Source organism: Pinus tabuliformis, chromosome 4_2 (genome assembly GCF_031772625.1).
Source record: "Pinus tabuliformis cultivar Carrire ecotype Pingquan chromosome 4_2, CPIR1, whole genome shotgun sequence".
NCBI classification, from domain to species: domain Eukaryota; kingdom Viridiplantae; phylum Streptophyta; class Pinopsida; order Pinales; family Pinaceae; genus Pinus; species Pinus tabuliformis.
Window position 1 is genome coordinate 74,006,727 of NC_142304.1, and position 72,089 is coordinate 74,078,815.

The window sequence follows — 72,089 nt, forward strand, 5'->3', positions numbered from 1 at the left end:
TGAAAAAATAACCCATGGTTCATAGGTGGACAACTATCACTTGCAGGGGAAACTGTTGTATCACCTTGGCAAATTATGCATACCCATAGAAGAAAGGGTACATGTAATCCAGGAGGCCCACACCTCCCTTATGTCTAGTCATTTTGGTGTTGAAAAAACTTTGTGTCATGAACAAAGATTTTGTTTGTGGCATCATATGAAGAACATTGTGACTCACTATGTAAAGGGATGTGTGATGTGTTTTGTTTCAAAGCCCTCTAATAGAAAACTTGGGCTCTACACACCACTCCTTATTCCGAGTCATCCACGAGAAAGTGTGTCGATGGATTTTGTAGGAGGTTTGCCTTTGTATAGAAAAAGTCACGACTATTTGTATGTCGTCGTTGAAAGTTTTAGTAAGATGTGTATTTGAATGCCTTGTAAAAAGCAGATCACTGCAGAGCAGACTACTTATCTTTTCTTTCAGCATGTTTGGGTCCATTCTAGGTTGCCCACATCGATTGTGTCAAATCGAGACTCTCGCTTTCTCAGAGAGTTTTGGACCATCTTGTGGAAGATGATGGACACCAAGTTGAAAAGAAGCACGACATTTCATCCACAGAATGACGGATAGATAGAGGTTGTCAACCGCACCGTGGTACACTTGTCGCGAGGCTATTATGGGAAACATCCTATGTTGTGGTATGAGCATCTTCCATATGTGCATCATTCCTACAATCGAGCAGTGAACTCATCTACATATCATTCACCATTTGAGACATGTTTTGGCTACCTGCCAAAAGACCCTTTTGATATGGTCTTTGGAAGAGAAGATGACTCCAATGGACGTGATGACAGGGACAAAGTGTAGTGATTCATTCAGTGGATCCAATTGATTCACCAAGCAGTATAGGAGCAGTTGGAGAAAATTCGAGCTTGGTACAAGGCTCGACATGACAAACACCAAGTTGACCATCAATTTCAAGTGGGCGACAAAGTGTGGTTCCATATCAGCAAGGACAGGATGAAGGGAGAATGGAAGAAGTTGTGACCAATCCAGTATGGTCCATTCACCATCTTGGAGAAGATTGGAAACAATGCCTTCCATCTCGATTTGCTGATATATATGCAAATGTACTTCGTAGTGAATGTGGAAAACTTAAAGCTGTATGAGCCACCATTGATTATGGACATCGAAGAGGTGGGCACAGTTCCTACAATTGATGACTTTCCACTAGTGTATCTTGATGAGTTACCTGAAGACATCATCCTTGACAGAAGAACCAGGAATTCATGATGGGGGGATGTGGAATACCTTCAAGTTGGTTTCAAGGGGATGTACCCTAGAAAGGCAAAATGGCTGGAAAAAGAAAGAGTGAGGGAACAATTCCCTCACTTTCCAATTGACTAATAAAGATTTTGGCGGTCCAAAAGCTCCTCAATGGGGAGGATTGATCCAGGTGGATCTCTAGACATTAGTGGCATGGAAAAAGCTCAAAATTCAAAGTGGTGGAAAGGCAATTAACTTGATGTCAGATCGAAGTGCTCGTCTCCCTGATTTCAACGGTCCGAACGACACTCCAATTCAAGTCTGGATGAAGGAGATAGAGGCAGTCAAAGTTGGGTTGAATTTTTGCTGACTGGGCAAGATTAACAAGGACACAATTTGAAATTTTCCGGTGGATGGAACCCAGCCAACTCTGGCCAGATTTTAGGCGAAATTATCGCCTAGTTAAAACGACTCCTTCGGTCAAAAACAAAATTTTCAAAAATGCACAATTGGTTTTGTTTAAACAAAAAAATATAAAAAAAAGAGGTGGCAGGCCACCAACCCCGCCACCCCAATCCGTACCATGTAAAAATGTAATGTATTGGTGTAGGGGCGGGCCATGACCCCCGACCCCTCCCATGGAACCAACAACAACATAATGGGGTGAGCAGCCATGACGCGCCACCCCACAACCCACACCATTATTCAATAGATATAACGGGTGGTGGGATGGCCCTTGGGGCACAGACCCAACCACGCCCAAAAAAATGTGCCAACCCTTAACTGCAACGAAGCCGGCATGAGGTAGGTATGGGGGGGGCTACCCAAGGTGGGCCCAACCCAACCCATAATGTAAAAAAAAGGATTTGTTATGTAAAAAAAGGCGGCAGTGGGGTTTGACCGTCCGACCTCCTCCATATTAACTGGACCCTTAACCAACATGCCAACCGACTCCTTTGGGAAGTCCGCCAGTGAATTTATATTTAAATGCAGTTTATCAGTGCGCCGAGGTAGAGGAGACAGTGCATGTAGTTTGAGGCAGAATTTTGCAAGAGGGTAGAATTTCCACTCTGTCAGATTTTGACAAATTTTATATGTTTTTAGCATTTCTTGACTCCACAAATGCAATGGCGCTGTCCATTTCTCCATTAGAGTTCTGCATTTTTCGGCCATTTTTTAGTATGGAGGTATAAAATTCCTTTTTTTGTCACTGATGCTTGTAATCTTCTTTCTCATGCCACTTAATGAATGAAGGCTTCCCCATTGATCGAGCAAGTCCTGGAGACGTAGTCCAAGTCGGACAAACTCCGTTATCAAGTTTTTTGTCTTCTTTCATGCTTTATTTGTTTCTCCTCTGCTCTCATGTGCACATTAAATTTTTATGTTTAAGCTACAATTTATGCATGTAATTCTTTAATATAGCTATAAGAAAAAGATCTTGGATCATTTCCTCCCAAAGTAATAGGGAACTTCAGAAGGATCCCTAAGGGTTGACTGGTTCTTCCATTGAAAGCTAATAGATTTTGGGTGACAAGCTCAAGCTGCGGGGAACTTTAAGCTTGCCAAGTCGTAGAGGACATGATGCTAACAGATGCACCTTCATCTAATATAGTGCCAAGTACTACCATATTATAGGCTTGTACTGTGATCTAGAAAGGCAAATAAGATGGGAGGTGGAAAGCAGTCAATGGACCCCAATCGAAGAGATGATAGAACTACTTGGTGGGGGTATCATATGATTGCCCCCATGTTGTACAGGAATAGGAGAAGGGCTCTCCTGAACAATCAGGATGGGAGGGTCACTCTTCGATTCATGAGAATCTAGGAGATGAGAAGAACATGAGCAATATGATCACTACTCTCTCCCGAAACATAGTGAGCAATTGGTGGGGGAACCAAGTCGACCCTATTTTCGACCAATGGTTGGTTAGGAACAGACACAAGAGAGTCTCGCTCAAGAAGAGCAAGATGGGAATGAGATAAATTCAAGTCAATCTCTTTACTAACTGGGAGAGGGTCAGAAGAAAGCCTCTGATAACCAACAGGAAGTTGGGGTTGAGGAGCTGCAAGGTTTTCCAAACCTTTGGAAGCTTTATCCATAAGAGGATAAAGGTGAAGAAGATGCTCTCCTTCACATAACCTACAGGGGAATCTAACCTTCCCTTTCGTCTTACCATCATTAGCTGAAGGCGTAGCATCGACATGATCTCCAGAGGTCGATGGGTATGGTTGATCCAGGTCTTGAGACCATACCTCTAAGACTCTGGGAATGCCAGGATAGTATCGGAGGAGATGGTCACCCTTACACAACTTACAAGGGGATTTGACCTTCTGTGGAGGATCAAAAGGTTTTCCTATAGGAGGTGTATTTGGAGTAACAGTCGCACTTTTGTTTAGCTGACTTCTTCTTCTTTGTCTTCTTCTTCTTCTTCTTAGCCTTCTGGTTACTTGATTTCAAACTTTCACCAGGTGAAGTAGAAGAGGAGGGTGAAGAAATGGGGGAAGAAGGTGAGGGGTCAACCTTAGAATCATCGTGACTTGATTCGAATGAATGAGATGACGGGGCAGGAGTTGGGACACTCGGGACCATCGAGGTCGAAAATAACCAGACAGGTAAACTAATGGTTAACCTAGGGAGGGAAAACGTTGCCATATAAGGAGCACCAACATTTCCAAAAGAAGGAAATGATCCATGATTCCCATTTGAGGGGAACCCTTGATTGGTAGACTCTGGAAATGTTGCCATTGGAAATGACCCTAGAGGAACACTAAGGAAGATAAATTTAACTGGGAATATTTCGTGGGTAGTTAATTTTAAGACATTGAAACAAAACTTTGCCTTTTCATATTTTAAGTGTCAAGAAAATGACGAAAGGTGACTCTAGTCACTTTCAGAATTAATGAGCTCGAAAGAAAAAGTGCTCGATGACATTTTAAAATTTAAAGAGCCAGTAAAGATCAAAAAATGACTACTCAAGGTACTCAGGCATAAAGGATTACCAGGTAACCATGAACTGCAGAATACCTCCCAACGAACTAAGAAGTACAGGCAGGCAATCTCCTTGAATTTTGTGTTCGATGTATCACGTTTATAAGGCAGTAGACTCAGCTTCCTGCGGATAAAGGATTTCAAACCTAGTGGGGTCTCCCTTTATATACACGACGGTATGGGGAGCACAAGTCCATACTAGCGTTGTCTAATGCCAAAGTGAACAACAGCTGCTAGGTTTAAAGATGCCGGAACATGTCTCTAGCCTAGACCACTAAATGTGAGCATTAAGTTTCAATGCTTCGTCAGGGTAATTCAATAAATTTTAATGGTTGATCTTGAATAAGGTTTCAATTACAAGTCCCTACCGTTGTCATCTGAAAAAACCCCTAAATGTAGCTATATGAGAAAAGAGATATTTCTTCGATGAAATTTAACACTAATTGAGAGATAGGGAACACAAAACCAATGCAACAATCAAAGAATGAAATCTTTCACTAATACATGTCCTAAATGCACTTAATATTTCTATAAAAACATAAGAGGTTTCATTTCATTTCCAATGCTTATGATGATGCAAATCTAGCTTCCCAATAACACTACTAATGCAATATTTTCACTTAAATAAACTAGAATGATATTCTCCTTTTCATAAATTGCAAAATGAATCTTTCACACAAATCACTTTAAATGAAAATTTTTGCAATTCCGAACAGAAAATCATCAATCAAATCCAAAGTATTATAAATGAAACAAAAAGCAATTGCTTCCCTAAATTGAACAAGCCAAACACATAAATGCTTCAATCAACAAACCAAGAAATGTAATCTATGCTTGGAAAGAGAAAAGAGACACTCAAAATAAGAGAAAAAACGAGACTCTTTTGCTCATTCAATTGAAAACAAAGCATCCTAGTCACTTTGGGAGGAAGAAGAGAGTCTGAGTGTAGAAATTCTGCTGTAGGTGAACCCTATAATGCAATATAAATCAAAGCAGAATACTATAACCTACTGCTACTATCAATTTGCGGAAGCTTAAAGATCGAGCTAAACAATATAACCAGAAGAAGAAGAATCAATACACAATACACATGAAAATACTTTGGGGAAAGCCTCAGCTAAAATCCTCACTATCTGTATTATCATACAAGGTGGAAATACATAGGTATTATACAAAGCCTTAGCTCTCACAGCTATCCAGCTCTTAGTACAATCCTCACAGATGCTCATACGCAATCTTGGCTTCTCTCAAGCCTTCCTTTCTGCCCTCCAAGCTCCTATTTCCTTGCGTTGTTCCTCTGGGATGATTCTCACCTCACCAAGTGGAACACTTCTGATCTCACACATTATCAAAACTGCACAATGCTCAAGGAATTATTCCTTTTGCATGCATGAGTTTTCTTTATAGGAAAACACATGAAACCAATAGTACACAGTCCCTGTCTTTAATCTCAACTGGGTCTTTCTCAAAATAGACATGCATGAGTTTCTGATGAGGGAATATTCAGTTAACTAGAGAACACTAGTTGAGTGCATGCATGCATCAACTGACTGTTAACTCTCTATTAGTTCCTCAAACAGTTTGGAACTAATTTAACTGGACTTAACTCAGTAAATTGAGTTAACTAATTACAACTCAAATATAACTCAATCTTATCTCCTTATTTTAAGGGATAACTCTTGCATGACTTTAGAAAGACTTCTAACTTGAATTTCTCCAACTAATTAAGTCAAAATAACTTAATTAATTATTTCCAAGTAGATATTAAGACTAAATTTGATTTTAATTCACAATTTAATTCAAGGACAACTTAAATTGGAATATTCTTGTTGCCACATTTCAACACTGAGGGTCAAGGCACACTGGCACTGGAATGGGAGAAATTCTGTTTTTTTCTTACCCCTATGACCGAAGTGACTTTTAGGCCAAAAGTAGCATCGATCAACATGATTGACTAGTACTACAACTAGCCTTGATGGCTGATCGATGCGACATTTTGGCCAAAAATAGCACTGATCGAGGGATTCAAATAAAAAATAAAATTTAATTTACACAGGGCCAGAATTAACACATAAGAGGGTGGGCTAAACCAAGAAATCACACAAAGTAAGCTAATTGAAGCTTTCTAGTCAGGGAGAAGATGGTCCAAAAGGCTTACGGGGTCAAAATCACAAGAGCAGAACACACTAGCCAAGATTGGGGTCAGGCCCTAATCTTCACTTACAGGCATCGGCGTGACTGCGTAACTGACAACAAGCGCCAGAGGTTGGTTGGCACGACTATTAGGGAATTAAGGTTGGTCGAGGTAACTAAGGAAAAATAAAAATAAAAAATTCAAAATAGGGACCAGATCTGCTACTATGAATTTTAGACGTAGGCCAGTAAGCAGGAGAAAAGAAATAGAACTAAAGGGAAAATGTGAAACTAGAGAAGTTCTCACGAAATCATGAAATCCAAAACAAACGAAAGATGTGATCTCCCCAATGGAGTGGCCAATTTGTGGTGAAGTAAAATTATAGCTGCGAACACGAACGAATTCATCTAGCCTGATAATGAGTCTAGCCACAACAGATACATTCTATGGAATTTTTCCTTAGGTTAGAATAAATCAAGAGGGCCTACCTCTTGGTCACTTATCCTACTTGATGATGTCCTCACTTTCTTGCTCCAACAATCTCTCGCTTCCTTCTTCAAGCTCTTGAAACAAGTAAACAATAACAACACACAAACATAATAATACACAAATTGCAATTCAACCTACTTAATGAGTCAAGAAGAATTAAGACACGAATATGTAATATTACAAAACATGTAGGAAATCAATCGATAGTTGCATATATTAATACCAAAGAGAGATTACAACCATTCATCTTGATGTCACAATATTCCTCTGACAAGATTGGGTTCCCACACACTTCTGCTAGCACTCCATGATGGCTTCAAACAACAATAGCTTAAAGGCTTTTCCCTTTAGATTTCACTCCAAACGAAACGCATTTCTCCCTCACACAACTATATGGATACAACTAGAAATAGCTTGCTTGTCTAATCAAAATAGTATACTCACACTCAAAATAGTATACTCACACTCAGCTAACACTCTAACTGTGACTATAACATTCACACTAGTTTGTGCTTGGGAAGAAGGGAGGTTTATATAGGAAATATGGATGGGAGATGGATCCTCTTCTTATGGGAGAAGGACTTATCCTTTGAGGTAGTTCCATAATTATAGGGGAAAGGAGCCCAAACTATCATCCTTGACCCCATCCGGCCAAACCATTTACCAAAATTCTGTTACAGAGCTTCTAGAGTTGGAAGCTTCAGCTCTAATTTAAAAAACTTTCCATAACAAGATCGACGTGACTGGAACACAACTCAGTTGCATTGATCAGCGCGAGGAATAGTGCTAATCTTTGTACATCGACGTGGGGGAGACAAAGGCCATTAGCGTCAGTCTGGTAAATTGGGAAAAATAGAAGTTTCATTGGAAATGGTGCAAAAGAGAAATGATATGCTCATGAAGAGGGAAATAATGGGAATTTCTTCATGAAGGAAAAGCATGCGGGGTTCATTGTAGAGGTCCTCCAAGATCAAGGAATGGGGAATATAGGGGCAGTGACAAAATGTTGTATAACAAGCATTAACAATGACCACCTCATCTCCCTCTAGAGCTTAAATGTTAATCTTTGAAGTTAGGATGTTTCCTAGAAAGAGGATGTAATCCATATACCATAAGATGCCCCTAGGTTAGAAATGCGCCTTCTTGATGGGTGTTTCCCTTTTCTTGGACCAACTTGATCTTTGGAAGAGATGGTACACATTTTTGGGTGATGATGTCATGCCCTAGACTTGTGACCTCACCCACGTGAGGCCTAGAGTGATTACATAGGGCTTGATTGATGAGAACATGATGATGGTGAGGGTTTTTCTTGATGATGCACATTTGTTGATAACGAGATAGCATGGAGTGAGGAGAACTATTTTTACCCATCATTAACACCTTTTTAATGAAAATTTTCACCATTGGAGGATGTGTCACCCTTAGCGAGCCTTTTTCTCACACATGGACTTAAAATAGGACTTTTGTTATGTTTTATCATTGAATTATTTATAGTTTATGTCTGATTGTTACCTACATAACTTGTAACCACTTAAAATATTATTTTTAGTGCCTTTAGTCTAATTTTTCCCTACATCGACTTGCTTTCCCTCATATAAAATGAAGGAATCTGGTTCAGGAGGATCATTTCACATTCATCCATTTATTATCTTGTGAGAGAGTGTGCACTATCTCTCTTGTCTCTTGGATGCAATGAACCACTAAAGTATAACGAACTGTCTTGGGGAGGATAAAATTGCTTGGAGGATTCCTCTCGGATTGATGAAGTGATGCTATGGTGAATTGTGTTATTGTTATTGTGATTATTTGCTTCCATTTTAAAATTTTGTATAATTAGGTTTTTTATAAAGTTTTCATAATATGTTGAATATTTTATACCTCAAAAATCTATTTTGCAAGACTTGTCACCTAGTATTCGTCAAGGAAACTTAAAATAGCATTTTTTGAATTTAAATCTCCAATTGATTGAAAATCATTGGGGTTTTATTTAGAGGATTTCACTCTCTTAATCACTCCATCTAAGGTCTTCCACCTTTGACCTCACCATTTTTTTTGCTCCATATACCCAATATTGATAAGGCATTAGTCTTTGTGTGTCAATATATATTTTTTTTTTTCTTTTTAAATGGTAGACCAGGGTTAGGTTCCAATACAATCTGCAATTAATAGCATACACTACCTTATACATGATTGTCCTAGGATTAACTTTTGCATCTCTTAAATTGAAAAAGGGAAAATTATCATTTTTATGCATTTTTCAACCATAATTCTAAGGTTGGGATGTAGGGTTTAATAGTCATTTCATGCATTTTCAATCATTGAAAAGTCATCATAATCTTCTTCATTGTCAACCTATTAAATATTCTTTGATATTTTGTTGTTTATCATCAATTTTGGGTTATTTTTTCTATTGTTATCATAAATTTCACTCATTGTAACATGTCTTTATTTAAAACCCTAATTTATACCAATAGTCATTAAACTTAATGTAACATGTGTTTGGAATCTATTTGAACATCTCCATGACTTATCTTAGCCTGTTAGACTTAGCCATAGGTTCTCGGAACTTGCTACCTCATTTCACTCAGAGCCCTACCTTATTGAATATTGTTATGGGGTGTCTAATTAATAGGTTCGTTAGAGGATATTTAGCCTATAAATCCTTAGGTTAATTAATATCTAAGACCTATTATGGAATACTACCTTGTGGGGATAACATTAATCCATATAACATCAAGGGAAAAACCACTGAGGTGGCCTTGGTGGTTGATCTCATTATTGTCTTTAACTTGGATTTCCTATTGAGGCTTTGCACTAGGCTGCTATATTTTGCAGAAAAAATTGTGGCGTCATTGTCGAGGAGGAGTTGAGTCCTTCTCATTGTGATCCAAGGTATATTCTTCAATCCTTCTTGATGAGCTTACCCCAAATCCTTAATTGAATTTCTCATCTAGCGACTCCATTAGAAGAACATAGTCCTAGCTTTTCATTATATTCAAATGTTTTTTGCTTTAGGGTGAAGTAGCCATATTTAAAGGCATTTAAATCCATCCTTGTGGCTATGGTTGTGTCTTATGAAAATATCAAAGGATAGAAAATGACCCTTGGGATTTTCATGTTAAGGATATTCTAGGAGATCTTAGTTCTTATGGTACATATTGTATAAGAGATGTTCCAAAATTTGCTACTGTTCCTTCTTGAATGATAGATCATGTGGTAAGATTCTTAAAATACACTTAAAAAATTAATATGGCTCATGAAGATGCACTTAGGAGATTGTTCATTGATTCTCTTTAGGAAGATTAGAAGGAATGGATTAAGTATTTTTGTGATAAAAAAACATACCTTCTACTAAAGTGTTTATTTATAAATTTCTCAAACTTTGGGGACCAAAATTTCAAAGGTGTGAGGATACTCTTCTAGAATTGACTAAGGCCCTTCAAGAGGAAGATCTTCTAGATCTTTCTAAATACACATAAGAGGAACCTAATGAAGAAGATTACCAAGAGCAAGAAGAAGTCATTCTATATTATCAAGAAGAACACATTAAAGAAGATATTGATGAACATGATCCTAGTGAAGATTTTAACATTCAAGGTTGTGTCTATAAAGAGGATCCTATTTAAATTATGACCTTTTCCATGAAAATGAGAATGAGGTAAGATCTATTCCTTTAAATTATTTTGATTTCAATGATACACCTTTCCAAAGCTCAAGAAAATGAAGATCCTATTAAGTCTTTCAAGATCGAGAATAACATTAATAATTTTCTACAAGAGGAGAAAGACAAATGGGATATGAGTTGGTATTAGTTTGATGGGGGTACGACCTATAATACTAATAATTATTTTATAATTTAGGACATTAAATCATTCCCTTTGGGGCATCCATCTTCCATGAGGGCATGTTGGGAGGATTCTTGTGACATTTTCTGGCAATGAATATCTAATGGTGATCAAGAAATTTGGCAACAAATATGAGGCAATAATTGAAGTTGCATATAATCCATATTTAACACTTTCCATCTGTCGTCGTATCCACATCCCAATCTTTTGATTGATTGTTATATGTTGCTAATATTGGCTCCATGCTTTCGTAATTCTTGAGTAGGGGGCTAAAAATGTTTCCTTAAGAGGTTGATGTAGCAAATTGAAAATAAAGAGAACGAGTCATTATGATAAAATGCAAAAAAATGGATAGGATAATAAAGTATGTCGACAAAATCCTATTTTGAGATCTATACCCCTTATTAGCACTCACCTAATTCCTATCTAATGTATGAGAAAATCAAAATGAAAGGAACTTTGATATACCAACCCTAATGAGAAATAAAAGGCTTCATCTTTAAGGGGTAATTGATGTATAAATAAATATTGTGACCTAAGCTATGCAACAAAAATAAAAATCATTAAAGAAAAAGGGGCACAAGAGGGGTGGTAAAAATTGGTTGAGGAAAGGGGTAACTTAGGTCCCATGATTACTTCCTCTTCACATTATGTCTTTTAAGAAAAGTTTTATTTTATATTCAATTTATCTGTAAACTTCCATGGATATCACATTGGATAGTTTTCCACAACATATCTACTAAAATACATTAGAAAATATGAAAACTACTTTTTTTTTTATGGTTTATTTCTCCTTAGATTTTTGGATCTATCAATTGTTGTTTGTCGTGTATGCATGAAAATTATAATTATGTAGAAAATAGAGAAAAAGTATAACAATCACTCACAAACCACAATAACACAATCTAGACCTGGAAAACCCTTTTGGGAGAAGACCTAGCTGGAAGGTGAGGCTCCTATGCTTTCTCTTTCTCTAAATGGAAATAGAATAAAGTTCAAAGAAGTGAGACATGTGTCTTGTGGGCTACTACAATGCACAAATTTTTCCCATTTTCTCTCTCCCTATCCACTTTCATCTACTCTTCTCATCTATGGAACAAAATGTGCTCAAACAGATGGAACACATTTTCCTCCTAATAGCCTAGTTATAACAGAACCCGATAACCTACTAGTGATTAAGTTTGATTCCTCCAAATATTAAGCATAGGTACAATTTTAACTCTTCTAGAGTCTTCTTCATCATGATCATGTGGCTGGCCCCTTTTCCATGAATAATGGAGGTTTATGTGGCACCATCTTGAATTATAGTGATAAATTTTGATAGGTCAACTTCTAAGAGGAACAAATTTTTCAAACAAGCTCCAATTGAATCGATTCTTGCAATGTTGGAAAGGTATAGGCATGTAGATTATGAAGTCTATGTCAATAGTAGGTCCATGACCAAAAAAAGTGTCCATTTAAGGCCTAAAAATGGCTCCTGAAATTCTCCAAATTAGGACTATCGGTAAAAATGGTCTTGTGCACTAATTCATTCACTTTTTCCACTCTAAAAGCATCAAGGTGGATGACAAAATAGGTAATGATCCAATTTGGTTCATCATTACATAGATGGTGACATATTCCTTGAAGTTAAACCCCAACCATCCCATTATCCATTTGCACTTGTCAGTTAATGTGTCATCCTAAGAATTGTACCTCCCCTTAAGGTTCAAAGCACCTAATAGGGCATATGGATAACCCTTCAATATCTAAGAAAGATAACTTATTTACAAACCTTGAACTAGAAGGACACTTGGAGATGATTCTTGTGTGATGTACTCTCATGCCTTTAGCATTAAATATGGTCCATTTTGATACTTTTATGGTTATTGTACCTATGATGGTGATTATTGTACCTATTATGATGATCTCGTGTGATTTTGAGGGTATTTTCAAATGTTTTCTCCTAAGTATAGTTCGTGTACCTTGAGGGATTGATTGAGACTTCTCCAACACTTCGGAGAGGATGATAAGCCCCACTTCATGACACTTAAGGGAACTACAATCAATATGTTGACCATTAGAGAAGGGTGTTGACCTTGGGGTGGATTCAATATTGAGGATGACCATTGAGGCCAAAATGTTTCCTAGAAAGAGGGTGTGCTCTAGAGACCAGAAGACGCCCCCAGACTAGCATTGCACCTTCTTGATGGATGTTTCCTTATTCCTAAACTAGTTTTATGATGATGATGACTTGAGATCCCTACGGAAGCGATGGTACACCTTTTTGGATGATGATGTAATTCTCTAGGCTTGTGATGTCACCCTCATGAGGCCTAGTAGAGTGGTGACATGAGGCTTAATTGATGACAACATGATGATGAGGAGCGTTTTTCTTGATGATGCATATTTGTTGATAAGGAGATGGCTTGGAGTGAGGAGCACTCTTTTAACCCATCCTTAGCACATTTTTGATGAAGATATTTACCATTGGAGATTACATCACCTTTGGAGAGCCTTTATCTCATGTGGGCTTAAAAGAGGAATTTGGTTATGTTTTGTATTTGAGATAATTATATTTTAGGTTAGCATGTGACCTAATTAAGTTGTAAAAACTTAAAATATTTTTTTTAGGTATTTTAGTTTATTTTTTCCCTAAATATACTTGATTTCCCTAGTATAAATAGAGGGAAGTCGATTTAAGAGGATCATTTTCACACAAACTCATTTATTCTCTTGTGAGAGAGTCTACAATAGTGCTCTTGTCTCTTGTATGCAATGAATCACTAAAGGATACTGAATAATCTTGGGGAAGATAAAACTTCTTGGAGAATTTTCTCTTGGATTGATCAATTGATCTTATGGTGAATTATGTTATTTTGATTCTGAGTATCTGTTTTTATTTTTGAATGTTGTAGAATTAGGATTTTTTCATGATACATTGAAAATTTTATGGCTCTAAAATATCCTTTGTGAGATTTGTCACTTAGCATCTATCAAGGAAATTCAGGATAACATTCATTGACCTTGAATCTCCAACTCATTGAAAATCACTAGGGTTTGACTGAGAATCTTTCTCTCTTTTAATCACTCCATCCAAGGTCTTCCACTTTTGACCTCATCCGTTACTCCATATTTCTAAGTTGATAAGACATTAGTCTTTGTATGTAAATATTTTTTAAATTTATGGTAAACTAGGGTTCGGTTTTAGCAAAATCTACTTTTAATAGCACATGATTATTCTAAGGTTAGGTCGTGGCATCTCTTAAATTGAAAAAAGAAAAGAAAAAAATATCGTTTTTATGCATTTTCAACCATGATTCTAGGCTAACATCTATGCTTTAATAAATGTTTTAAGCATGTTCACCCATCAAAAACTTTTTGTAATCCTCCTCCTTATTTTCCCATTAAATAGTGTTTGATAGTTAATCGTTTACCATCAATTTTCAATTTTCTTTTCTATTTCTATCTTAAATTTTGTAATGAGCCTTGTGCCTTAAAAATGATAAGAAACTAATAATTACAGTCATCTTTGAGGGGAAAACCTCCTTTTACAATGAATACAATTTACAAGACTATGTCCAATCATTATAATACTAGATCTACTTAGTGTGTATATATCTATATCTATATCTATATCTATATCTATATCTATATCTATATATATATATATATATATATATATATATATATATATATATATATATCTATATAGATAGATAGATAGAAGACAATGGGGTACAATTATAATAAAACGAGATTAGGAGAGGTTCTAGCCTACATAAAAATATAACAATATAAATGTAATCACGCAATATATTTGGCTTAATAAGGGTTTTAAGGTTAACATGGGGCTAATATATGGGTTAAAATGCCCCTATGTTTCAAAAAAGTGTTGTCGTCATCACTTAACTAACAGCTATTGATTCTATAAGAATATGTCATCTTACCATGTGATCTCTTCCACTGGTAGGTTCCTCTATTTAATGATGTACTCGACAATTGTTAGGTTACTCAGGTCCTTAATCCTTGTTTCAAGGATTTTTTCTACATTTAGTATGATTTTCCCTTCTTCATTTATCTCTGATAAACTTCCTAGCTACAAATAAATAGCATGGTCATGATCTCAATTACAATGAAGACTCTTAGGCATTAATCCAAATACCTTGGGATGATTGTTGATAAATTTATGGAGATCCCCTAATATATATGATATTGAAATTTGAAAATTTACTTAACATAATTGTGATATTACACCATGGTGCCCCTTTTTGAATAATTTCTCATTACATTAGAGCTTATCACTTTAAAGGGATTCCCTTGGATACCTCTAAGATCAATTTCCTTTCCTTTTGAGGTAAATATTATGAAGAGATATTGATCATTAAAGGTCATGATTCCCAATGATTGTAATCATTTGACCCCTAATACAACGTCAACACCACCCATTTGTATTGCAATCATGGTATTTTCCAACAAATACTCCCCCATATTGAGTGTAATATTATGGCACTTCCTCGAACAATTTATGGTTCCTCCATCTACAATCATTACTTGAAAATATGGTGTTGAATATATGAAACAATTGATAAGTTTTGTTAATTTGTATTGATGAAGTTATGGATACTGCCTGAATCAATCAACATTGTTACCTTTTTATTTTTCATATATCCTTCTATCTTGAGGGTTTTTGGAGTAATAATTCTAACCAATGCATGACAAGATATTTTTGAAGTAGTATCTTCTAGATTTAGATCATGTGACTATTTTAATTCTTGATCTTCTTCCTCTTTAGAGTCTTTCAAGAATATATTTTTCTTAATGCATGTATGCCCCTTACTGTACTTGTTGTTGTAGTTGAAAAATAGTCCATTTTCTCTTCTTTCACCCATTTTCGGAGCCAACCTTGTCAATTTAGGAGAGGGAGCATGATATTCGCTATAGGTATTAGTGACAGGCTTTATAGTGGCCATATTTTTTCTTTAAACTTTCCTTGCCATACTAAAATCATCCTCTAGATGTTTAGGTTCAGAGAGACACACCTCGCGATTCTTTCCTTTAAAGTTCCCATAAACAGGTCTAACAAAATATCCTCTAGAATATTCATTACTCTCAGACTCAACTTTTAGAATTGTTTAATGAAATATGTAACTAGACCCTTTTATCGAAGGTTTACTAATTGACTAAAGAATGCATTTTTCTTAATATCCCCATAATGTGCTATTAATTCTTCTGCAAAAGCAGACCAAGATATAAAAGAATCATGTTTCCTTTCACAAATTTATTTATACTAGACATGTTGATCTTGTTCTAAAAACGTGGATGCAATATTTACCTTATATAAGAATGCCACTTAGTGTACTGTTATAGACATTTTTGTGCCTTACAGCTCTAAGCATGAAATTTCCATAAACCAAGGGATCCTAAGTCCCTAAAAGTGTTGTTCCAACCCCTAAAGGAACAAGGTCAACAAATTACAGCTTCTCCCAGAAGTTCTCCTCCAGAAACTGCTCAGAATCAGTCAAATCAGGATCATTTCAGCTGCTCCACTGGCTAGCTGCATTGCATAGCACCCAAATACACTAGCTAGGTGCATTGCAACGCACCTAAATGCACTACCAGGGTGCGTTGAGCGGGAAATGACAAATGGCAGTGCCATTCCGCGAGGTGGAAAGACAATGGAAGCTTCCAGAATCTTCCCCAATGACACTTGCCTCACTGAGTTCGACCAAGGATGAGTAAGAGGATCTCAGTCTCCAAGTGGAAGCAAGAATTGACAGAGAGAAGACACTAATCAAATCATAAGCTGACTCATACTCCTTGCATACATCTATATATGGATCCCTCATCCCAGAGATCCAGAGGCTGGAATTTTGTACATTGCAAAGAATTGCTTTTGGTTTTGAGATAGATATCAGAGTATTGGGTGATATATGCTTTGTTGGAGGTGAAGAGGGGCTTCTTTGCTGGGAGGTTGATGCTGGATCAGGAATCATTGGTTGTAACTCCTCCTGGATCTTCTTGTTATATCAATAAAACTATTTGAGTTTCTCCTACATGCTTGTGTATCATTGATGTTTGTTACATTTGTATGTTTAGCTTAAATCTGATCCTAAGCTATTTATGAATATAAATCCATGTCTTTGTGTAGTTTTCTTCTTCTGTGATCTTACAGGAACTTGGTGAAGCTGGGAAAGTAAGGGAGCAGGTAGCTGGAAGCTATCAAAGAGGAGAGAGATTGGATCAAAGGACTAGCGCAAGACATAGGTTGGTTCATCCTATTCCTCTTCGTTTATAGTTCATAAAGAAGAATACGAAAGTAGTTTTCTCTGTTTGTTTCTAAGGTCACTGTCACACCTTAGTGGGATAGGGTCATTCTGAATAGACACTTTTCCCGATAAAAAAATGGCGACTCCGCTGGGGACGATTTTCTAATTAGTTTGTTTGTGTTTCTCTTGTTGTTTGTTTCATAAACTTAGAAGTAGCAATCGAACTGCATTTGCCATTAACAAATGCAAAGTAGACATCTGCTACTTCAATCCATTCACTGGATCTGTTTATGATTTGAACAACTGATTCACAAATAATCTGATTGCCCTTTGTGATAGCTCTTAGACCTTCTTTAAATCTACCCTTTGATTGTGCATTACTGATTGCTTTTACTCGGCCAAAAACCATAGATTAAACTGCAAACCGTGACCCAGAACCCAGATAGAATTCTCGTTTCTGCCCCAGCGCAGGCTCTGTGAAGAGGTTCTGCATTTCAACGCACTTCCTGAGAGGGATACCTGTGTTGCAATGCAGTTTCTCTGTGTAACAGGTGCGCTGATCAGCCTAGCCCTGTGAAGCTGAGGTTCTTGTGCTTCATTCTTTCCAGTTTTGTCTCTGTTTTTTGCAGCCTGTGATCAGTGTATGTGTCTGTTTAAAAACCCCTTTTCCTTGCCGTAATTCCGCCTCCTTTGTACAAAAAGACTGTAGATGTTTTTGTGTGTTTGTTACATCATTTACAGTTTTCCATTGCAAAAGTAGAATAGTCATACTGTCGTCCTTTGATTTAGATCTGTCGCAAGTGTCGATTTTGATCATAGGAGAAAATTTATTTGCTGTTGACAGTCAATTATGCTTTTACTTTTGCCTTTGGTTTGAATTTGTAACTTTCTAGTGAAACGAGTATTTATTTCAAAATCATAAAGTGTCGTAATCATCTCTACCTTTTGATTTTGAAAAGAAGCTTGTTTGTGTTTGTCACTTGAAAGCAAATTCAGATTTGTACATCAACTTTCTTTTTAGGCATCAATATTAAGAAAGTGAAAAACAAATACATGCACATGTGCATTTGCATATTGACAGTCTGTTTGGCTTGATTTAGGAAAGTGCATTTACAGTGTCCTCTTTGCTCTTTGTGAAAAGATTGTGTCTTTCTTTTCCCCTTGTAGCTAGGATTTTCATTGCTGAAAAGAGATACAAGTTTGCTTATCATCTTTAGATTGCATCTTAGGAATTACATCTACATCTCGTGGTGAATCCAAAAGGCAAACTTCATAAGAAAGATCAACTTAAAATAAATTCAATGAATCTAACAACGCTTTGGAACTTAACGCACAACATTTAGAGGTCTAGGCTAGAGACGTATTCTGGCGTTGTAAAGCTGGGTAACTGTTGTCCTCACTGATGGTTGGGTGATTCCTCCACTTTGAGATGATAAGTGCCAGTACGGACTTGTGCTCCCACGTACCGTCGAGTATATATTGGGAGACCCCTATAGGCTTAAATCCTTTTATCCATAGGAAGCCGTGTCGGTCGCCCTACTGATCGCAATGCACCGAACACAGCAATCGGGAAGATTGACTGTCGTACCGTAAAAAGTATTTTGCAGTTTTGCGATTGGTTTGGTACTCCCTCTACCTAGATCTCCAGGGCAGTCCCTTTCGTTCCTTTTCAGACTCCTTAACGGAAAAGGTCCATCTGAGCACTTGTCACTTCAGGCTCATTAAAAATCAAAGGAGACTAGAGTCATCTTTTGTTTTTTCTCGACTCCTAAAAACTGAAAAAACAAGTTGTGTCAAAGCATCTTAAAATTTATTTTAAACGGAATATTCATTACCCCTTTCCTACGTTGATCTTAGGTTGAGAAAATGGAGTCTACCAACCAAGGAATTCCACTTGGTGGAAATCCTAGTCCCTTCTCCTCTTGGGGAGATGTTGGTGCACCCCATATGGCCACATTGTCGCCTCCAGGACTGACAATTGGCTTGCCGATATGGCTCTTCTCAACCAATGTCATTCAGAACACCACTATTCCTAAACAATCGAATAAGCAATTAGACGAGTCCAGAGTTTCCCACCAACCTTCTACTTCCTCTAATTCTTCCTCTCCTCCTTCCTCTTCGCTTGATGGAATTGGTAAAGCTAAAAGCCATGTTCTTAAGGAGAAGAAGGAAAAGAAGAAGAAAGAGAAGAAGAAGAAGGAGCCAAATGCGAATGGGGGAAAACGAGTGTCGTCTAATGAAAATCCACACACTGCACCGACCAGGCCTAAATCGCCATGTGTCATTTGAAAAGGAGACCACTTTCACAGAGATTGTCCTTGCATCCCTCAGATACTAAGGGACTGGTCTCCTCGTTTTCACAATCCGGTGTCATCAACCTCTGGTGATCATGTTGAAAGCACACCGTCAACTAGTGAAAGTGAAGCCCCAGGACAAAAAGGGAAAGCTATATTTCCTTGTAAACTGTGCGAAGGCAATCATGCCATCCACCGTTGTCCCTTCTTAGACGAAGCTAAAAGAGTTTTGGATGATCGTCCGGTTTCACCATTACGACTTTCTCCTGGATATAGAAAACTCTTGCCGAGTCCGTCACTAGTTGAGAATCCAGCTGGCCCGCTCAGGTGGTCGGCTGAAGCGCCTATCATTGAAGATAAACCAAATGAATCCATACCAGACGAAAGTCAAAAGGTCAAGGCGACAGTTGACCCGGTCTTACCTTCAGAGGTTTTATCTTCAGATGATACAGTCACTGAAGAGAACAAAGATGACACCGTCCAAATTCTCTTCATCAACACAGACTCCGACGAACATGGGGGCAATCTACCCATTCCCTTACCACAGGAGGGAAGTTCGTCAGAGCCATACCCGGCCGTCTACTCGGTCCCACCTCCAAGAAACCTAGTTGTCTCCTTCGACTGGAATCTACTAGGCAAACCCCGTTTACCAGCAAGCATACCATTCCGAATTATCGTTCAAATATATAGAATGGTCATGGCTGGTACCATCATAGATGAGGGGGCTTCTGTGAGTATCCTTTCCTCTACTGCTTGGAAAGCACTTGGTTTGCCATCGCTTTTGCCTGAGATGAGAAATCTAACAGGGTTTCATAAAGGAACCAGTCGACCTTTAGGCATCCTTCCCGATGTGCCCATAACATTGAGAGGGAAGACAGCTCACATGAACGTAATGGTAGTTCAAGGACCCTTGGATTATAACCTACTCCTTGGACGAGACTATATTTATTGCATGGGAGCCATCGTCTCCTCACTCTTTAGAGTAATGTGTTTTCCGCACGAAGGAAGAGTGGTCAAGCTCGTGGACCAGCTTTCATTTCCCGGATCACGCATAGCAAATAGTCATATACCATCCCTGAATGGTCTCTTCACGCAAGAAATGTCTCAATCCCCAGTCCGTCCTCCCGATAAGCGCGAGTAATTCGGAGGGATATGACTGAAACCCAGGGGGCATGCGTCATGGTCTGCTCCGGCAGGAAAACTTCGGGTATAGGGTAGGTTTCCGCGGGAGAATATGACTAGTCTGTACCCCGTCCTCAGTGGAAGAGGGGTTATTCTAGAATAATATTCTCTTGTCAAAGTTACGTGAGTTGGCGGGCATCGTCGCTCACCTTTGTTTATCTCGGTAGACATCGCCGAAGAAATGTTTCATTCACAACGCAAATAAGACAATCTTTGGTAACCTGTAAGAGGTAGGCCTCTCCTGATAGAACAAATGTTTTGTCTGCAAATTGAGGGGTAACCTTGAAACCATATTTTATACCTGGGGGCATGCAAACCTTTTGGAATGCAAGCAAGGGGTGACTATTTATTTTTTAAATTTTTAGGACCTCTAACCCTTTAAAATCGTAGGATTAGTCATCACCTAACTTGCATAAAGAAAGGATGTGGGGCAAAAAGCTAAAAATTGCCATTTTTATATGAGACATTCTTATCATATGACTGGATTAATCGAGCAGTTTTAGCACATAGTTCAAGCTCGTTAAAAAATAAACATAAGACATGAGCAAATGTTTCCACCCGCGTTTAAGCTCGTTAAAAAATGAACTATTCCCCGGTAAATAACCACCGTGAATGTAGTACTTCAGCCATTAAAGCCTTGGTCGTGTTTGCACAGTCACCTCCACTTTTTCGTTGGCCGATCATTCACCTCCATTTGATTGTTTACCCATTTTGAGGAACAACTGCGAAGAGTGATTTCACTAGCCATCCTTGTGACACTGCCGTGATTGGAAAATTCCAAGCCTTACCTGGAATCAGCTGCTACCCATTTTATCACTCGTTCCTCAAAAGACGAGTCTTCTTTAAGCTCTTTTCAACTGACTCGTAAAATATGAAAAGATTGCCGAGTTTTGGCCTTCCAGCTCGTTAAAGCGACGTGAAGTGCTATCCCTCCTCTAGATTTTAATCTTTTTGGACCTGAGGGATTATTGCACAAAAAGATCAAGCGCTTGTTTTGTTCGGCTCGTTAAAACTATCGAAAATTCATCCCTTCTGTATTGTTTTATACTTTTTCGGACTTAAGGGATTAGATGACGAAAAAGGAATTTTGGAGTTACCTTTACGTACCTTTTCAGACTCTCTAAAAATGAAAAGGACCGAGTTATCTTTGTCGTTAAACTCGTTGAAAAGATTAATAGAGACAAACTTGTCTTTAGACGAGAATGAGTTTCACTATCGCTAGGCTCGTTAAAACATAGTGATGGGTTTGCCCGAAGGGCAAATTATAGAACAAGCATATGTTATCCTCCTCAAGATTGACAAAAATAAAGAGGTACTGGTTAGCAATGACTGGGGAAAAATTGGGAAGAAAACTCAAAGAATATTTATTGGTAGCAAGTCGCTCTTGAACATGACACTTCCACTCCATGTCCGAGTCAGGTTGGGTTGTTTCATTCACCGGTCACATTACCATGGTCACGCCATACCATCCACATTTGGGGTAAATGCTACCAATCCATCACATAAGTGTCGCCGACATGTTCAAGAGAAGTCGTCCAGAGAAGTCACCTGTGTCCCATCCACTACCATACATTATACTTCATTCTTTCATGACCGCCATCCTGAACCATATATCATCAGATCGTTTTCACCTCCATCAAAATCATTTGCTCTGTTCCGTGTCATTGATGTGGGATTCATTAAGGCCCTCCTTTGACGGATCGCTTCTTGTCGACATCAGCTCATTATCCAAGAAGTTGATCTAGGAACACCCCATTCAGTACTTTGAAGCTTGCATGCCTCAATGGCAAGTTTCTCACTTCCGACGACAGGTATACATCAATGACCTTCGACCGAAAGATTTTGCGTGGTGTTCGACGCCAAGTCCTTTATTCACACCACGTGAATTGTACTGCAGTACCTTGAGGGTCATCATCATTATCGGTGATTCCTCTCGCGCTTGTTAACAGTTTACATCATTGACTGGTAATCAAGCGATGTATTTCCATGTTCGACTTCAAAACATTTCTCACATGGATCGAATTGTACTTCGAGTAAAGATCAGACGAGATTGAAGACCCCAGATCTAGTTTCATCCATCCGGGCTGCGATATATATTCAGGAAAATAAAGACATTGAAATGTACAGCATTGCAGCACAGATAATCATCCTACCAAAAGGATGATGGCTCTATCAGAATCATCAGTCTACCATCAGACAATTGTCTGTCCTATGTACATGAAAATGAATTTATAAAGCTGAGCATGGGAATGCCCGCCTCAGCTAGATCATGAAAATAGTATGAAGATAATGTATTGTATTGTATCTTATTATAGGTCTCCTCCCAACATTGAAAGAACTTCGGATCCTCCTAATAAAGCATTTCACCCGATAAACGGCCTCATACTTTAGGGGGCAACTGTTATAGACATTTTTGTGCCTTACAGCTCTAAGCATGAAATGTCCATAAACCAAGGGATCCTAAGTCCCTAAAAGTGTTGTTCTGACCCCTAAAGGAACAAGGTTAACAAATTACAGCTTCTCCCAAAAGTTCTCCACCAGAAACTACTCAGAATCAGTCAAATCAGGATCATTTCAGCTGCTACACTGGCTAGCTACGTTGCATAGCACCCAAATACACTAGCTAGGTGCGTTGCAACGCACCTAAATGCACTACCAGGGTGCGTTGAGCGGGAAATGACAAATGGCGGTGCCATTCCGCGAGGTGGAAAGACAATGGAAGCTTCCAGAATCTTCCCCAATGACACTTGCCTCACTGAGTTCGACCAAGGATGAGTAAGAGGCTCTTAGTCTCCAAGTGGAAGCAAGAACTGACAGAGAGAAGACACTAGTCAAATCATAAGCTGACTCATACTCCTTGCATACATCTATATATGGATCCCTCATCCCAGAGATCCAGAGGCTAGAATTTTGTACATTGCAAAGAATTGCTGTTGGTTTTGAGATAGATATCAGAGTATTGGGTGATTTATGCTTTGTTGGAGGTGAAGAGGGGCTTCTTTTCTGGGAGGTTGATGCTGGATCAGGAATCATCGGTTGTAACTCCTCCTGGATCTTCTTGTTATATCAATAAAACTATTTGAGTTTCTCCTACATGCTTGTGTATCATTGATGTTTGTTACATTTGTATGTTTAGCTTAAATCTGATCCTAAGCTATTTATGAATATAAATCCATGTATTTGTGTAGTTTTCTTCTTCTGTGATCTTAAAGGAACTTGGTGAAGCTGGGCAAGTAAGGGAGCAGGCAGCTGGAAGCTCTCAAAGAGGAGAGAGATTGGATCAAAGGACTAGCGCAAGACACAGGTTGGTTCATCCTATTCCTCTTCGTTTATAGTTCATAAAGAAGAATACGAAAATAGTTTTCTCTGTTTGTTTCTAAGGTCATTGTCACACCTTAGTGGGATAGGGTAATTCTGAATAGACACTTTTCTCGTTAACATGTACATCAACGTGTTTTCTGTCTGAAATATCCATGTTATAGAATAATTACCATCAAACATCCTCATATCGGTCTTTGGAATATAGTAGTTCCTTATTGTTGATTTAAAGCCTTGATGATGCAGATCTTGGATTGAAAATTCATGATTATGTTTTTGTGATTCAATATTAGTTCTCTCCAATTGTGATAGTATACTCCCCACATGAGATTTATTCTCAACAACATCCTCCTCCTTATGTTCATCATTTCCTTGTATCTCCCCTTTTAGGAAGCCTCTCCAAAAGAATATTTTCCATGGAAATCATGAATTTTGTATTTCTTCCTTATTTTCATTCATCTTCTTTTCTTTTCCTTCATTATTTTCATTTTTCTTATTTTATATTCATTCAATTTCTTTTCCATTTCTCTTTTAACGTTTTCTTGAGAACTTGATCATGTTGGGAAATGTAACTAGTTTTGATATTCATAATTATCGTACTCTTTTCGTTATGTATCCTATGTAAAAAATAAGAGAATAAAATAAAAAGGTTATTATTATTAAAGCATGGGTTTCATTCTCATTATTGATGGTCTTCTAGGTAAAAGTATGTTCTTCGTGCTTCTAGGGTTTGTTAGGTCTTAGGGTTTATTTTCATGAATCAAAGGTTTCAACATCATGTTTATAAGACCCTTCTGGGAAAAAATATATTTGTAAGAGAATTATTTTTGAGTCTAGAAAGTCCTGGAAGATCCAAAAGTACAAGAAGTCCTTGGGATCATAAAATTTACCTAAAGAAGGAATTTGACCCCTTGTGAAGGCTATATAAAGAAGTAGTTCGACCTCATTTGAAGACACACACACACACAAGTTTGATCTATCAAGAAAGAGTTTGATCGGAAGTTGGGAGGAGTAGAAAAAAATAGTGAAGGTCTTGGAGAGGGAAGAAGGCTGAAGTTTCTTTTTTTTGGGCTTTATCTCTTTCACATGTCTGAAGATATAGGGCTTCTCATGTTGCAGAAGGAGACCAGAATTGCAGGCTTGAGTTCATGTAGTAGGACAAAGTGAAAAATATTGTAGTTTGAAGGGATAATACCCTATATTGACCTTGTTTACCTTGGGAGAGCTGCCTTGCTCTAGGAAGGTCCAAGGAGGAGGTTGGATTAGGGTTTCCAGAGAATCTGCAAAACTAAAATTGCAAGGAATAGTAGCATAATGAGTTGTAGTATTGAAGCTGTCAGGTCGAAGTTACAGTATTGAAGTTGGTTGGTGTAAAATCAAGGAAATACTTGAGGAAAGGATGAATTGGTATTAGGAGAAGGACTTGGTCTAGGGTTTGGGTCCTTGAATCTCATTTGAAGTAAATTCTAAGAAGAGAAGCGTTCTTGGGTTTTCCCCTTGGAGGGGTTTTTTCCTTGGCTAGGTGCCTAATATATGTGTCCTCTATTTTTTTTCATTTTTTTCATTATTATTCTTGATATTTTTTGATGAAAATATATAAATAAATACCATAAAGAAGATTCACAAGCAAATATCAAGGTTAAAGGAAAATTGTTGGGTGTGGAGCATGATTGCTCAGAGGCCTTTGTTTTAGCCGGATGTATACCCCAGGAAGTTTGTACACCCCTCCACGTGTGGGGGGGGGGGGGGGTGCGAGGGGGAATTGTCCCCCTTGCAGGGGTTCGGGGAGGCCGATCCCCCCCGACTGGGAGGTTTGGGGGACTGTGGGGGTTTCGGGGGCAGCGCCCCCAAATCTAAAAACAGATGTAAAATTGCCTTGTAAAAATATAGTAATTTCTAGTCAATTTGGGTCGTTCATTAGACGGATGATATGATCGTAGAACTTATGTTTAGTTTAGGGTTTTTTGCCCTAGAAGGAAACCCCTCTCTTTGTATGAGGGAATTGTATTTGAGGCTGTGTAATAGATGTGTATTCTCTGAGCGAGAAACAGAGAGGTGACACTGTGAGAGAAAACAGAGGATATTATAGCGGATCTGCTGTAGGTGAACCACGTATATCTGTGTCTCTCTTGTTTTATGTGTTTTCTGTGTTTATATTTCTACAATATTTTATGTGTTCCATTGCTCCGTAATATATAATTTTCTAACAACTGCTATCTAAGCCGAAAGTCTATTTGGCTAATAAACTCACAGGAAAGAAGGGTTCCTGGTTCGAGTGGGAGAAATGGTGGAAGATGGTAAGTTTAGGGTCAAGAAATTTAACGGCCAAAACTTCTCGATGTGGAAGATGCAAATGGAAGATTATCTATATCAGAAAGATTTGTAACTACCATTGGGCAGGAAAACAAAGATGCCGACAGGTATGACAGATGATGAATGGAACCTTCTCGATAGAAAAGCACTTAGAATAGTACGGTTTTGCCTCGTAGCGTCGGTCGCCTTCAACATTTCAAAGGAAACAATGACAAAGGTTTTGATTAATGTGTTGGAGAAACTATATGAAAATCCCTCGGCCTCAAACAAGGTATTTCTTTTGAAACGGTTATTTAATATGAAGATGTCGGAAGGTGGATCTGTTGCAGACCATTTAAATGATTTTAATACTGTTACAAGTCAGTTATGTTCTGTAAGGGTAAACTTTGTTGATGAAGTTAGAGCTATGTTATTCTTATGCTCATTTCCAGAAAGTTGGAATGGTTTAGTGATGGCCATTAGTAACTCTATTTCTAGATCTAGTACTTTAAAGTTTGATGATGTTTTCGGTGCTATCCTTAGTGAGGAAATGCGATGGAAAAGCTCTGGTGAGACATCGATTAATGCTTTGAGTGGAGAGTCTAGGGGAAGAAAAATGGAAAGAGGAAAGAGCTCAGGATATCGCAGTAAATCAAGGAAAGGTAGATCCAAGTCCAGATTGGGGATAGTGTGCTGGAAATGCGGAAAGAAAGGACACCTAAAGAAATACTGTAGATCTTGGAAAGGGAAAGAAGGAGATGCACAGTAAGAAAAAAATCATGAAGCAAATGTGACAGGTGAGGTGTTACAAGATGCTTTGATTCTTTCTTTTTAAAATATTACTGATTCTTGGGTGGTAGATTCAGGGGCCTCATTCCATGCCACACCTGATAAGAAATACTTTCATGAATATGTTCAAGGAGATTTTGGACAAGTTCGTTTGGGTGATGATAAACCCTGTAAAATTGTTGGCATGGGGAAGGTTCTTGTAAAACAACAAAATGGAAACCAATGGCTACTAAAGGAGGTAAGGCATGTTCCATATCTAAAGAAAAATTTGATTTCAACGGGGCAGTTAGGTGGTGAAGGTTGTGTGACAACTTTCACAGATAAAGCTTGGAAGGTTACCAAAGGAGCCCTGGTAATAGCAAAAGGTGAAAAGGTTGGTACATTGTATTTATGCAATGGTATTTCTAACTATGTTAATGCTTTAACTTCCAAAGGAGAAGATGCACTATTATGGCATCATAGGCTCGGACACATGAGTGAAAAGGGGATGAAGATTCTTCACTCAAGGAATTTGTTGCCGGGTTTGAAGAATGTTGATTTGGACTTCTGTGATAATTGCATTTATGGAAAACAGAATAGAGTCAGATTTCTCAGAGTTGGGAAAGAAAAGAAGAGCGAAAAATTAGAGCTTGTGCATACAGATGTATGGGGTCCTGCTCAGGTATCATCTCTCAGTGGCTTTCGTTATTATGTTACTTTTATTGATGATGCAACTAGAAAAACTTGGATTTATTATATTAAGAATAAATCTAATGTATTTGATACTTTCAAGAAATGGAAAGCTTTGGCTGAGATTGAAACATGAAAGAAATTGAAGTGTCTCAAATCAGACAATGGAGGTGAATATTGCAGCAAAGAGTTTGATAGGCATTTTTCAGAGCATGGAATTCACAGAGAGAAGACAGTTCCAAGAACACCACAAGAAAATGGTGTGTTAGAAAGGATGAATAGAACAATCATGGAGCGTGCAAGGTGCATGAGATTGCATGCAGGATTGCCTTTACAATTTTGGGCAGATGTTGTAGATACTGCTATTTATCTAATAAACATAGGGCCTTCAAGTTCCTTGGATGGTGGTGTTCCAAAGGAAGCATGGATAGGTAGAAAGGTAAACTACTCTTTTTTAAAGCCTTTTGGTTGTGAGGCCTTTGTCCATATTAATAAAGAAAATAGAACAAAGCTTGAGGCAAAATCAAATAAATGTACCTTTATTGGATATGGTGTTAATGATTTTGGTTATCACTTATATGATTATGAAAATCACAAAATCATTAGGAGCAGAGATGTAATATTCAATGAAAAGGTCTTGTATAAGAATCAGTTGCACGAAAAGAAACAGGAAAAAGAAAACAAGGAATACGCGGTTCTTGATGAAATCATTGAAAAAGTAAAGGTGCCTGAAAATAATAATAATCAACAACCACAACAACAGCAACCACCACAATAGCAACAGGAACCCAAAACACCTGAAAGTGGTGTTAGAAGATCTACCAAGATAAGTATACCCCCTGAAAGATACTCTCCTTCATTATATTATTTATTGTTGACTGATTCTGGTGAACCCAAATGTTATGAAGAGGCAATGCAGGTTGAAAGCAGGAAGAAGTGGGAGGTAGCCATGGAAGAAGAGATGGACTCCTTAATGCATAACCAGACTTGGGACTTAGTCAAGTTGCCTGCAGGAAAAACTACATTGAAGAATAAATGGGTTTATAGGCTGAAAGAAGAAGATGGAGGAAAACAAAGGTACAAAGTTAGACTTGTGGTGAAGGGGTTTGCATAGAAGAAAGGTATTGATTTTGATGAAATATTTTCTCCTATTGTTAAAATGACTTCAATCATAACTATTTAAGTCTAGTAGCAGTTGAAGATTTGCATCTTGAGCAGTTAGATGTAAAGACAACCTTTCTCCATGGGGATTTGGAGGAAGAGATATATATGCAGCAACCACAAGGATATGAGGTAAAAGGGAAGGAGGAACTAGTGTGTAGGTTGAAGAAGAGCTTGTATGGCTTAAAACAAGCTCCAAGGTAGTGGTATCTAAAATTTGGCTGAACAAGGTTATACTAGATGTCACTCTGATCTTTGTGTTTATCTGAAAAAGCAAAATGATGGCAGCTATATTATATTGTTATTGTATGTAGATGACATGCTTGTTGCAGGGTCTAACATGCAGGAAACAAATGTGCTCAAAAGAAAATTGGCAAATTCATTTGCAATGAAGGATTTGGGAGCTGTAAAACAAATCCTTGGTATGAGAATAACTATAGACAGGAAAAATCGCAAATTAACATTGTATCAAAATGAGTACATACAAAAGGTGTTGAAAATATTTAATATGCACAATGCAAAACCAGTTAGTACACCTTTTGCTAGCCATTTCAAAATTAGTAAGGAAATGTGCCCAAAGGCCCAAGAAGACATGGATTATATGTCTAAACTTCCATATGCATCAGTAGTTGGAAGCTTAATGTATGCAATGGTCTGCACAAGGCCTAATATTTCACATGCAGTGGGAGTTATAAGAAGGTACATGAACAATCCAGGAAAGGAACATTGGATGGCAGTGAAATGGATTCTCAGATATTTGAAAGGTACCACAAATCAAGCATTATGATTTGGTGGTTCAAACATTTTTCTACAGGGATATGTTGATGCAGACATGGCAGGTGACAGAGATAATAGGAGGAGCACTACAGGATATGTATTTACTGTAGGTGGAACAACTGTCAATTGGGTCTCAAAAATCCAAAGTGTTGTTGCACTTTCAACAATAGAAGCAGAGTATGTTGCTGCTATAGAGGCTAGTAAAGAAATGATTTGGTTACAAAGGTTTATGGGTGAATTGGGTAAGGAGCATGATATGGGCACATTATACAATGATAGCCAAAGTTCCATTCATCTTGCAAAGAACTCAACGTTTCATTCCAGGACTAAACACATATAGCTAAAGTACCATTTCATACAATTAGTGTTAGAAAATGGAGAGTTGAAGCTGGAAAAGATACACACTAGCCGGAATCCTGCAGATATGCTAACAAAAGTTGTAACCAGGGAGAAACTGAGAATATGCTCAGTTTCAATTGGTCTTCAAGGATGATGATGAAGATGATAAACAAACAGGTCCAAAGAGGAGTCATTGTCCAGCAAATGAAGCAACGATGGAGTTGCTACAGTCATTCTCCAAGTGAGAGATTGTTGGGTGTGGAGCATGATTGTTCCAAGGTCTTTGTTTCAGCCAAATGTATACCCCAGGAAGTTTGTACACCCCTCCACACGCGGGGAGGGGGACTTGTTCCCCTCGTGGGGGTTCGGGGGGGATGATCCCCCCTGGCTAGGGGGTCTGGGGGCTAGCGGTCCCCCGGCAGGGGCTTCGGGGGTAGCGCCCCTGAAGCTAAAAAAAGATGTAAAATTGCCTTGTAAAAATATAGTAATTTCTAGTCAATACGGGCCATTGATTAGGCGAATGATCTTATGGTAGAACTTATGTTTAGTTTACGGTTTTTTTCCCTATAAGGCAACCCCTCTCTTTGTATGAGGCCATTGTATTTGAGGCTGTGTAATAGATGTGTATTCTCTGAGTGAGAAATAGAGAGGTGACACTGTGAGAGAAAATAGAAGATATTACAACAGATCTACTGCAGGTTGTGTCTCTTCGTTTTGCTAGATAATAGAAAGGAAGGACTGGCTATTCGGGGTGGATGTAGCCCAAACTGGGTGAACCACGTATATCTGTGTCTCTCTGTTTTATGTTTTTTCTGTGTTTATATTTCTGCAATATTTTATGTGTTCCTTTCCTCATGGAAATACTTGAGGAAAGGATGAATTGGTATTAGGAGAAGGACTTGGTCTAGGGTTTGGGTCCTTGAATCTCATTTGAAGTAAATTCTAAGAAGAGAAGAGTTTTTTGGGTTTTCCCCTTGGAGGGGTTTTTTCCTTGGCTGGGTGCCTAATATATGCATCCTCTATTTTTTTCATTATTATTCTTGATATTGTTCGATGAAAATATATCAATAAATACCATAAAGAAGATTCACAAGCAAATATCAAGGTTAAAGGAAAATAAGATTAATAGTTGTCGCTTTCCATTTTCCAACATGGTATCAGAGCTAAGGTGAACAAGGAAGGAAGCTACGAGGAGACTGGAAGCAATTTCTCATCAAGTGGAATGGAAAAGGAAACTCTCAAGAAAATACTAAAGAAGAAGACTTCAATAACGATTGAGGACTGATTGGTAGAAGAAGAGTGTTGATCTCTCTTGAAAAAGGATCTATTTGGAAGGAATTTTTGACGAAGGCATTAAGGATATTGGAAGCTATTGTTTGAAGAATCCCAAGAAACATATTTTAAAGACATTATTGAAGACTCTTTAAGGATCTTGAAGGCATTAAGAAGTTTGAATACATCATCAAGGAAAATATTGGTCATCAATTAAGTATCATATTATTACATCATGTCTAAATCTTCAAGGCATATGGGTTATTTCTACAAGGAGAGCAATAATCTTGTTGGGGAATCAAACTATCTAGCATGGAAGAAAATAGTTGACTTGATACTCACATAATAAGAAGTAATGGAATATGTTACTGGAGAAATTACTGAACCTAATAAAGATAAGACATAAGAAGTATCAAAGTACAAGAAAGGGGAGTGAGGGCACAAAGGATCCTAGTGGAATCCATTAAGGATTATCTTTTTCCATTTGTGCAAATTTTAATACCTCCAAGGCTATGTATGACAAGCTAATGAATTTGTACTTGTTAAGTATAACATGACAAAAGATTTTGTTGAATAACAAGTTGTACAGAATGAAGAAATCAAAGGATTAGGATGTGGCATCCTTTATCATGAGAGTCTCTCGAAAAAGAGACCATCTACAAGGACTTGGGGAACAAATCATTGATTCTGAAGGAACCATCTATGTACGAAATGCATTGCGACAAGAATGGAGCAGTTTTGAAATAAGAATCTACTCTAGGAAGGATTCAACTCCCTTTGATGTTGTGGGCAAAGTGAATATTGTAATAATAAAGGATCAATATCAAGGATGATATTGGATCATATGAGAAATATCAAGCCTTTCTAGCCCGAGTCAAGAATATGAAGAAGTAAAATTTTGGTAACTCCAAGATGAAAGGCAATTCCAAGTTTCAAAGCTTCAAGTGAAATGAGTTTCGACACTTTAAAATGGATTGTCCAAACCAACAAAAAATGGGAGAAAGGAAAGGAGTGAATCTCATGTAGTCAAGGTAGTCGGAGAACCTGAGAAAAAGGAAAAAAAGTAAGAAGTGAAGGATCTTTACTACTAAAGAAGGTTCACTCACTAATATGTTCTTTACGAAGATTTTTTTTTTTGGATAGTATGTTTTGCCTAACATAATAGAAAGAAGCATGTGATAGTAGCATGTTTATAATTTAAATGATTAAGATCCTTTGTAGGGATCATCTCTATAGATGGAAAGATAGATCATTTTGAATATTAATCATCTAGACATTATCTAATGTTATGTTATAGGGAATTTCATATTGCTTAGGTGGATCATCATGATCTTGGAAGAACCATATTTATGAAAGGTTCTTGGAAGAAGCATTATGACAAAGGTTAGTATACATCCCATGTAATGTGGAATCAACACTGGTAAAAGGATGGAAGAATGCAATGGGTCAGGATGCAGGATCTTTATAAGATATATGAATAGCTAGATGATCATATGAAAGCATGAGAATGCATGTTTAATATAATATTCTGTATAAGATTCATATGTGTAGAATCTTGTGGAAATAAAGTTGGTCATAAAGCATGATTAGGTATATGGATATATGATGCTTGAAAAGAATAGGATTTGACTTACTTAAGTATGTATAAAAGACTAATAGTTTCTCTAGAATATGTAAGATAATGATCAACATCTAGTATAGTCTCTGAAATAAAAGTTGTAACTTGGTAATAAATTTTGATCCTTGGGAACTCTAATGCATGAAGGAAGTTACATATGGAGATGGACCAAGAGGATATTAATGGAAAGAGAAGGTCACCATCATGAGGTAACTCTGATTTTCATTATTGTTGGTAATCCAGTTAACATATTATTTTTTTACCTGGAAGAATGTTGCAAGAATATATGATGGTAGTTGAGGCAAGTTCAGTGGTATGGAAGAAGAATATTAAGGGGATCCCAATATATGGTACCTGGAAACTGTGAATTCAATATGTGGACATATTGGGATTAAAAGCTAACAATGTGAGAAGATAACCTAAAGGTCAAAGGAATATCACATTCAAGAATAAGTTATGATCAGCTTGAAGTTTGGAAAGGATCTATGTAATTCCTTCATATCGAAGAAGAAAGTGATGAGCAAGAAGATTGGTCTGGAAATTGTCACAAGATTAAAAATAGAAGGCGGTTCCATGATACCTTGAAATAAATACAACTCGATGATGCAGAGGAAAGAGGGAGTTAGATAGCTATGAAGAACTGGTAGTTGATACTCTTATGAAGATAAGTTTTAAGTTTTGTGATGATGACTTCCCAAATTGAAAGGAAGTTAGATCACCTATTATTTTGAGAGGGAGTAAAGGAGTCTCCTTGTATAGGAGAAAGGTTATATTCTCAAGATTAAAGGACAATAGGGATGTCCTCTCTGGTTCAGAGGGAGTGATATTGGACATCACATATTCATTCTCCACTTCATGTGATGAAGAGAGAATGATATAGGATTGGATAAGAATCTATGGTTTCCTTGAGGATAAAAAATCCAAGAAAAGAAAAGTATCAACACTCTTTGAGGATGTGACAGGTATCCAAGAGAAGAGTGATCAAAGAGGATTGATATTCTTTGAGGACTCAGGATTAGAGATCCAAGATAAGAATAGTCCTAAAAGGACATATCTTGTAGACATCCGAATGGGGTATGTACTTTGTGGAGGTAGTGTGGTATCATACATAAATCCTCCCAACATAATTCTCTTTATTAAAGAAGAGCTTGTCTAGTTAGGCCTTAGAGATAGTGTTGGTCATGATGATGATGCTTATAGTATGGATTATCAATTTGAATCTTCTTGTGATAACTCTTTATTTTGAGATATGATGTTGCATTGGTTGTACAATTATGAATCCCTAGTTAAGAGGGAGTGTTGAGAAATGTAACTAGTCTTGGTATTGATAATTTTTGTACTCATTTCAATATGTATCCTATGTAACAAACAAGAGAAGAGAAGAAAAAGTTATTATTATTAAAGCACGGGTTTCATGCTCATTATTGATGGTATTATAGGTAAAAACATGTTCTTTGTGCTTCTAAGGTTTGTTAGGTACTAGGATTGATTATCACAACTCAAAGGAATCAACATCATGTTTATAATACCCTTCCGAGAAAAAATGTATTTGTAAAAGAATTATTTTTTAGTCTAGAAAGTCTTGGAAGCTCCAAAAGTACAAGTTGGTCCTGGGATCATCACGCTGGCCTAGAGGAGGGAATTTGACCCCTTGAGAAGGCTTTATAAAGAAGAAATTTAACCTCATTTGAAGACACTCTCACGCCAAAGTTCGTGTAGAAATTTGATAGAAATATCAACCACCCAAGATTTCAAACTGAAAACAATAGACACAATTCTACTACTAATTTGTGGAATAGAAATCACAATTTAGAACAACATGCATAGACATGAAACAAGAAAAACCACAAGTACATAATTATTTCTAGGGGAACCCAACTAGGAAAAAACCCTCAAGTGCCTTTGCATTAATCATATGAATATAGAAACTATTGCAATTGCCTAATCTAGCTCTAAGAATAACCTACAAAAGAATAACTTTAATCTCTATTGAATGAAAACCTTTACTCAACACTTAGCCAATTTTTTTCTCCACCAACCTCCTATTTCCTTGCACAAATTTTAGAAAAGTATATCTTCTAAAAAATAAGGAATTCCCTATTTCCTTATGCAATTCCCAAGGAATTGATGTCCTGATTGCATGCAACAACTGCACACTCAACTGGTATACAATGCAGGTTACACTAGCCTTGTCTCCTCCACTTCAACTGATCAATTGGAATTCCATAAATGAATGAGATATTTTTGTCTTATTGATTAGTTAATTGACATATATCTGAATTAGACTATTGTCCCATTACACAATTGACTTTCAACTGACTCTATCAATAGTTCAGGGTGGGTTAACTGTGTACAACTGAAAATAATTAAAATAGATCGCTAAATTTAACAATAAACACATGCATGAATAAACTCGAAATGCCAAACTTTGAATTTATTAAGCTAACTGAGTGACAAGACCCATGTCACATTAGTTAACTACCTCCAATTTGGCTTGTTGACGTGGAATTTTGATTTACTCAATTTGATTAAGGATAAAGTCAATTGAGCCTTTCTTTCTACATTTTTTAACACTCCCTCTAAGAAAAAAAATGGATTTTTCACCACCCCTATCCTACACCTGTGCAATTTGAATTTACCTCTTGACAATTCCTTTTTCAAGATGTCAAAATCTTGCTCCTTAGTTGGAATTTATTGTAGAAACATAACTTTCCTCTGCACACAGTCCCACAAATGATGATACTGGCTATCCATACCAGATTCTTAGAGAGCTTAATGCAACTATAATTATCACAATATATCATTACCGAATCCATCTCCTAATTAAAAAGACCCACAAGTGTTTTCCTCACCCATATGGCCTCACATGTTTCTTGATTTGCAACCATGTTTTAGCCTTTGCTGAGTTGAGTGCCACAAACCTTTGCTTCATGTTGTACTAGGAAATAGCTACAAACCCAACACTAAAGATAGCACCTGAAGTACCTTTCATGTCTGATGGACTCCCTACCCAAATTGCATTTGTGAAGCCTTGGAGCTTCACTCCCTCTGTCCTCCTATACCATAATCCATACTCGGTAGTGCCTCTAAGGTAACATAACACATCATTTGATGCCTTCCAATACATCTTGGTAGGACTCACCATAGCTTGACTGAGTTAGTTTACGGCATAGCACATGTCAGGTCATGTGTTCATAAGATACATCAAAGACCCCAGAAACTACCCTTAAATACAGCATCAACCTCTTCACCTGAAGTGGCATTCTCCTTCCTCGATGTACGAGTAGCTAGAGGTGTGTCCATAGGCTTACAAATCTCCATGTGAATGCTATGAAATATTTCAGAGGAATACTTCCCCTGAGACACAAATAATTCACAATCACCTTCCCATACTTCTAGCTTGAGGAAGTGTTGTAGCGGCTACAACCACCCTCCAAAAATTTTCCTTAGCTTCATTTTGGAGCCTCGTACCAACCATCCTTAGCAACACGTCTTTCACTGTCCAAGTACAAATGATTCAATCAAGTTTCGGTGGCCTACCAGCCTATGATTGTTAACTTGTTTATCTCCCACCCATAGGCTGACATTCTAGAACTTGGTCAGTTTCTAGTTGTGAGGATCACATGGAAAATTGTGAAATTCTGGAGGGGAACCAACCTTCCCTCTAGAAAGTGTGCAATCTATATAGGCTGCTTTCTACTCTCTAGAAATGCACAGAACAACTAGGAAACCTTCCCTCTGGAAACTACGTAATGCATCCCAAAACTGAGCTTTGTCTAAAAAATTGTGCAGTTCTAACTAACATCTAGGACTTCAGTCCAGAAATTGTGCAATGCCTGAGGGACAACTAGACTTGCTCAACCTAGAAACTGCACAAAAGTCATTCCTAGGCTTGTAGACTATTACATGTGCTCCCAAGTTGACCGGTTCCCTCTAGGACTAAGAAATCTTGATTTTCATGCATGGGTTGCTTTTCTTGAAAAAGAAAAAAGAAAAAAAGTAAAAAGCATCCCTAGATTTTAGGGATCCATTTCTAGCAACAACTAGAGGTTACATGCCAAAGTTTTTTTAGAAACCTCGCACCATGTGTCACTTTTTCCTATATTTGTGGCATGCACGTCATAAGCCTCAATCTTACCAAACTTATTTATTTGACACTTCAGAGATCATTCCTCACATCAATCTTGGAGCTCTAGCATCCCACATTACGTCTAGGAGCATTCAACACACTCACATCATCTTTTTTCAGGTAAGTCCGCTTTTCATTTCTTTTGTTGCTTTTATGTTTCTTTTTATATTTTGATTTGTGTGAGTGTTGTTTTCTTGGTTTTTTTTAACGCTTTTTGTTATTTTAATGCATGTTAGCTTGTATAAGTGTTGTTTTAAGTCTTTCATTGCATCTCACTGTTGTCACATGCATGACACTATTTCTACACTAACGGTCATCGTTACGATGACTCGCTTCACACATATGCTTGTTTTCCCATTTTCATAATCCTACACTCATTGTTTGCATACACGATCATTCACTTTTTTTAGCACTAAGCTTCACCATGAATTCATACTTTTCATGTTTTCAGTCACCTGTTGACGGGTCTGGGCTGCCTTGGCCCAGACCTTGCCTTGCCTGAATGGAAATGCACATTTCTAAGAGTGAAGGATCATCCTTCCCCCCCAGAAATTGCATAAAGCTGGCCCACCAATGGCCTCCAAGCTTTCTCTGCGCAATTCTAAGAGGCAGTGCCTTGCTGGCCCTAGAAATTGCGCAAATGAAATTTTCTAGTTGCAGTCACTACTGACTGAAACTGCGCATTGCAGTTTCAGTACTCAACAAGCCAGGATAGAATGTGCATTACATGGTTTCAGTATTTAGTTAGCCCACTAACAATTCGAACTGTCATTTGCGTATTTTTGACAATCAGCCCCTGGTGAAAATTGTGCAATCTTCCCAGTCAATCACCCAGGTGTTGTGCATGTCAGTCCTCAAGTTGTCTTGGTTTTCAACTGAAAGAATGCTTGCCATGAGTGTTGCTCTATTTCTAGGTATCACATGTGTTTTCCATCTCTCAACAGTACAGGTACAATGGCCTCCAAGATAGCAGGGTCAAAGGACACCGTTGAGAGTGCAACCGGAGATGTAGTTGAGCAAGTGTCTATGAGCTTGCCTATCTATGAAGACACCAAGTTTTTCATAGACAAGGATATCAAGATGAAATCGCAAGACATCAATGATACATTCTCAGACACATTTTAGGAAAATATGGAAGACCACAGGGTCTATGTCAACATACACAAGTCTAGCTTGTACAAGATTGCATGCAGGTATCCTGCATTTCCATGCGTGGAGATGGACCACTAGATTGTCTCGAATACTGATCCAGAGAAAATGGTGTTGAATAGTGCCAGTGGAACACAACTTGCTACCTTTAGGGTGAAGGACTTTCAAGAGATGTATCACTTTCCACAGTCGGTGATCACAATGGATACAACCTTCACCAGACCCAAAAGCAGTGCAAACTCAAGAGATATCTTGAAGAGCTCGGTGAAAGATCCATCCAAGTTTAGGAAAACACCCAACCATGTTTACAAGACAAATATACTGCAGAAGGCATATCATATCTTATTCATCTTTTCATGCTACTTATATGGCCAAGAGAGCACAAAATCCTTCCCATAGAGTTGGGTGATCATGTTGGATCAACTGGTTAGCAAAGGAAGACCTTGCAATTGGTCCGACATGTTGGTGCTCAGGTTGAAGGAATAGTTATTAAAAGCCCGACATCTGCCCAAGGGTCAGCAAGTGAAGATTTACATGTCCGTGTACATACTAGATGCCCGTTAGTAGTTCCAAGGATTAGGTTAGGCATGGACACATTCAGAAACCTCTGTGCACACTTATTGTAGGTTGTTCTGAATGCAGCTTCCATGGAGTTATCATATAGTTATCAGACCACATTGTATCCTCAGTGTACAAGATGATATTTGAGTAGGATCCACCTTACATGTTGCAGGAAATGATGGAGGCATTGATTGACATAGTAGATTTGAATGCCTCACCCCTTGGCAACTTCATATGGATGTATAACGCGGAGAAGGCTTCGCATGTTTTACCGAAATTTTCCATGGATAAACATGTCATGCAAGAGGTGTCATATCACATCTCGCTAGGGTTGTTAGTGAGACTGCATAGGAATAAGAAGGCACCTTGGCCTGCTCTTCCTTTGCGGATTAGGTTGTATGAGATCTGGAATCTCAAGCATGTTGAGGCCAAGACAGAGGAATTCAAAAGATTCACCTTCGGCACCAGATATTTCAATCTGTATGATCCGCATTGCTTAGTAAAGGACCACTGTGCAAGGGTGCAACATCCTTGGATCCACGGGGTGTGTCATTGGCCTGAGGAAGACCCATGGAGATACTACTATCACTTCTCAAGGCTCACTGAACCATTCGACATAGTTGTAGAGTGGTTAGCAAAGCATAAGGAAGCAACATCTCAGAGAGAAACATCATCAGCAGCAGCAGAGGGTAGTAGACCTGGGTGTGACAAAGGCAAGAGAAAGGTTGTTGATAGCGCAAAGGAAGAACAAAGCTGCAAGTTCAAAGGAGATCCACTTTTGTTGAAAGAAGCTTTGGAGATTGAGGCTAAGAGGCAACAACATGACAAAAGGATCGCACAAAGGCAATGAGAGAAACAAAATATGGAGGAACAAAAAAGGAGTTACAGGAGTTAAGGTGATAACTCAGGGAAGAACAAGAGTTGCGCAGAAGAGAGAAGGAAGTGCAGCAGGAAAAACAGGAGGCACAAAATGCACATGATGATGAAACTGCGCCCATACAGGGTATTGATTCATCCAAGAAGCTGGCACATAGCAGACAGGTTGAGTAGTCATAGGAGTAGGACTTGGCTCAAGAGATTGAATAGATGCTAGAACAAATGGACACAGATATGACTCATACAGAGTCAGATTAGGATATTGGCCTCATGCCTCAGAACCAAGAGTTCACCCCACTGGCTTCACCAAATTCGGAAGTAGAGCACACGCCAAGTGATCAAGGAGACACAAAAATCCTTGAAGACAATCCAAAAGCAAAGATGCACAACATATATTTCGACAAGTCGCAACACAAAGTTGTGCAATTGCACAGAGTGCCTACTCCAGATGTCCATGTATCTCCTGCGCATGTCGAAGAATGAGTGATCATGTCTGATGTGCACAAGCATCTAGCTGCATTGGCCAATGCTACCAACACATTTGCCGAAACCACCAGCTCAATTGTTAGACTATTGATAGAAGAGAATGAGTGCATGGCTAAGGAGTTACAAGCGGCCAAGCAGGGAGGAGAGTAGGTTACAGCATCCACTAGAGCAGATATGAGGAGAGAAACACTAGATGAAGTATCGTCTCTTGAGACAGTCATGCGAAAGTTGTACTCCAGATTCGTCACCGTGCATAGTCAGTTGTCCATCTCAACGGTTGGTAGCAGTGCTGTGCTAGGAGAGCACACATCTTGTCAGATCTACACATCGTTGTTGATCACATGCAAACATGGAAAATGAGTTACAAGGGATCCCCATTACACTTGCTAAAGATGATGAAGCGAAAGGCGGTAGAGTTGAAGGCACGCATACGGAGTCAGATCTAGAACTATGAGGAACTCCCGCAGTTCATCACTAGTTTGCAGGCTTCACATGCACGAGTGTTCAGGAGCATGGATGTAATTGTGCACATACATGCGATCCCATCCATTGGCACACTCACCGAGGCAAAGTCAAAGAACCAAGTCTGATTAGAGTTGGACATGTACTTTGATCAGTTGATGCGCGTCGCCACCAGCGCATACTTGCAGATGAGCACATACACCATGCAATAGTATGTTGTTGTTTCGGTTGCACTCAAGACTATGATGCACATGCTATCTTACGAGTTGGATAGAGGTGCCAAATTAGTGTACTCAGATGCTACGGAGGCAAGAGTTCACTTTCAAAAGGATGTCACCAAAGAGCATGTGAACAACATAACAGACTACCAAGCTTGGCATCAGTTCACCACCGTTGATCATCGTGAGGATGTTGAAGAGTTAGTATTCCCACAGTTGTCTGAGTCTTAGTGATGACTTGCATGGCTTACTCAAGCCTATTTTTGTTTGACATGGGTACATGTGCAGATTTTAATCTAAACATGTTGTAAAAGAGAAAGACCAAGTGTCAATAGTAGAATGTAACAGTCATGTAGTAGTTGAAGAGTCACGAGGGTAGCTGAAAAGTCACAAAGGGAAATGTCAAGGGTCACCCCACCCATTGCAATTTATAGAACCTCATAACTCATTGTACAGGATTTTTGGAGCCAAGCTTCCTATAGTTGTAACTTAGAGAAAGCTTGGAGTGTATTGTAACGAGCATTGGCTTCTCCACAATGCAGAGCTAGTACATCTCTTTAGAGGAGCAGGAGGTAGTGACTGTAATGTTCTGCTATTGGGGCTACTGGAATTCTTGGTTGTATCTATGACTGGATCTTTCACTTTCTTAATATAACAGAGCCAACATGTTTCATGCATATGTTTTTATTGTAGTTTGACTATCCTAGTTACTTTAATGATATATGTATTTGTTATTTACAAATGTATGTATGGACTATTTCGTATGTGTTTGTATGAATCTTATTGAATTATGTTGTTGATACAATCCATCACTTTGGATCGTCAGATATCATGCTTTCTATCTAGTGATGTCTTTCTGCTCTTATGTTCCCTTCAAGTTGCGTGCTATCACATGTTTCTAAGGGGTGCATTCACTTCCCCTTCTGTGTGTTAGAGCCTTTCATGCACCATCCTTGACTTGCTACAAGGTCACACGCCTTGCTACCAACAAGTACATCTTACTTACCTCTGTGTGCAACCACAATCAAGGTGATACCGTATCACCTACTGCTAGGATTCCTACACCAAACGGTCTGAGGTTTAGTTGGGACTTCTTACTAGGGAGGTCCCCTGACATATTGGAAGGTCCAACACCTTCAACATTTCTGGCACTAGAAGGAGGGTCAGATGACAAGTTGAGTCCTCACATCCTGTTTTGAATCTTCACATATTTGTCTTGGATATCATTAGAGTCCACCCTCTGTGATGTCTATCTAATGCTCAACCCTTTAACACCATGAAGGAGTTTAAGATCTCTTGAATTCAAGTATGATGATGAAGGTGAAGTGGCTTGGCCCGAGCACTTACATGACTTCTTTGATTTCGTGGAGGATGTAGAGAAGTTTGATGAAGTTGAGGTCAGCATGTTGCTTTCACACACACTTCATGAATCCCCGGAACGATGGTGTCGTAACCTTCCTCAAAATTGTGTGCACTCATTTAATAATTTAGGTGATCTAATTGAATCTACTTTCCATCATTTTGATTCTGAGCCTCTTGAAAAAAAACTGTTAAAACAATGTAAGACTCCGCAGGAATCACCTATGAATTTTTGGTAGTACTTATGTGTACTTCAGTTTGAAGCTTCGAAAACCAGATGAAATTCCAATATCTTTGGGATACATTTGAATATTTCCTTCAAAAATCATTCTATTCCAAAATTAAGTTGAAGTTCAAACCACGCTCAACATACTTCTATGATGGAGCTATGCAATCACAAGCAGACACAGTCACTGTTGCACTTTCACTTTTCATCCATTGTAGCTAAGTTCAACACTGGATGAAACTGCTATTTATAACAGTTCTGTTTTTATCATTTCTTGTTGTTATCTTCAACACTCCCTCTCAACAAGAAAGGGATTATCAGTAACCTCAATCCTGTCTTTGTGGAACTCGAACTTGCATTTTGACAATGCCTTTGTCAAAATATCTACATCCTGTTGATCGGTCGAAACGTACAGAAACAACATGATCCTCTTGACCACAGAGTCTCGAAAATGGTGATACCGGATATCAATGTGCTTGGACCTGTCATGAAAAACTGGATTCTCAGAGAGTTTGATGCAACTCTAATTATCACAGTAGATCACTGTAGGATCCATTCTCTGACCAAAAAATCCCATTAGAATCTTTCGCATCCAAATGGCCTCACATGTAGCCTGACTAACAACCATGTATTCAACCTCTGCTGAGCTAAGTGCAACTGATCTCTATTTCCTGCTATACCAGGAAACTGCAGTTGAACCAAGGTTGAATATTCCTCCAAAAGTGCTCTTCCTGTCTGATGGACTCCCTACCCAATCCGCATCTATGAAGCCCTAAAGATTCACTCCCTTTGTTCATATGTACCACAATCCAAACTGAGATGTGCCTCTGAGGTATCTCAGCACATGCTTCGCGGCCTTCCAAAATAGCTTGGTAGGCTGAACCATAGCTTGACTCAGCTGGTTCAACAAAAACCATATGTCGGGTCGTGTGTTCACCAGATACATAAGTGAACCCACCAGCTACCGATAAAAAGTAGCAGCTACTACCTCACCTGAAGTAGCATCCTCCTTCCTCCAGTTCCCAGCTAGAGGAGTCTACAAGGGCTTTCACTTCTCCATGTGAAAGTGCTTGAGTATCTCATTGGCATACTTGCCTTGAGACACAAATACTTCCCATGTCCTAGAAAGTAGTGCATAAGGCCCATGTCCTTCATTTCAAACTCTCTTACAAGGTCCTCCTTGCAAGACTGTATCAGTTGATCATCACCTATCAAAATCAGATCATCAACATAAAGTACAATGATCAATGGCTTACCTTCTACCATGATGTGGTAAAGGTTCGCATCTGCTTCACTCTTGGTGAAGCCCAATCCAGTGAAATAACTATCCATCATGGTGTACCAAGCACGGGGTGCTTGCTTCAACCCATACAGAGCCCTCTTGAGTCTGCACACATGTGACTCGCTATCGAAGGTTTTGAAACCTTTTGGCTACTCAATGTACACCTCCTCCTCAATCGTCCCATTTAGGAATGTTTTCTTCACATCCATCTGGTGGATCTTCCACCCCATCTAAGCTAATAGTGCCAATATCGATCTAATCGATGATTATCTTGCTACAGGAGAAACATTCTCATCGTAGTCGATCTCCTCGACCTGTGAGAAACCTCGGGCAACAAACCTTGCCTTGTGTTTCTCAACACTTCCATCAGCTATCTGCTTTACCTTGTAAAGCCATTTGGAACTCACCGCTAATTTGTCTTGAGGTCTTGGGACAACATCTCAAACACAGTTTTGCATGATGGGGTCATACTCCTCCACAATTGCATCAACCCACACTGGTTATTGCACTGCCTCCTCGAATGAATAAAGCTTGGAATCTACACACTGCCCAACTAGGACCATGTAACCAGTGTACCGCTCTGGCAACCTCCTCTATCTGCGCTGAGAAGATGGCTGTCCCACATTCTCCCATGCATCGAGCATCAAACTGTTAACTTCCCTTGAGAATTTACACCCATCTTTGGAAGTATCAGCATGAGTGGATGTCTCCACTACTGGATCCTCTGCATGCGGCTACTCTGCATCAATCTGAGGCTCCTCCTCCTTAGGAATTGAAAGTTCCTCATCTGCATGCAACTCAAGCTCCCTCTCAAGTGATAAGTGCATGGCTTTCTTCTCGTCGAACTTCAGATCCTTGCGTACCACAGTCCTCTGAGTGGAAGGAAGGCACACCCAATAGTTGTGAGGTGTATCTGTGTACCCCACAAGTATTCCCAACTCATCTATTGGGTCTAGCTTCTTCCTGGCATCTTTGGTCACATGACAGTAAACTGATGATCCAAAGATTCGAAAGTGACTTACATCAGGTCGCTTCCCAGAATAGGCCTCCATAGGTGTCTTCATCCCCAGTATACGGTGCGAGCTTCTGCCCTGCAAGTATATTGCTGTATTGCATGCCTCAGCCCACAAATGCAGTGGTAGGCTTTGGTCATGCAACGTCACTCGAGCTGCTCCCATAATCGATTTGTTTTTCCTTTCGGCCACCCCATTCTACTGTGGGTTATGGGGTGTTGTCAATTCCCGTTTAATTCCTTCTACAGCGCAGAAGTCCTTAAACTATTGGGAGACATACTCTCCACCATTGTCTCTACGCAAGGCTTTTATTTTCTTTCCTGATTCTTTCTCTACCAAGGCTTTAAACTCACAAAACCTCAAGAAGTTTTGATCCTTCTTTTGGAGAAAGGTCCACAAAAATATGATTGAACTCGCTCCAGGATTGCTCCAACTCTATTGTCTTGATCTGGAAAGGAAGATTCCACATACTTACCCAAGGTACAACCTTTGCATGTACTCGTTTGCTCAAGTTTTCCCTTAGGTAATCTGGAAGAAATCTGCTGCATGATCTTCAGGGCTCCATGGTGCAAGTGGCCCAGTCTTCTATGCCATAGCTCGCCAAAATCTTAGTTCTGCACCATCTCTTCTTTGGAACTCAAAGCAACACAGTCATCTACCTCCATCTTGTAGAGATTCTTGACTCGAATCCCTATTCTCTTTATCTGTCCAGTACTGATATGCCTTAGGAATACCTTTCCTTTGATAAAGACTACATCATAGCCTTTATCTTCTAGCACAACAATGGAAAGAATATTCTTCTTCAGACATGGAACATACTTTACATCAGTAAGGGTGAGGGCATTTCCATGCTCCCTCTGAAACACAACCATACCTTCACCTAAGACACAATACTTTCCATCATTGCCCATCTCGATCCGCATCTGGAGATCCTTCTCCTCCAAGGTACTGAAAATATTCTTGTCATCTGACATGTGGAAAGAGACTCCACTGTCCAGGTATCAAACACATTCCACCATGGATGAAACCATGCATGTGATAAGAGAGAAATCCAGCTCAAACTATGAGGCTAGTGCATCACCATCAAATCCCTTTGAGGAACCCATCTTGGATTTCTTATGTGGACAATTAGTAGCATAATGGCCCACTTCATGACAATGAAAGCATCACACCTTCGATTTGTCAAACTTCTTCCCACCATGGGAAGAACCAAATTTGGATTGGGATGCCTTCCCTTTCCCCTTCCTTGCCTTACTTGCTAAGGCTAGGTTTTCCTCATCATCTTGCTTCGATGAGGATCCATATTTGGTGCTTCTTCTTATCTCCTCCTGCATCAGATCTGACCAAAGTCGTTCCAAATATGGCAGTTTCTCTCTTCCATTAATCGAGTCTTGGTAGCTATGCCAGCTCTTAGGAAGACCAAGGAGTGCAAGACTCACCATCTCATCATCCGTTGTTGTGATCCCTACACTTCCAAGCTCATCCCTGCAGGTGGTGAGCTTGTTCAGATATGTAGAGATCGTGTCGCCCTTTTCACACTTGATGTTACGAAGCTTATTTTTCAGCGCCAGCTTCCTCTAATCATTGCTATTATGATAATGATATTCCAATGTTTTCCACATCAAAAATAGAGTCTCCTTCCCATGGAGGCTCGAGACAATGTGGTCTCGAACTCCCTCCAGGAGGATTCTCCTTACTCTAGCAACACAATTTTTCCATTCTGCCAGTTGAGTAGCATCAGTCGGCTTGGGGACTTCTTGATCAATGAAGTCCTTTAGACCGTTATCCTCTAATACTGCTTCCATACGATCCTTCTAGGCTATATAATTCAAGCTGCCATTAAGGGCATACTCGAGTCTTAAACCACTGAACGCCATAGGTTATATAAAGATGTGATAAGAACTCAATTTCAATATTCAGAAACCAAACTTCAAACTTCTCCTTCTTGTATACTGTTCTTCCTTGATCACTTTGCTATAATATCGTGTAGAAATTCCCACCCGTAGATCAGTTGATAATGCAATATACTAAAGCAAAATACTTGATCTACTTCTACAAACAATTATGTGGAAGCTTAATCAAATTGAGCAACATCAATAAGAACACATATAATTGATAAGAAGAAATCAATCACACATAACACAAAAGATATAACTAGGGGAAAGAACCAGCCTAAAACCCCAACTTTGTATTATCATACAAGTGGAAATCTTGTCCAAGTTACAGAAAGAATCAGCTCAAAAGATTTCCTGCTCTCTCTGTAATCAAACAATGAAGCTCATAGACTCAATAGACAAGTATATATCCTCATCAAGTCCTCCAAGCCCCTATTTCTTTGCGCAATTTTTCTTGGGGTGTGGTGAAGCCACATGCGTGAATTGGCCCCATCACACTCACTGACCAAGAAAAAGTAACAAAGCAATTCTCTTGGATAGAAATCCTTCTGCATGCAAAGAATATTCACCAAGGAATATCCTAGCAACTGACAGTACACTGTCCCTCCATCTGATCTCAACTGGGTCTCTGTCTGAACTGACATGCATGAGTTATGTATGAGAGAATATTCAGTTAACTGAAGAGCAGTAGTTATATGCAATCATGCATTAACTAACTGAACTTACTTAATTTAAGCAAATTGTTTAAATCAATCTAACTGGACTTGACTTAGCTAACTGAGCCAACTAATTACATCTCAGATTAGAACGCATCCTTATCTCTTTAACTGATGGATAAATTCCTCAATTAATGGAGAAACTATTGCATGTCCCCACATAGACTTCAAGTTTGATTTTCCTTAACTAATTAACTCAAGATGAATTAATTAATTAATTTTCAAACTTTTGTTAATATCAAATTCGAATTTTACTTCCTATTATAGTTTAGGGACTGACTAAAATAGGAATATATCTTGAAATGCTATTTATATAAAAGCTATTTTTAACACTTTCACTTTTCATCCATTGTAGCTAAGTTCAACACTGGATGAAACCGCTATTTATGGCAGTGCTATTTTTAGCATTTCTTGTTGTTATCTTCAACACAAACAACTCCACTACTGGAGAGTGATGTGGGAGAACATGCACACACGTCTGTTCAACTACCACATCCTCCAATCATCACTTCTCTCAATGTCTGTGTAGAATTGGTTGGGAAGCCCATGGGTTGTCACATGAATTTTTTACCTCAACCTCTATCTCCGTGTTCTACTGATCCTTTGGATTGCATTGTCTTGTGTTCTTACGTTCTGAACTCTACACCTGTTGTGAATGAGGATCAAGCCATCGACATAGTTGATGTTACACAACCAACCTGTGTTTTCATCTACGATGAGTATGACTGGGAACCTAAACATCAACCTGCGGATAAGGATGACCTCCTTTTGTCTATGCCTCCTACGTATTTTCCTGACTTTTTTGGTGATTCTGTTATCTCTAATTTTCCTTGTGTAAATCCATCCACGGATGTATCCACTGCTGATCATTCACAAAACACACCCAATTTCTATCCATCATTCGACAACAGATGTTAGCTACCTATACCAATAGGTCTCATTTTTCATGATTGGCAGGGGAAGTGCTAATATGATCTACTTTGATGGTGCAAAGATCTCATACTTGTGTGAAAAAACACCTATCTTCAGTTGCTTGATGCTGTCCTACTTCTGAATGGGTGATCCAACAGTCTAAGCTGGGTCATGCCATATTTCAATTTTTTGTTGTAGACTAGAGAAAGAAATCTGTCCAAACTGTTCAATCTTGGCAGATAAGTAGTTAGGTAGAGAATGAAGGTTCCCAACTGTTTAATCTGGGGCCTTGGAAGCAATAAGGCTAGCCTTAGATAGAAAATCAAAAGGAAATGCCAAAGGAAAAGAAAAGGCACATGGGGGTTTGCAAGTCTAAGTGCACCCTCCTTGAAGTAACAAAAAATGCTAGGCAATAGAATGGGTAGGTAGATGGGGTTGCAGAAGCATGAATTCTTTCATAACACTGGCCTAAGAAAAGGAAACACATGGTAGCTAGTGCAGATCTTCCTATTCAATAGCTTTGTAGCAACAAAGTGAAGCATGTCTAACTCCCCAGTCATCCCCATCAAAATCCTTGCTAACACCCCAATACCACCTTTGTTCATGAGAGAAATCAAACTCATTTATTGATCCTTGTGATCTACTCTCCTAACTAAGTTTGTTCCCTAACAACTTAGTCTTTGCCTCCTCTCTTCCACATTCCCCTCCAATACTAACTACTAACTCTATCTACACTTAACTCCCTTTGTTCCCCTTTCCCTATTACTATATCACTATTGTGTATAAAAAACCCAAAATATGTATATATCCCTCCCCTTTGGCATTATAGCCATATGTTCAAATATTGGAAAACCATGTAGAATCAAAGCCTTGTTGTATATGGTTTGTAAAATCGGGGATTAAACTAACTCCTGGTTGGCTTAATAACCTAAACCTTACCCTTATCCCCTTACAATCCCTTCACAATGCTTTACCCGCGCTATTCGCAAAATATTGTTAAAACCCACTTTTGCCGCCTATCCAAAGTTTTTTGTTACAATGCGCATTTCACAAAAAACAAGAGAAATTATTAAAATCCGGGTCCCGCCGTATTGTCCTATCACCTTTGCACCCCGTCAACCGTCGAATCTGGGCTTTCCCATCCGACGGCCCACATCAATATCGGACCGCCCCCGATGCCTGTACGTTAGCACCCGAAAAGTGTCAGAGGGTGACGTCAGGGCTCTGCCACGCATCGCTCCCAAATTGTATCGGGAGGCCGCCTGCCAAAACCGCTCCCGTACTATAAGCGGTCCGATGGAACCACTTACCGCTTTTGTTTACCGCCTGCCCACGTCATGCCCACGTCATGCCACGTCGACCCCGCATCAGCGCCTGGCCCGCCATTGCTCCACGCTGTCTGCCACCTCATCAGTCCCCGTGGACCACTCACAGGCCGCCACATCACCTTTCCGTACCCGACCCCACCCGATGACGTCATGCTGACGTCATCCAAAAAACGCGCCAGAAGCCCAAAATTTCCAATATTTTCGCCAAAAATCGCATTTTTTCTCATTTGTTCACCAAAAGACTATTGTGCTCCTGCATGAAATATAACGACGTTCTCGCCGCCAACCTGCAGAAATTGATTTTAGAGACCGTGGGCGCCCTCAATTCGCCTGCATTGCCACCATTGCCCGAGTTTACCAGGTATTTATCAAAGCTTCCCCTCCGCGCCTGGTTTTTCCCATAGTTCTCTGAGCAAATTAAGAAAAGGAAAAAACACTGTAAGTTCAGCAAATCTTCAGGAACCATTGGTCTTTCTCCACACTGTAAGCTCAATTTTACTTGCAGAAGTCCCCATTGTGTCCAATTTCCACAGGTTTACAGTCTGTTTGCGCATTCGTAAACTAAAACCTTTGCTACACCAGTCCACCAGGAAAACAACTCTTAAGTCCCAGCATTTGCTCATTAAACCTTTTTCAGGAGCATTTCAACTTGTTTTCACCATAATTCACCCTGTTTCCTCTGTACATTGCCCTACTATTGCAAAATTCGTTGCTCTGTATCACTGTGCCCAAAAAAACCAGTTCAAATACAATTCAAAGTACCAAAACCATGGAAACACCAGTGGCATTGAATGTAACACCTCTAAATGCCCCACAAAGAGAGCTAGAGTGGCTGCCCTTGGCTGACAGAGACTACCAAATGGCAGAGGGAATCCCAGACTATAGCAAATACCACATTCATGTAGTCAATGACCTTAAAGCCAAGCATCTCAGTGGAAATGATATCCTAGGGATTTTGGACTCCAATTTGCCCATTTTCAATCTCCCTCAAGTCAATATCCTCCCAGACTTGATACATAGATGCAGTGCCAACTATGACCCATGTCAGAGAGCTGTCCTCAATTCCTCAGGCTCAGTTTTGTTCCATGTCACCCCTGAGGCCATAAATGAAATGCTACACTTTCATACTACAAATCCATTGACTCCTCTCTCCATGATGGACTTGCTAAAGAAAGGAGGCAAGCTGTCTAGTGCCCAAATTTTAAAGATCAACCAATTATTCATTCAATCAGGCTCTGAAACTGTGAGGAATCCTCCCATAGGAAATGTATATTTCAATGAGTTGGGCAGGATGCTTGTGGATATGATCAGTTATGTCCTGGGTTATAGGTCATCTGAGGATGCTGATGAAACCATTCTGGCAATGTTGTCCATCTTCTCCCCTGGAAAGCCTCCTGCTGTTCACTATGATTATGCTGCCTACATTGCCAACAAGATTCATGAGCAATTGATGAATCTAGAGAGGGAGAGGATATTTAGATACACTTCTTACATGTATCACTTATTCCTATTCTACCAGCCTGATAGCTTCCCTATTACTCTCAAGAAGCTTGATGCCCACGGGAACCAAAGGTCTGTAGTATTTTGGTCTTCAGTTTTCCATCACATATCTTTTTCACCATATAACTACTGTGAATTCATAGACCCGTTTATCCATCCAGCCATGTCCTTGCTGTTGAGTGCCCCTCCTCCAAGATTAACAGATGAGATTCAAAGGATCCTCCAGTTCTCAAAGGTCTACAGCATTGGGGATTGGTACTTTTACCAACACAATACAGTAATCAGAATATATGGCTGTGAGTTAGCCCCATATAGGCTACCAAGATATGTCCCTATGAGACTCTTTGCCTTAGAGTATTTTAGACAATTTGGAAATGCAGACATGGTCTATTTCCACAGCAAAAATAAGAAGGTGCAACTAAAAGTCAGAAATCAGCTAGGCCCATTCATTTATAATAAAAGAGAAGAGGCATGGAAAGAAGCAGATAAGATCCTACAGCGCCTCGGATTGCAAACCAGTTTCCTCTGGATACCCTATGATCCCAATCATTTCATTAGCCTTAGAAGGGTCAAGTATAAGTTGGCTAGCTATGATCATGTCAGGCTGCCTCATATTGAAAAATATGCAAATATGTTAAGATGGAAAGAGGGCACGTTAGAAGAGGCAAGTACTAAAGAGGAAATACTACAAAAAGAAGCAAAGAGTCTTGAGAAGGAAGCTGACTTGGAAAATTTTGGACAGGTTTCCTCTTCTTATCAATTTCAAGTTGGAGCAGCTGCCTCATCCTCCACAGCCCCCCAACAGGCAGCTCAAACTACTCCTCAGGCAGCCAGCACAGGTAAAGGAAAAGAGATGGAACAGGAGTAGCCACCCCCAATAGTAGAACATCAGAAAGAGCAGCCCAAACAGCAAGAGGAAATGGCTGAGGCCCCAATATCTACAGAGCAGCAGGCTCAAGAAAGTGTGCCTCCAAGGCAGGAAACAGTAGTGGATGCCTCGGTGCTCCAAACTCCATTAAATGAAGAGAGAACCAGGAAGAGGGATATAGAGCAGGAAACTCCCCTCACTACATCAAAAAGTCAACAAGGGGAGAAAAGGCAAATATTAAATCCTCTTTCTGAAGAAGAGATGCCTATTGGGCCATCCATGGGTATGGGCCCCCCTAGCATGGAAGCATCTGCCAGTTCCTTTCAATAGGAACAAGAAAGAACACTTGGAGGAGAGGTCAGCTCCTCAAGCCAGCAAAGGAGGGCAGAATCTGGCATAAAGCAGCAATTCATTGACATTAAGAAGAGGAATGAGCCGGTTAGACTCCAGCTATACAATCATTTACTCAAAATGGCTCCCACAAACCAACAGAGGCTTATGTCAACATATGACATAACAGAGGGGAAGATGACTATGAGTCATTTCATGCATACTATGATGCAGCCACAGTCAGCTGCAGATTACATAAGAACCAACCTTGAAGTATTTGCAAAGGACATCCACCCAATGGACCAAATAGAGCTTCATAAGCAAACGGGTGAGATGGTCTATTCCACTCTTGCAGACAAAACCTTCCTTGCACACAAATTGCAAAATAGTCTCCATAATACCACTGCCCAATTATAATTGGAGAAGGCCTCTTCACAAGCCAAAGACAACAGGATTAGGTCTTTGGAAGATATCATTATAGAGCTTGGGCATGACCCAAGTGATCCCAAAGCTGTGCAGGCATTATTAAAGGTAAAAGAGGCAGATATAGCAGCTTTGAGGAAGATGGTCAAAATTTCGGCAACCCTTCACCCTCAAACAAAAGATGTTGCTCAGCAGAGAAAGGACCAAGATGTAGCAGCCATTCTGCTAACACTACATAAACAATTGGTAGAGACAGAAGGGAGATTAGTAGCAATAGAGGGTGCATTACAGGCAGCCCTGAAGCAGAAAGAAGGAGGTCAGACATCTCAGCCCCCTCAGCCAGTGATTAACCTTGAGGAACCTCCTCAAATTATCAGTCCTCCCACAGAACAAACAGCTGGGACAGGCCCATCAACATCAACACCAGCAACAACATCAGAACAGGCACCGAGCCTTGATATGCAGAAGATGATGAAGGAGATTCAAGTTCTAGAGGCCTAGATGGCAGAACTAAATGAAGCCAAGGAAAAATTGGCTACACTTAATGAAAAGTATGATAAATCAAAGCAAACTGTAGCTGAAAAGACCACAGAGGTGAAGGCTCTTGAGAAAAGGATAAAAGAACTGGAGAAAGAGCTCTCTCTTGACAAAGTGGTGGATGAAATCAAGAAGGTCCTGTGGGCCAACATTGGTCAATCCATAACAGATCAATGGAAATATATAGAAACCATTCATGAGCACATAGATCTCATAGGCAGGGCCCACAAGGAAAGCCAAAGAGCAAGGGCATCTCTAGGCACTATGCCTGAGATAGCCAATAGGATGATCAATTTCCTGAACAACCGCACAGGCCCTCAGCTGGCAGCAATAGGAATCCCCAACAAAACTGACACCATCTTACTGGTGAAAAGGGTGCTCACTTTAAGAAATCTTGTGCAAACATTGGATAGAAGATGTCAGGAAATGCAGACATAGGTGAACAAGTTCACAGATAAATTCACAGCATTGCATAACAGAGGCCTTCCCAGCCTACTAAACAGTGCAGGCAGGTTGCTATCCCATGAAAACTATGCCAAGAGGGTAAATACATTTGCTACAAATCAGATCACTGCAGGATCAAGTACCCCAGAGGAAACAGGGCCTGCATCTGGGCAGAGTCTCTATGACAGAGTAGAGAATTTATTTTTTATCATGAATGAGATCAGACATCTATTTGAAGTGCCTCCTAATTACTACAAATATACTAAGGCAGATGAAACATTAGGCACAATTTTGAGACATCAGTTGCCTACTCAGGAATGGTGGACAAGCATGATACAGACATTGCTGTGAAAAACAGACTTTCATCAAAACTTGTATCATCATGTTCAGAAAATTGATACACTCATTTACGACTGGAAAGGACTGGACAGGGCCAACTCAACAAACAAATTTGGACACTAAAGCAACACTGATAGATGCAGATGACAGGGCCGAGAAAGCTACAGCATGATAAAGCAATAAAGAGCTTATCATTCAGAGTTAATACAAAGTGCCCAACCGACTCGGTGGCCTCCAAAAGTCAAAAAAGTTTCTGACAAAACTGAAGGGTATTGATTGTATATTTAAGATGGCAATAACTTTCTTATCTGCTATTCTCAAAGTTGGTGAACGCAGTTATTGAGCAAATGACTCAGCGTTCAGATATTTTGTAAAACTGATTGTATATATATCCCCTCGCATAAGCTTGCTGGGGTTGTTGATTTTCTCTTCTGGAGAACTTATGCTGTAAATTTCAGACTTTTAATACAGGGAGCTGATGGAATTTCTGAAGTTTTGAGTTGTTTTGATGTGTTGTGGTGTGATTGCTTACTGCTACAGGATTCCTGCATATTTCATGGCACAATAAGTTTCCTAAACCTTCTTGTTATGTATTTCATTCTATCATAATCCGCTCATGCTCTGTATCTCACAGTTTGATAGCACAGAAAAAGAATATTTCAGGATTTGTCCATTAAGCACCCTAAATTCAATCTATGCTGTTATGAATGTTTTCTTCAGTATTAGCTATGAAAGTGTAATTCTTAGTTGCTTCACCTTCATACTAAAACTTTCACAGTGAGTATTATTCAGGAATTCAAAGCTGCTCCTGAGTGATATATCCTTTTCCCACACCACCAGTTTAGTGAAAGAATCTTAGTTGCCTTTCACTAGCTAGACATATTTCATCTTTCACAAATTTTAAGTTTGTTTCATGGTATATCAATATGGCCCTGGAGTCTTAGCAATCTTACTCAATATCTCAAACAACCCATAATCACAGACTCCATTGCCCAATAGACTGAACCTTCTGAAGATCTCATCTCAGCTACTGAAAGACATCATTCAACCAAAATTTCAAACAAAACTCTCACCTCACAGCTAGCCTAAAATCTTCAAAAAACAAAGTTAAAACTAAAAGAGAGAGCCCTCTCTGATTATAGGTAGGCTAGAACCTGTAATCCAAGGCTTGGTTAGTGGTTACCCCAGCCATATTCCCTCAGGAGTCAAAGGGAACAACCTGGGTGATAACAACAGAGAGGACAAATTCTTCATTGAAAATCCACTTGATTTTTCATCTTCGTTTTCCAGAAACGTGGAGAGTGAACATTCTTGCTTCTCATCTACCCCTCTGTTTGATTTATCCAATCATGAGGATGTCGATGAACTCATTGATTTTTCTGATCATAGCTATCGTGATCTATTTACTCCTCTAATTGATCATGATGTTGATTATATGGTTGTTGATATTTCAAAGCCACTTGCTTATGATGATTTATCTATTGATGAAGTCGAAACCCTACAGGTTGTTGAGGCACTTCAGCATAAGCTCATGGTTATGTCAGGCCCTCCCTGTCTTGAGGTTGGTTTCACTTCGGATCGGGAAATTGTTGAAACACCCAAGGCTCCCTCATCACTCATCTTTATGATTTAAAGTTCAATCCAATGCATAGATTTCACTTCCTCCACTCGAATCACTTGATCCCATCGCTCATTCATTGGAGGAATCTTACACATCAAGCACACTTGCATGACGCAATTTATCTATGTTTCTCATGTTTTCTTGCATGTCACAGTCAAGAGAGTGCATATGCTTAACATTTGCATGCAGTGTAGCACAACACCATGGTAAGTCCATAGAGTTCATGTCATGCGCTTTCACTTTTTTTTATCTTCTATGGATGCATTTAAACTTAGAGCATGTATGTATTCATTGTTATATCTTTCATGTTTGCTAGTTCGCCTAATTGTGTTGTTCACGAACCATGCCTTCACCAACATGGGTCAACCAATGCGTTGGTGGCTACATTGGAAATATCACTTCACGTGATGAGACCCATGCACCATTAGATTAGGAGTAGGAGTAGTGTTTTCTTTTGTCTTGTTTTCTTGCATGCATATTTTCTTCCTTGTTTTGTTGTTTCTTTGCTTGCTTTGCTTTCGCATTTTATTTTGCTATTTGTTTTGTTTTTTTCTGTTTACTTGTTTACGCTCGTAGGTTAGTTTCGCATGAAACTGTGTGCAAATCTTGAAACAAAAAGGTAAAATACAAGAGGACTTGTGAAATTATCAATACTTGGTTATCCGTTGTCCTATATCTTTATGCAAAACTTGTTATCTTTAGTCAATGATACACCAATGGAAAATATGCTATGTTTGAATTGAACCTTGATGAAAACACAATGCTTGCGCGCTAACTAGTACCACCTACTCTAGTTGGTTATTTTTGGGTTAACCCTTGTTAGCTGAGTCAAGTAGAGTAAGGTGAGGGGGGGAACTTAACAAGTATGTCAGAGGTATACAAAAAATACTTCTCTGAAGGAACAATCTCTTCATCTCTCAATAAGTCAGGATCCCTCTTCCACCTCTAAAATAAATAAGTGATATGCACAGTTCTTGAAAAAACGAAAATGCAAAAAAACGAAAAGGTGAAAATTTTGAAAAATGAATAACGTGAAAGAAGAGAAATGCTTCCTGTATAGAGAGGTGATGCAAGTAACTCCGTTGGGGTACTGACCAAGATCGTTAGCAACGGAGCAATGCTTGTGTTCTTGTTGGACTCTGATGAGGCACTTTTTAGGCCTGCTAGTAGTGGAGAAACACTAGAGATGAAACTTAAATTCTGACTGTCATATTGCTTGTGCACCAATATACCCCTCGTCCCCAATCGAAACAACTGTGTTGACTTGGCTTGGAATGTGTGCTGACCGACCAAGAGCATGGCACGTGCTACATCTTTCAATCAAGTTAGTGTGGAAACCAAGATGATCGAAGAATTGAACAATACTTTCGGAGGAGTTAGACTTTCTTTTCACGAAACAAGGCCCATTTAGAGAGTTGGAGTTATACCAATGTGTCGTCAAGTGTTGTAGAGGCTACAACCACCCTCCAAAATTTTGTCTTACCTTCATTTTGGAGCCTCCTACCAACCATACTTAGCAGCATGTCTTGCACTATCCAAGTACAAATGTTTCAATCGAGTTTCAGTGGCATACCATCCTGTGCTTGTCAACTTGTTTGTCTCCCAACCGTAGGCTGACATTCCATAACTTGGTCAGTTTCTGGTTGTGATTCTCACCTGGAAAATTGCACAATTCTGGAGGGGAGCCAAACTTCCATCTGGAAATTGTGCTATCTATCTAGGATGTCTATGGTTCTCCAGAAATGCGCAGAAAAACCACGCAGCCTTCCCTCTGGAAACTACAAAATGCAGCCCAACATTGGGCTTCATCTAAAAAATTGTGCAATTCTGACTGATAGCCATGGCTTGAGTCCAAAAATTGCGCAATGCCCAAGGGACAACCAAACCTGCTCAACCTAGAAACTGCACAAAAGTAATTCCCATGCTTTTAGACTATTGCATATGCTCCCAAGTTGACTAGTCCCCTCCAAGACTGAGCAATCTTGATTTGCATGCACGGGCTGCTTTACTCAAAAAAGAAAAAAAGCAAAAGAGAAAAAATAGTCCCTAGATTTTAGGGATCCATTTCTTGCAGCTAAAGGTTACATGCAAAAGCCATTTTAAAAACCTCTCGCCAAGTGTCGCTTTTCCCTAAATTTGTAGCATGCGTGTCATCAGCCTCGAGCTTATCAAAATTATTTATTCGACACTTAAGAGCTCATTCCTCAATCGATCTTGGAGTTCTAACATCCCACATCACATCTAGGAGCATTCAACACACTCAACTTAGCTTTTTTTGGGTAAGTCTGCTTTTCATGTCTTTTGTTGCTTTTCTATCGCTTTTTATATTTCAGTTTTTGTGAGTGTTGTTCACTTGGTTTTTTGAATTCTTTCTTTCATTTTAATGCATGTTAGCTTGTAGAAGCATTGTTTCAAGTCTTTCATTTCATCTCACTGTTTTTGCATGCATGACACTGTTTCTGCACTAACAGTCGTCGTTGCACCATCTCGCTTCACACACATGCTTGTTTTCCCCTTTTCGGAATCTTGCACTCATTGTTTTCATGCATGATAATTCACTCTTGTTTTCACTCAGCTTCACCATGCATTCATAGTTTCCATGTTTTCAGCTGCTTGTCGGCGGGTTTGGGCTGCCTTGGCCTGGACCTTGCTTTGCCTAGTTAGCAATGCGCATTTCTAAGAGTGAAGGCTCAGTCCTCCCCCCATAAATTGCACAAACCTAGCCCAACACCGGCCTCCAGGCTTGTTCTACGAAATTCTGAGAGGTAGTGCCTTGCTGGCCCCAGAAATTGTGTAAATGCATTTTGTTGGTTGCAGCCACTGCTGACTGAAACTATGCATTGCGCAGTTTCAGTCCTCAACAGGCCAGGTTAGAATGTGCATTGTGCAATTTTAGCAGTCTGTCATCCTGGTGATGGTCTAGACTATGCATTGCATAGTTTTAACAGTGAGTCCCCAGCCTCTCGATGAAAATTGTGCAATCTTCCTAGTCAGTCACCCAGGTGTGTTGCATGTGAGTCCTCAAGTTGTCTTGGTTTTCAATTGAAAGATTGGTTTCCATGGGTGTTGCTCTATTTCTAGGTATCGCAGGTGTTTGTCTATCTCTTAGCAGTACAGGTATAATGGCCTCCAAGAGAGCAGGGTCAAAGGACATCGTTGAGAGTGCAACCAAAAATGCGGTTGAACAAGTGTCTATGAGCTTGCATATCTATGCAGACACCAAGCTGATCATAGACAAAGATATCAAGAATAAATGGTAGGACACAAATGATACATTCTCAGGCACATTTGAGGAAAATTTGGAAGACCGCGGGTCTATGTCGACATACACAAGTCTAGCTTGTACCAGATTGCATGCAGGTATCTTGTGTTTCCATGCGCGAATATGATCCACTAGTTTGTCTCACATACTGATCCAGAGCCAATTTTTTTGAGTTTCAATGGAACACAAATTTCTACCTTTATGGCAAAGGAATTTCAGTAGATGTATCACTTTCCACAGATGGTGATCATGATAAATACACCCTTCACCAGACCCAACAACAGTGAAAACTCAAGAGATATCTTGAAGAGTTGGGTGAAAAATCCATCCAAGTTTAGGACAACACCTAGCTAGGTTTGCAAGACAAAGAGTGACTATGGAAGGCATATCAACTCTTGGTCATATTTGAATGCCACTTATACATCCAAGAGAGCATAGAAACCTCACCCCTTGGCACTGTCATATGGATATACATTGCAGAGAAGGCTTCGCATGTCTTACCAAAGTTTTTCATGGATAAGCTTGTCATGCAAGAGGTGGCATATCACATCTCGACAGGGTTGTCAGCAACACTTCACAGGAAGAAGAAGGAACCTTGGCCTGCTCTTCCTTTATGGATTGGGTTGTATGAGATCCATAATCTCAAGCATGTTGAGGCCGAGACAAAGGAATTTGAAAGATTCACCTTCAACACCAGAAGTTTCAATCTGTATGACCCGCATTTCTTAGTAAAGGGCCATGTGCGAGAGTGAAACATCCTTGGATCCATGGGGTGTGTCATTGGCCTGAGGAAGACCCATGGAGATACTGCTACCAATTCTCAAGGCTCAATGAACTAGTTGGCATCGCTGTAGAGTGGTTAGAAAAGCATAAGGAAGCAACATCTCAGAGAGCAGCACCATCAGCAGCAGTAGAGGGTAGCAGACATGTGTGTGACAAAGGTAAGAGAAAGGTTGTTGACAACACAGAGGTGGAGCAAAGCTGCAAGTTCAAAGCAGATCCAGTTTTGTTGAAAGCAGCTTTAGAGATTAAGGCTAAGAGGTGACAACATGATAGAAGGATCGTACAAAGGAAAAGAGAGAAAAAATATATGGAGGAAACAAAAAAGGAGTTGCAGGTTTTGAAGCGACAACTCAGGGAAGAACAAGAGTTGCATAGAAGAGAGAAGGAAGCACAACATGAACACAAACAACAGGAGGCGTCCATGCACATGATGATGAAACTACGCCCATATAGGTTATTGTTTCATTCAAGCAGCTGGCACATAGCAGACAGGGTGAGAAGTTGCACAAGAAGGACTTGGCTCAAGAGATTGAACAGATGCTAGAATAGATGGAGATGGATATGGTTAAACTAGAGTCAGATCAGGATATTGACCTCATGCCTCAGAACCAAGAGGTCACCCCATCGGCTTCACCAAATCTGGAAGCAGAGAAATTCCCAATCGATCAAGAAGACACAAAAATCCTTGAAGACAATCTGGAAGAAGAGATGCACAACATATCTTTTGACGAGTTGCGACACAGAGTTTTGTAATCACACAGAGTGCCTACTCTGGAATTCCATGTATCTCCTATGCATTTTGAAGAATGAGTGATGGTGTTCGATGTGTGAAAACATCCAGCTACATTGGCCGATGCTACTAGAGCATATGTCGAAGCCACCAGCTCAAGTGTTAGATTCTTGATAGCTGAGAATAAGCACATGACTAAGGAGTTACAAGCGCTAAGGAGGGGGGAGAGCAAGTTACAGCATACGCTAGAGTAGAGTTTAGGAGAGTGATACTAGATGAAGTATCGTCTCTCAAGACAGTCATGTAGAAGTTCTAATCCAGATTCATCACCATGCATAAGTCAATTATCCATCTCAACAGTTGGTAGCAACGTTGTGCTAGGAGAGCAAGCATCTTGTCAGATATTCACACCATTATCGATCACATGCAAACATGGAAAATGAGGTACAAGGGAGCCCCATTTCACTTGCCAAAGATGATGAAGCCAAAGGAATTAGAGTTGAAGGCACACATCACCAGTTTGCAGGCTTCACATGCACGAGTGTTCAGGAGCATGGATGTCATTGTGCACACACATGTGATCCTGTCCATTGGCACACTCACGGAGGAAAATTGAAAGAACCAAGTCTAACTAGACCTCGACATATACTTTGATCAGTTGATGCGTACAACCACCAACGCAGACTTGCAGATGAGCGTAGACGCCATGCATCAATATGATGTTGGTTCGGTTTCATTCAAGACTATGATGTGCATGTTATTTGACGAGTTGGACAGAGGTGCCAAATTAGTGTACTAGGATGCAACGAAGGTAAGAGTTCGATTTCAGAAGGATGTCACCATAGAGAACGTGGATGCCATAATAGACTGCCAAGCTTAGCTTCAGTTCTCCATCGTCGATCATCGCGAGGATGTTGAAGAGTTAGTCTTCCCACAGCTGTCCAAGTCTTAGTGATGTCTTGCATGGCTTACTCAAGCCTATTTTTTCCTCACATGGGTAAATGTGCAAATTTTAATGTAAACATGTTGTAAAAGTGAAAGACAAAGTGTCGATAGTAGAATGTAATAGTCATGTAGTAGTTGAAGAGTCATGAGGGTAGGTGAAGAGTCACAAAGGGGAATGTCAAGGGTCACCCCACCCTTTTCTATTTATAGAACCTCATAACTCATTTTATAGGCTTTTGGGAGCCAAGCTTCCTATAGGTGTAAGTTAGAGAAATCTTGGAGTGTATTGTAACAAGCCTCGGCTTCTCCACAATGTAGAGCTAGTACATCTCTTTGGAGGAGCAGGCGGAAGTGATTGTAATGTTCCTCTATTAGGGCTAGTGGAAGTCTTGGTTGTATGTATGATTGGATCTTTCACTTTCTTAATATAACAGAGCCAGCATGTTTCATGCATATGTTGTTATTATAATTCGGTTATCCTGGTTACTTTAATGATATATGTAGTTGTTATCTATGCATGTATGTATGGACTATTCTGTATGTGTTTGTATGAATCTTATTGAAATGTATTGTTGATATAATCCATCACTTTGGATCATCGGTTAGCCTTCTTTCCATCTCATGATGTATTTTTTCTCATGTGTTCCCTTTCAATCTGTGTGATATCATAGGTTTCTAAGGGGCGCACTCACTTCCCCTTCCGTGTTTTAGAGCCTTTCATTCACCTTCCTTGACTTGCTGCAAGGTCACACCCCTTGCTACCAACAAGTACATCTTACTTACCTCTGCGCACAACCACAGTAAAGGTGATATCGTACTACCCACTGCTGGGACTCCTACACCAAACGGTCTAAGGTCTAGTTGGGACTTCTTACTGGGGAGATCCCCTGACATGTTAGTGGATCCAACACCGTAAATAGGAAGTAATCCATTAATCCAATGTCTTTCATCTCAAATTACCTTGCAAGAACTTGTTTGTAAGAGCAGATAAACTTCTCATCACCTGTCAATATTAAATCATCGACATACAAAACAAGAATAAGAAACTTATCATCCACCATAATGTGATAGAAGTTTGTATCTACTTCACATTTGGTGAAGCCCAATCCACTGAGATAATTGTCTATCCGAGTGTACCATGTTCGAGGTGCCCGTTTGAGACCACGCATTGCTCTCTTGAGTCTACAAACATGTGACTCTCGATCATATGTCTCAAATCCTTCTGGCTGCTGTATGTAAATTTCCTCCTCAACAACATCGTTGAGAAAGGTGGTCTTCACATCCATCTGGTGAATATTCCACCCCATCTTCACAACTAATGAAATAATTGATTTGATGGAGGAATACCTTGCTAGAGGGGAAAATGTTTCCTCATAGTCAACTCCATCTACCCAAGAAAATCCTCTAGCCACAAATATGGCCTTGTACTTCTTGATTCTCCCATGAACTACATGCTTCATTTTGTAGATCCATCTGGAACCAACCATTGATTTCCATTCTTCTCTAGGCACCACCTCTCATACATTGCTCCTCATGATGGATTCATATTCTTCCACCACGGAATCAACACAAACATGTTGAGATATTTCTTCCTCGAATGAATAGGGCTTTGTCTCAATGAGCTCTATCATGAGTTCCATGTAACCAATGTAACTCTCAAGTGGCCTTCTCTATCTGTGTTGTGATTTAGGAGCTCCCACATGCTCCTGTGCATCCTGTATCAATATATCAACTTCTCTGGTACTCTTTCCCCCTTCTCTGGATCTTTCTGGTTTAGTGGGTGTCTCCAATTGACCTACTCTCTTCTCCTCCATTTGTGGCTTCTCCATAACTTCCCAAGGCTCCTCCTTTGGAGCTAGAATCTCTTTGTCTAGTGGGATACTTAGCTCTCATTCTTAAGAGCATGTCATAACATTTTCCTCATCAAAATTTACATCTCTCCTCACAAATATCATCCTTAGTGAAGGTAAATACACTTGGTAATTATGTGGAGCTTCATTATATCCTACAAAATCTCCTGACTCTATTGTAGGCTCAAGTTTCTTCCTTGAATCCTTAGAGACATGACAATAAATTGGAGCTCCAAAAATTATGAAATGGGACACATCATTCTTTCTCCCATATAAATCTTACTTTAGTGTGATCATACCAAGTATTCTATGAGAACTTTGGTTCTACAAGTAGATTGCAGTGTTGCATGCCTTGCCCATAGATGTAATGGAAGCCCCTAATCATGCAACATAGCTATTGTAGCTCCAATTATGCTCATGTTCTTCCTATATGCTACCCCATTTTGGTTATGGGTTATCAGGTGTTATCAGTTCTCTTTGAATACAAAAATACTTGAAGGCATTTGAAACAAATTCAACTTCATTGTCGCCCCTGAGAGCCTTAAATTTCTTCCTAGTCTCTTTCTCAACCAATGCTTTGATTTCAAAAAATTATGAGAAAAACTCATCCTTCTTCCGCATGAAGAAGATCCAACATTTTCTAGAGAAATCATTAATAAAAATAACATAGTACTTATGTTTTGTTGTGGAGGTTGTAGAAAATGGTCCACAAACAGAAGAGTGGACTTTCTCCAAGATTGCATCTACTCTACTATCTTAGACATGGAATGTGGATTTGACATATTTCCTCAATGTGCATCCCTTGCAGACATCCTACTTGTCAAGGAACCTTTAGGGAGACAAGTGGTAATTTTCTGCATGATTTTTTAGGCACCATGGAACAGATGATCCAATCTCCTATGCTAGAGTTCTCCAACATCTCAACTCTACACCCTTTCAGTGTTGCTTCTCAATGCAGCACAATCTCCCACCTCAAGTTTGTATTGGTTATTGACTTGAACTCCAATTTGCTTCACTTTCCTGTTACCTATGTGTCTCAGAAAGGCTTTCCCTTTACTGAAAATAACACCATAGCCTTTATCCTCCAATACTAATACAGAGATTAGGTTCTTCTTCAACTCGGGTACATACATAACATCTTTTAGGAAAAGAGGGACATCATCCCCCAATTAAATATGCATCTAGAGATCCTTCTTCTCCAGGCTATTGAAAAACTCCTTGCACCCTGTCATATGGAACGAGGCACCAGAATCAAGGTACCACACAATCCACATAATAGTGTTGACCATGCATGATATTAGGGTGAATTATAATTCAAATTGTGAAGCCAATGCTTCACCTATTTCTCCTCCTGAAGGCTTCTTGTTAGACTTCTTATGCAGACATTTTATTGTATAGTGCATGTATTTGTGGTAGTGGAAACATTTTATCTTGCTCAAGTCTTTCTTCTTGCGATTATTTTGGTTGGAGTCTTTTTTCCTTTTCCCTTCTTCCCCTTCCCAACCGAGGCAAGATTTTTTTCATCCTCTGCTCTAGATGATGTTCCATCTTTGGTATTCCTCCTGAACTCTTCTTGAACCAAATCAGACCACAACCTTTCCCAATTTTGTAATTTTTCCCTTCCATTCATAGAGTCACAGTATTTGTGTTGGGATTTTGGAAGGCCTAGAAGAGCTAGGCTCACCAGGTCATATTATTAAAATTTCACCCCATCCCCTCCAAGCCCATCTCGAACTTGTAAAATTTGGAGAGATATTGTGGAATAGTATCATTTTTCTAGATTCTTATGTTTCGAAGTTTGTCTTTTAGGGCTAGTTTTCTATGGTCATCTTAATTTTCGAATAGCTCAGTTAGTGTCTTCCACATAGAATATGGAGTTTATTTCATAGAGATTTAAGACCACATGGTCTCTCACACCTTCTAGAAGAATTCTCCTGGCCTTCGCAACATCCTTCTTCAATTGGGCTAATTGTTGTGTATCAGGCTGTTGGGGTTTTGAAATCTCAGTTTTAACATATTATAGCACTACCATTATCATGAAGCATTGTTTCTATTTGATCCTTCTAGGATATGAAATTCTAGCTACCCTCCAAGGAATATTACAATCTCAGTCCATTCAAAGACATTCTCTCGAATCTGAAGAAAATTTGTTGCACTGAAGCTGTAAATTTGAAACTCCCGAGGGACAAGTTTGAAATATTGGTTCTAATGTGATTTTAGGGCTTTGATACCATGTAGAAACTTGATATAAATTACAATTTCTCAATATTTCAAACTGAAAACAAGAAACACAATTCTACTCTACTAATATGTGGAATATAAATCACAATTTAAAGAAACATGCATAGACATGCAACAAGAAAAACCACAAGTACACAGTGATTTCTAGGGGAACTCAACTTGGAAAAAACCCTCAAGCCTCTCTGCATTAATCAGTTGAATAGAGAAACTATTACAATTTCTTGCTCCATATCTAAGCACAACCTACAAAATAATGATTGCTCTCTTTGTTGAAAGAGAGCCTCTAGCCAACGCTTAGCTAATTTTGTGCTCCAATGGCCTCCTATTTCCTTGCACATATCTGAGAAAATTCAAGCTCCTAAAAAATAGTGAATTACCTATTTCCTTGTGAAATTCCCAAGGAACAGATCTCCTCACTACATGCAACAACTATACACTCAACTAGTATACAACTCAAGCTACACTAGCCTTGTCTCCTGCACTTCAACGGAGCAATTCGAATTCCACACATGCATGAGATATTTTGGGTTGATTGAATAGTTAAATTAAATTTCTCTAAGTTATAATATTGTACCACTACACAACTGACCTTCAATTGACTTTATCAATAGTTAAAGGTCAGTTAACTGAGTACAACTAAAAATAACTGAAATATATTGTTTAAATTTAGCAATCAACACATGCATAACTGAACTCCAAACCCCTAACTCAAATTTATTGAGCTAACTAATTGACAAGAGCCATTTCACATTATTTAATCGCCTCCAAGTGGTCCTGCTTATGTGGAAATACGATTTACTCAATTTGACTAAAGCTAAAGTTAAATTGAGCCTTTCTTGCTACATTTTTTAGCACACCCTCTTAATAAGAAAAAAATGCACCACCCCTATCCTGCACGTATGGAATTCAAATTTACCTCTTGATAATGCCTTTTTCAAGATGCCAGCATCTTGCTCCTGATCCAGGTGGCTCCAAAGACACACACAGGACAAAGAGGGCTTATGGAAACTTGAAAATAAAAGTGATCAGAATGATTTCAAACTAGGGCCATAGCGTATATCTCATCGTCTTGGTCGCAGTGGTGTGAACAGTTCGTCAAACCGAGTCTGTATGCGAAAGTTAGAAGCAGTCAAAGTTCAGTTGAATTTTTGCTAGCTAGGCAAGCTTAAGGAGGCCACAATTTGGATAGAATCTGGCCACTGGATTCTGGCCAAGCTGGGCCAGATTCCGGGAAACATTTTTGTCTCATTAAAAAGACTCCTTCGGTCAAATTTTGAAAATTTCGAAAATGCCTCATTATTATATTAAAAAAAAAATTAAAATATAAGTGGTGGCGGGCCACCACCCCCCACCACCCCCAAAACCATATTACAAAACAATAATGATTAAAACACTGAAAAGCCATGACCCCCACCAGCCCAACCTTACCACACTAATTAAATATCAAAAGTGGGTTGGCGGCCATGACCCCGCCAAAGCCTCCTACAACCACACGTTAAAGATATGTTATGGGGTGAGCAGGCCACCCCCGGTGGACCCGGACCACACCCCAAAAACCTCCTCCAAACTATACAGATATGCCATCATACTTAAGGGGAGTCCAATGAGTATTGAGCCTGCGCCAGCCACATGGGCTGGCCTACCACCGTGCAGTGGCCCCATGAAAAGTACCAACCATTAAATGCACGCCAATGACCATTCCTTAAGCATCAAACGTGCCAACCTTAATACGAAGAATGTTGTGGAGGTTATGGGGGCAGGCCGCTAAATGCAGACCTGACCCCAAAAATGACTATATGCAGTTTGTAAAAAAATTGTAATGTATTAAAATGGGTGGGGCGGGGATTGACCACTCGACCCCTCCTCAACTAATTTCAACTTTATACCAATCTACCAAACAAATTCCTTGATTAATCTGCCCAGTAAAATTTATACAAACCTTCATTTCATCAGTGCACCCAAGAGGGAGGAACCAGAGTGGGCACGAATTTTGAGGCAGAGGAAGCAGAGCACACAGTTCGATGTAGCATTTTGCAGGAGGGCCGAATTTTCAATTTGTCAGATTTTGACAAATTTTATATGGTTTCAGCACTTCTCAATGCCACGAATGCAATAACGCTCCCCGATTCTCCATCATAGTTCTATATTTTTTGTCCATTTTTCAGTATGGAGGTGGAACCATGACTACTATAGAAACAGGGAGCGAAACCATGATCCTTGAAATTTTCCCGATCAGGTAATTTTTCTCCATGTTGGAATATAGTCAAGTTTATAGTCGTTTTTCATGGCTTTCCACAGGGATCACAATGGCAAGGTTAGATTCGCCTTTTGAGTTTCAGATTTCCAATCCACCCATGGAGCAAAATCTTTGAGGAATCTAGGGGGAATCTAAAAGATTCCTTGAGCCTTGATTCTCAATTTCTCAGAATTCAGAAATTTGACAGTTGATTTTGCACTATTCGATGCCACAAATTTGATGGTGCATTCACATTTTCCATTTTCTCATTCTACTTTTCAGCCACTTTTCTAAGTGGAATGTTGGTGTCAACATTTATGTGTTAGCAACCATTTCCATGCGATTGATGCCATAAGATTGATGGTATGAACAACTTCAGTAGTTTGACGTTTGTTTCTTCATATGGCCCCTATTTGTGAGGTATATTCAGTGTGTTCATGTAATTATTTTGTTATACATTATGTTGCACATATTCATGTTTGATGCTTGATGTGGGATCTTATTTCTTACTCGTTTTCATTATTCCTGTTGGATGTGACGCGGAATCATCTATGTGATGTACTTTTTGTCATGATTTGTCATGTTATGTTTTGAGATCCCTTTGTTGCATGTTGATGGCATACTCATGTTGATGTCATGTATGTTTAAATTGATATCCATTTTATGCCAAGTTGGCGGGATGCTCATCATGCAAGAGTTTGTGTCATACTAATAGGAGTCTTTTGACTGAGAGTTCCTATAGTGGAACATATCTTGGAGCCACTCCTGCATGAGGGAATTTTCCTTGTATGATATTGAAATCACCTCTATGTACATCATCACTATTGACAACACTCAATGCAACAGCCTACACAATCTTGATACCGGGGCTCGAAGACGTAGTCCCTCCTGGACGAACTCTGTTATCAATGGCTATGTTTTCATGTGCTGATGTTTGTCATGTTCCTCTTCTTTACAACATGTAGATGTATTCATTTATTTTCTCTTAAAAATTCTATTTAACACATCATGAAAGTAAAAGGTCTTGGAAGGGTCCTTCGTCATACTCGGACCTGGATCAAGTGGTATCATAGTGGTATTTGCCTTGATGTGAATTGCAACATGAACAATGGTACGTGCAGCGACAGAGGATGAAAAAGCGATGTACGAGACCATGCTCAAAATTTCCAAAAGGGTGGAAATAATGTATGAAACTCTACAGAAAGAGATAGAGGAAAAGGAGTGATTGCAGCTTTAGTTACAAACCACGAAAGAGGCCCTAGAAGAACTGAAGCACAACAAAAAAAATCTTCAAATAGAGAACATTGAAATGAAGATCCTTCTACATGAAGAGAAAGAGGAAAAACAAAGTTTGCTACAACAGCTGCAAGCTAAGGACGAGGCCTTGAAAAAGCTGCAACGTGACCCATATGAGGTAAAAAGTAATTGTCTAAATTCATGTATGTGTCTTGATGATGATTTCGTTGTTTTTGAAAATCATACCACGGGAATTGGCTCCATACTATTGAAGAGAATGGGGTATGAAGGAAAAGGCTTAGGCGTTAATGGCCAAGGCATTGTCAACCCCATCAAAGTAGAAGAATTACCCTGTTGAACAGGACTTGGGTATGTCAGGAAAGAAGCTGGGGAATGCGCTGAGACAGCTAGCGAACCACCAACAACAGATGATGAGCATCCCTTATTAGTGCTTTCCAAATTGATAGAGGAGGTAAAAGATGTTGATTTCCTTTCGGTTTCATCTTCACATAGTATGATTTCTGTTGGATATTTGGAGATCTCAATTACAAGGACAAACATGAGGCTCCTTAGCAGGACGAAGCACGAGAAGGAAGAAGAACTTGGTGTTAATAACCAATGCATAACTCAACCATTGGAGGTTGCGCAGAGACCTCAATTTGCAGGCTTGAGATACACTGAAGGAGAATGCTCGAAGGTGTCATATGCTTACGATACATTGTTGAAATCATCAAGGAAAGAGAATTATGGGAACACATCCCCGTCATCCCATGGTAGTTTCCATTACAGGGAAAGATCTGAGGCAAGTTCTCATCGCCATACTTACACTACAGACATCAAGGAAAGGTATAACCACTTTCGACATGCAAATGTTCATTTCGATTATGATCATGTTGTTAATGATGAACGAAGAACATGGCATCGAAAAAAATTCACCTTTTGTGGATTACATAACCATAAATTTTCTAAGTGTTGGAAAAGAATGGCAACACACAAAAGGATGAGGTGTGAAAGACCCTCTCAACAACAGGTAAAGAAACGTGTTAAGCAAATCTGGGGGAAGAAAACCTATTGCAGTCATTGCAATAGAAATGGCCATCAAAGAGCCACTTGTTGGAGGCTCCATCCAGAGCAACACCTTAAATACAAAGCATCGGCGCATGAACCATGTGAAACAATTATTCACAAACAAAATCACCACAAAGAGGCGACCCATTCACATTTATAAGTGAAAAATGGTTTCTAGATGTGTTAGCATTTCATGGTCATACTTTTGTAAATCATTTGTTGCATTTTAAAATGTAAAAGTGATGATGTGTTTTCCATCACTTGTTCAGTAACAATGATTGTTGTATTTTAAAATGTAAAAGTGATGATGTGTTTTCCATCACTTGTTTAGCAACAATGATGTCTAGTCTTATTTTGAATTGCATGTTGAACTGTGAAAGTGATGTTGTGTTTCCATCACTTGTCAATGCAAAAAAATAGAGTTTGGCCTTATGTTTTTAAATCATGTGTTGCAGTGATGATGTGTTTTCCATCACTTGTTGAAGCAACAATGATATGTTGGCCTTGTTTTCGTAGCTAGGGTATTGTGTCCATCTTATTGTAAACTTGGCCACAGATTATTTGTTATAAACTTGTGGCAAGGGTGGGACGCTTAGGTCATTATTTGGTCATGAAAGTCAAGCATGTAATTTGCAAAACAATGTACTACAGGTTGCAGAGGTTGCAGGTGTCAGCTCATTGCTTAAGGCTCTGAAGAATAAAGGTGAAGGAGATGGAAGCGAGACCTTTCAGGATACTTGTGATGCAGACAAGGTACAGAAAAGTTGCAGTTTATTTTTCATACTTTTGGAGAACCAAAAGCTCCTCAGTGGGGAGGATTGATCCGGGTGTCTCTAGAGACACACACAGGACAAATAGGGCTTATGGAAGCTCGAAAATCAAAGTGATCAGAATGATTTCAAACTAGGGCCAGAGTATATATCTCGTTCTCCTGATCGTGGTGTTGCGAATGGTTCGTCAAACCAAGTTCATATGCGAAAGTTAGAAGCAGTCAAAGTTCAGTTGACTTTTTGCTCACTGGGTAGGCTTAAGGAGGCCACAATTTGGAAAGAATCTGGCCACTGAATTCCAGCCAACTTGGGCCAGATTCTAGGAAAAATTGTTGCCTCGTTAAGAATACTCCTTTGGCCAAATTTTGAAAATTTTGAAAATGCCTCATTATTATATTAAAAAAAATATTAAAAAAAAAAAAGTGGTGGCGGGCCACCACCCCCGCTACCCCCAAAACCATATTACAAAAAATAATGATTAAAAGGTTGTGGGCCATGACCCCCACCGGCCCAACCTTACCACACTAATGACCCCGTCAAACCCTCCTCCAACCACATGTTAAACTTATGTTATGGGGTGGGTGGGCCACCTCCGCTGGACCCAGCCCACACCCCCAAAACCTCCTCCACACCATACGCATATGCCATCACACTTAAGGGGAGGCTGGAGGGTATTGAGCCCGCTCTAGCCACGTGGGTTGGCCCACCACCGTGCGCGACCCCATGAAAAGTACCAACCATTAAATGCATGCCAACGACCATTCCTTAAACATCAAAAAGCGCTAATCTTAATAAGACAGATGTTGCGGAGGTTATGCGGGTGGGATGCCCAATGTGGACCCGACCCCCAAAATGAATATATGCAGTTTTTAAAAAAACTGTAATGTATTAAAATGGGAGGGTCGGGGATTGACCACCTGACCCCTCCTCAAGTAATTTCGACTTTATACCAATCTGCCAAACAAATTACTTGATTAATCAGCCTAGTAAAATTTATATAAACCTTCATCTTATCATTGTGCTCAAGAGGGAGGAACTAGGAGCAGGTATGGATTTCGAGGCGGAGGAGGTAGTGCACGCAGTTCGAGGCAACATTTTGCAAGAGGGCCAAATTTTCACTTTGTAAGATTTTGACAAATTTTATATGGTTTCAACACTTCTCAACGCCATGAATGCAATGGAATTGTTTGTTTCTCCATTAGATTTCTGCATTTTTTGGCCATTTTTCAGTATGGAGGTGGAACCATGATTGCTGCAGAAACAGGGAGCAGAACCATGATCCTTGAAATTTTCCCGAGGTAATTTTTCTCCATGTCGGAATATAGTCAAGTTTATAGTCATTTTTCACGGTTTTCAGCGGGGATCACAATGGAGAGGTCAAATTCACCTTTTGAGCTGCATATTTCCAGTCCACCCATGGAGCAGAATCTTTGAGGAATCTAGGGGGAATCTAAAAGATTCCTTGAGCCCCAGATTCTCAATTTCTCAGAATTCAAAAATTTGATAGTCGACTTTGCACTATTTGATGCCACAAATCTGATGGTGCATTTAGATTTTCCATTTTCTCTTTCTATTTTTCAGCCACTTTTGTAATTGGAATGTAGGTGTCGTCATTTATGTGCGAGCAAC